Genomic DNA, 72089 nt, shown 5'->3' with positions numbered 1-72089 from the left:
TATAATTTATTATGTGATTTTTTTAAAATAAATTTTATATTCTTTTTTTCAAAATCTACCTTTGTTTCATACTAAGTATTACGAACAAAAGAAAAAATTTAATTTATACAAATTATAAATCTGCATTTTATTTAATAGCACAAAAAATTCACTAAATTTAAATTAAAATTAAATTTTAAACAGCAAATAAATTATTTTACCGCTCACCGACAGAGGCTTCCCATATGAAATTTATATGTGGACCTTGACATTACAAAAAATCAAGGCCTGGGCTCTGCCTTTTTTGTGAATGTTTTTTTGAAATTGCATTTCTGAAGAATCATTTTTTTGGTTATTTTTTTCGAAAAATGATGATTGTTGCCTATTTTCATTTCGAGTTTTCTATACGAAAAGTTGACTTAAACCAAAAAATTATTTTGCACTAAAATGAAAATTGGAGTTTTTAGAAAAACATATCAAAAATTCAAATTTTAACCCATAATATCAACTATAATTTTGATTAAATATATTTTCGAGTTTCTTCCGCATTTTTTTGTACCATCATGTCTGAAAGAATTGAGAGTAAAAAATGATAATATACTGAATAAAAAAAAATTTGGTGTTATATTTTTTAGTCCAGAATACACAACTTAAAATAAACTTAATTAAAAAATATTATAAGATTTTAATTTAAGTTTGTAGTTATTTGAAGTTTAATAATTATGAGAGTGCTCTTAAATTTTTATATAATCATTATAAAAATGCGTCGTTTCAAATTGTCCCCTATATAAAAACAAACATAATAAATATGTATATTCTAAAGAAATTTGTAAAAGTTTTAAAGTTCCTAATAAACAAGTGAATTACTAACAATGTGAAAATATTTCCTAATAAAACTAAAATCACATACATGTGTAAAAAGAATTATGTATATGGAATTACTAATACAACGTGTAGTTGTTTAATTAATAAGCAATGTGGTTATTACACTTATAATATTGACTTAATGGAAATTTCTTCATACAACTGCAAAACAGATGGATGGCGTAATCAAAGGAGCGACTTAAAGAAAGAAAAAACAAAAAAATTTTTTGTTTGAGTCCAGTTCGAAGAGAAAAATTTATATATATATATATATATATATATCCAACTTGAACAAAGTATTGACAAATTTTTATTATTTTCCTGGAACAGCTAGCGATGAAATTCCAGTCATCGTTCTTATTTTTACTGCAGTAGCCTAAAAAAAATATATTGAAGAATTGTTTACGTGTACATGTGCTGTTTAACTTCTTAACGCTAACTTCAGTAGACATTGAAGAACATCGTATTGTCCGTTCTTTTGTATATTTGTCTTGATTACCTCAATTGCAGTTTCTTCATCCTCAATCGACTTAAAAGAGATTTTACGCCTTCGCTGTACTTCGACCGATTTTTAAACGCTTTGTGATAACATATATCCATTGTCTAAAATAAAGCAAATATTTTATTTTAAAGTGATCTTTTGAAAAATTAAAACTCTGCCTATTTTCAAAATATTCATCCTAATGAATGTATCCTAAATACATATCTATCAAGGCCAAATTCAGAGAGTAAATCAAAGACTATTTCCAAATTTATGTAAAAAACGCGGCCTTCGGTTGTATTGGAAATTATTTGTTTGAAAGAAATTAATTAATATTATTAACGCTACTAATTCTAAATATAGTTTTTTATTGAAAGTTCGTATTTTAAAGAAATTAGTTGGTAAAGTCCTTTGAAAAATGCGTTTATTAAAAAAAAAATAAATTAATTGCAGTTTCTGACGGTGTGGTGGGCATTGGCATCACTTCTTATCAACAACTGGAAGTTCCTTCTTCCACAGAAGTCCACTAAGTCCTTCAACTGTTCGTCAGGATTGGCGCAGTCACCCGGGAGATAGGATGAGCATACAACAAACTCTGTCCAACCCTCGGGGGACTTCACCTTCAAAAGCGCAGCTACCTCATCCTTGGAGCAGTAATCTGAAATGGGAAAATGTGTTTGTCTTTTACTAAACAAGATGCAGGCCCTAGGTCTACCCACAGTTGTGTTATTATACAATGACTCACCTGTTACGCCCTTAATCTGATCCTACACTATGTACGACTCTTGGATAAGAGCGATGCCGAGGTGATTCTTCACAAATCTATGAGCCAGGAAATCCGTAGATGCCCTGACATTCGTTCCGGCTCTTGTCTATGGGTTCAGACCCTTTAGCCAAAGGTCCTGCATGGGGCTCTTTTCCCTTTTTGGCCTTCTCGACTTGCGCGCTGGTAAAGTTTTTCTTTTTCGGCCTGCTCTCCTTTTTTTGCCGTCGCAGGAATGGCACTCATCAGGTAGTTGTATTGGTGAAGGTGTGGTCGCTCGGGGATTGTACAAAGTTTGTTGTCTCCCGGACGATTGTGCCCATCGAGACGAACAGTTGAAGGACCTAGTAAACTTCTGTGGAGTAGGAACTTGCAGCAGGTAATAGGAAATGATGCCAATGCCCACCTGGGGAAGCAATGATATAAATAAAAGAGGTGAGTGCCTACTTGAATTTATATTTAGTAATAAATTAACGATTAGGTGGGCTGTGTTTTCTTTCAAGCCCTTCAAATCTCCAAGTGATGACAAGCTATATCCTGTGTTTCTGCAGAGGGGTTTCCAATATATCGCTACTGCGAAATTTTTTGTGTCAACTATGCATGGGATTACATCCCTGAGACATGGAGGGTGGCCAAGTTGACATATACTTCGAAGGCAGATAAGCGAGCAAGCAACCACCCAAGATTTTTTCGTCCCATCAGCCTTACTTCTTTTTTATTAAAAGCAATGGAAAAGGTGGTTGATATGTTTATAAGGGACGACGCACTGGGAAAACTTGCATGAGTCTCAGTATGCCTAACTAGAGCATACGACGCTCGCTCTGCAAAGTCTAGTGGGGGTCCTCGAGAACTCACTAGACGTGCAAGAGATGACAGTTGGCTGCTTTCTTGATGTTGAGGGTGCTATTGATGACACCCCATATCATGTCATCTGCGAGTCGTTGGACAAACGCAACCACGGGAAGATAGGTTTTTGCATTACCGGATAGAATCATTAAGTCCACCACAGATGACGATACACTCTTCATCTCCGCTGCCCAGAAAGGCCCAGCAAGTGGGTGTGCGGGCCAAGCTGGAAATGCTTCAGAATTTGGCCTGCTTGGAAGTGGCGGGGGTTATGCGGACGGCTCCTACTGCTACATTGGAGATAATGATTGGGTTGCCATCACTGCATCTCCACATAGTGAAGAAAGCTCGTCTAAAGACTTATCTTCTTCGCATCGGTAAACAGAGTAACGCTTATTTGGATGCCTGGCCACAATGCACATGCAGGCAACGAAGTTACCAACAGACTGGGGCGGAGAGGATCTAGGGCTGACTTTGTGCAGCCCCTGCCAATCTGCCTTCTTCCGCCGCGGGAACTAGACTCGCCTGCCTAATCGTGGCGGAATGCGGTCTTCACTGGCGGAACACGAAAGGGTGTCGTTAGGTGAAGATGTTTCTGCCAACATGCTAAGTGAAGTTAACCGCGGGCTGTTTTTCGCAGGCCATTCTCCGGTAAGGCATCACCTGCATACACTAGAAAATCGGGCTCTGCCCAGTGCAGATTTTGCGACTGCACGGTATTGGCTGTCCAGCTGCGCAATTGTTTTGAACAGGATTTCCAAAGCGTTCGGGAACTGCTGTCCAACTTTCTTATGGATGTCTCTGGTTTCATACTTGGATCGCGGATATAATGGGGGTGGTTGCGGTGGCCCGGGGAATACTCCTGAACTACCCAGTTACCTTAAAAATCTACAAATCTGCAAAAGCAATCGAATGAAATAATACATTATATCAAGATTTTTAAATTTTCAATTTAAGTTTTACAATGTGTTTAAAAAAAAGATACATATATTGTATCAAAAATTAAATTAAAATTTTTTTTCGATTTTGACAAAATCGTACAACTTTTATTTGATGATTCCGAACAAACCAGATGTCTGCGTTAAAAATTGCAAATATTTTTTAATGCATTTTTCAAATAGAATTTACCAACCGATTTTTTCTAAATTTAGATTTAGAAAAATTTGTAGAATCAGTAGAGCTAAAAATATTAACTAATTTCCTTCCCACAAATAATTTCAGGCACTCCCACTTCCTTTTAAACTACATACATACAGGAGCACGTCACATTATAAAATTTTTGTAAAATTCAGAACGTGATGCATCGTCAAAGTATGAATTTTTTTACAATACGAAATACTACGACACACCATTTTAAATTCACTTAAATTTTAGGTAGATTCTAGATATGTACATATGTATGTACGTATAAAAACTTGTATAATTTTTCTACTTTATAAAATAACCTTTAGCTTAACTTTTTGAAAAAAAAACAAACAAATTCTCCAAATTTAATTTCATTTCTAGTATTTATTTTTTTATAATTGGTGTTCTAATCCTTTTTTGATAATGTTAATCGAGTCATTATACTTCAGATTCGTCTAATTGCAAACTTTTTTCTTCATTATCTTCCAAATCTTCAGAATCATTTTGTGTTCCTCGTAAATCACTAGGATCCCACCAAGACAAGACACCAAGTCCAGATTCATTAATTACTGCCTAAAAGTAAAATAAAATAAATATAATTACAAACGTGTGCGGGTACATATAATTTAATTTAATTTAAATTCGAATTTATAAAGCCGAAGAGAACTGCATGCATAATGCACATGGATGTATACACAGGCATAATATAGTAACCACCACAATAATTTACACTGTACATTTTATATAAAACACAAAACCTAAATTATCATAACTTTTTAAAAAATTATATACTGAATCCAAACTTTGCTTACATGTAATTTTAACATTTCTAGGCTTTTCTGTCAGAAAATGATAACTGCATTTTTGTCATTTCGAGTGCAACACCATTGAAATTTTTTTTTGCGTTTTGTTTTACTAAAACATGAACTAGTTAATGTTTAGCGAGGATGGTTTAAAAAGTTAGCATTTGAAAATGTTGCTACTAAATATTACATAATATTAAAATTTTAAATTATTTTTCTAGATCAAATAAGATATACACTCTTTGCAATTGCAATTAGTATCAATCAGAACTGAATAAGTTCACTTATCTAGTTTTGAAGATTTTAAAACGTGCGTTTCGATTATATGAAAATAACCAACATGAACATTTAAATATGAAATGTGGACATGAGTATTTGTAAATGTTTCATTTTCAACTTGACACGAAATGGTAAAAAAACTAGAACACATTTTCATTTCAAAAGTGTATAAAACGACATGTCTATATTTCAAAAGTTTCTTAAAAAATTTTTATGATCTCGGGAAGCGAATAACTCTTAATAGCGCTTAAAATTTTGAGTAATACTGCTTTCATAACTTTTTTTTGTCAAAAATGTAAATATGCTATGACAGAAGATTTTTAGAAAAAACTTCAAGTTCCATATCATCCAAAAAATTTTTATCATTGTGCTGGTATGAATAGGTGCATTATCATGTTGCTACACAAAATGGTTGTCTATTAAATCTCTGGATACTTTTCTTTCTGGCAGGATAACGTTTTAAATTTTTTTTTTGTTTTTCAATTTGTTAAAAAATAGAACGCTTATGACAATAACATTTTTCATCCAATTCCATTGTTGAAATACTATATGTATTAGGTATTTCCAATAAAAAAAATAGGCTTTATTGTACGATAAACCTATAACACAATTGTTCAAATACAAACTACCTTACTATTTTAGAGAAAACAAACAGTTCTCGGAAGATACTATTTGTAGTAGTGCAAATAATATAGTGCAAATATTTTTGGGGTTTTTGTTTTTACGCTTTTTTTAATTTACATTTGTTTTTTTGTAACTCTGTTTTCGTAAAATTTTGAAAAATTTTTGAATTACCTGTAACAAAATTTGAATTCAATAAATTAGTTTTTTAAAAAGTTATGATAATTTAAGTTTTGCGTTTTAAATAAAATATAATAGAGTGTAAATAATTGTGATGATTACTGTATCCGTGACTTCAATAATGCGTGACTTCGATAAATTGATAACTTTGATACATTTTGGAATACAATTTTTACAATATTAATACATTTGAAAAGTTCTGTGCAAATGTTAATTTTTAACAAACCTTACCACACCACTAAAAACATACAATTTTTATGCTGCCTTTTAAGAAAAACACTTAAAAAGAAGAACTTTATTGCTGAAAATAAATAATTTATTTAATCGGTTATTTCTGGCAACATTTATATATATGAATGTATAAGAAAAGCGTGCTCGATTTTTTCGATACCCGATTTTATTTTACGTATGCACTAACATACCACGTATAGAACGCATTTTGGAAAAGTGTACATTGGCAAGAGCTTTTACTAAACTTTCTGGAATGTGATACTCGTACTTTGTAAAGTTTAAGTTGCAAGCGCATCACTAAAGTCACGGTACTTCTGTAATATTAAAAGTTAAAATTAGTTTGTATTGAGAAAATAATTTTGTTTAAAAAAAATTGGATCTAATTTAGTCTGGCCAAAATATTGGTATTCATAATGTAATTTATATAGTTTTTGATCATACATATAAGAAGTTATAAGCATCTGTACATGCTTATAACTTCGGAACTATGCGATGTAGATTAACCATAGGGAACTTGTTGTACACATAATTGATTGCTCTTTATGTTTGATCTTGAAATCAATCTAATTTAAGACAGTTTTCGAGATAATGCTAATCAAAGCCAGAATTTTTTTTAAACCAGAAAGCTGTCGAAAATTTGTGTTATTTTTGTTTTGGTTTCTTCGATACACTACAATGAGATCTAAAAGTTAATGCCATATAACATTTTCGTTATCTCTCACAGTAAAGATGTAACATTTTCCTCCATCTTTTGCTAGTAAAACGTATTATTAAATAAGATTAACATTTTGGAATACATGCGAAAAATGCAAATTTCATATACATATCTATTAAAAAAATAAAAAAAACTAACGCATATTTCCAAGGAATTTCCAGTATCTATTTAAAAAATAAATGTCACACAAAAAACAAAAATTATGATTATGATGACCACTATTTCAAAAACTATGGCGCAAATCAAATTGATTGTAAGGCTGAAAATAAAGAGCAACCGATTGCCTTTAAACCAAGCCCTGCAGGCAACTCTATATCACGTGGTTCCGAAATTATAACCGTTTATTTGTACGCTGGAGGAATCTGGTACTTTTTTTTTTTAATTTTAAAAATTATACTTATTTTAATTATTAAAATTATAGATTGACAGTCATTTCTTTTTTCGATTTTCACGAATTTTGAATCGTGTTAGGCAAAATATTTCTAGTACTATTGGTATACGATACATAGATTCCATTGTATATTGTTGCTAAAAATTTGCATGTACGCGTAGATGTTTTTATGCAGATCTATATATTTAGTTTAAAATGAATTAATTTCTTGCCATTATTTTATACGGAGTTTTTCCATCTTTAGAAACGTTTTGATTTGGGTCAATTTTTTGCGGGTACACTGGCGAATTTTCCGCAAAAATTTCTCCAGACACCCTGAATTTTATAGATTCGCCTGAAAGATATCAAATATTAGCAATCTCCTTTCACGTGTAACCAACTCTATACCTATGTCCATGTACAAATCATGTTTCTCTCCCGAATCCAAAGGGTATTCCCAGACCCAAGCTTGTTCTGTTTCTTCATACCTAGAAGGATGTTGTAGCGCAGCTGATGGTACAAAAACGTCATCAAAAAACCCCAAAGTAACTTTTGAATTAGAAAATTAAAAGAATATTCTACTGAAATTTCAAATCAAGGATTAAACTTATCAATATAATACTATTTACCATAAACGCCTTCTCTATTGCAAGATCTAATTTTTCCTACCAGCACATCACCAATACTTGGACGGAAAACTATGAAGCGAAAAATTATTTCAGTGTGAGATGATCCGTCTCCTGGCAATATTATAGAATTATTAAGTTGCAACAGACTTTCAAATGTAACGCAAAGACCAACATTTAACAGAACCTCAAGAAAAATTTTGGTTATGAGAAGCTCAACCCACTTTATCTCAACTTACTTTATTTGCTAACTTTCTATTCATTTCATCTCGCAAAGATTCCTCAAGCTTAAATCGAAATTGCCCAGGAACTATTCGAACAGTATCTCTCAATTTAACTAATACAAACATATTAGCATATTTCAAGTTTTCACAAATTGATTTACAGCTCCACGGTCCATCAACATGAAAATAAAAGTTTTTATATTACAATACAATATAAACATCGACTGCAGAGCACAGACTTATTACACTTTCAGTTTTTTTTAAAATACAATAATATCTTGAGGTCTAAAAACTTACAAAACCCTGGTAGCATTGACGTTTTAAAATATGACGTAATCGGGAAGAAATTTGTTGAAAACGAAAATTTATTTATATCACTTCCTATCTCGGCTGGCAGAAATGCAGGCTTAGATCCTTAGAGACAATAACAGTTCACAGCTGACGGATTTACACGTATTCTCATGGGATCTATACAGCGCCATTTTCAACATCACAAATCTCCCACATGATTAACTTTTTTCAAATTTTTAATTAGATGATTAACTTTTTTCAAATTTTTAATTAGAAAAGGTTAAAGTTCAATCTTTTTCTACTTTACTAGTTCTTACATTCATAAAGTTTTGTGTTATTATATTTTATCTTTTACAAATAAAGATTTTTACAAAACTTCATTTGTAAAAACTTTTCCTATACACAAAAGAGAAAAAATATTTACATTTCTTGTACATTATAACAGTTTATGGTCTGGCCACAGCATCTTGACATTACGAAATATCAAGGCCTGGTATATAATACAACGCAGAAACTATTTTTAAATACTAATCAGCCATCTAACACAATATTTTCATTGATTTTATTTACTATATCATTAAAATTTATTATTATATGGTCGCTATTTTCTATGCTTACCGGACAATTGGGGAAAATACTTGGAATTAACCGAAGCCTTTTTTGCGTTTTTGGATAAAAACATGTTTTTTTAAAATGTAAATGGCAAACATCAGTACTCTCAACGGTTTCAAGTTTTTCTAGGAATAGCCGCAATCCATGCTTTCCTACAAAACTCCTAGTTAGGGAACATTTTTCTTTATTATATTTTTATTATGTTTATTTTTATAATTAGACGGACAACCAGGAACCGCGCATTTGCGAACCATAATGATATGAATATATTAAAAATCACTATAATGATAAAGCTTAAAATCTAATGTATTTTTTTTTTAATTTATTTGCATCAAAACTTTATTTTGATGCAAATAAAATAAAAAAAATAATTTTCTTAATAATATACACAACACAAATTTTTCTTTTATTCACTGTATGAAAAAAAATGTTTTACCTTCGTAAAAATTCCGGAACGCTGTTTTTTTAAACTTCCATATTTCCTTTAAAAAAAGGAAAGTTGATTTTTTTCACCAGTTCAAAGTACAAATTTTAAATTTTCTTTTAATAAAAAATTTTTATATTTTTAAAAATTTAAATCCTTACTTTTTCTTCACTACTTTATACTGAAATTTTAAAACGACAAACTGATTTTAACTCTCAATTCGCTCCCATATGCTGTTTCCGTTTGCGCTTACTATTAAGACACCATTCATATCCAGGCAGGACCATTTTATAAATAGATTACTCTTGTTTACCTGCTTATAAAATATGAAAGAATAGCTCTAATAAATTTTGGAAGCACACAATGAACTAGTTTTAAAATAATTATGTACAAAAGAAATCGTTCGGAAGTAGGTACATACATATTTATTTTTAATAACCAAAAAACTAATTGAAATTATTTGAAACAATTCTATAAGTATCCTTTAAGTAATCGAAATGAGATAATAACTCAAATTGTTGAAATGTATAACATTATATTACTTTTATTAACATATTTGTTAGCCGACACTACTCAACTTACCTTATTGAGAAATACAAAATGTACATGAAAAATCATACATCCTTCCTCATTAACATCTGAAACCATACTGAAATATGAATTTGAAGAATATTTTCATTTATTTTTCCTTTCTTTCTTTTTCGGTCAATATAATTTAAATGGGAAACTTTTTGAAAAATGTGTATAATATCCTGAGCTTTTTTGATATATTAAACTCTTTTTTAAGAAAAAAAAAATAAGAAATATGACACGATCAGTGGAATTTAAAGAAAAAAATAGGAACGAAGGCAACAAATCGTAATAATTCGTAAAAAAAATGAGTATTGGGATTTGTAAGATTAATGTCTTTATATCTAACAAGTGCCAATGCTCAGAGAGAAACTTGAAAGCACGAGATTATTTTATATGGGTTTTTTTAAATCGAGGTGGCTATTTTTTGAGAAGATATATTAAAATAAATTCACACTTATTATAAAGCAGGTAAAATTTAGAAAATATATTTGAAAAATCAAGAAAATATATTAATATTTTCATTCATAATTATTTTAAAATCCTTAAAACAGCGGAAAAACAACAAGCACAACCTTCCCCTTCAACGTTTTATATGTTACTGAAAGCATTTCATTATTTTTAAGTGAACAGCTTTCTCATAGGGTAAGTTAACTCAAGACATGGGAAGTAACTGTGGTGTCAAGTTGAAAATATAATTAATGAAAGATAATTATTAAATATTGATATAAATACGTAGTTAAGAAAAAAATTGAAGAGGGAATTAGAAAATAATATCTAAAATACAATCAAATATTATTTGTTAAATACAAATTTTGTATACACTTCTAAATTTTATCTCTATTTGTGAGAAAATTTTTTAAAACTTAATATATTACCTAAGTAAAAAAATATTTAAAAGGTTTTGGAAAAGACAATAACATATTTTTATGACCGGATTTGAATATCTTTTTTATTTTTGAAATAAATAGTGTCTTACGAATAGCAAATGACTCAAAAACTCCAATTGCAAAATGACAGGTAGTAGGTACTGATGTAAATTTTTGTCCGTTTGCGTTTACCATTAAGATTCATACACAGGCAGGGCCATTTTATAAATAGATTGCTCTTGTTTACCTGCTAATAAAATTTGAAAGAAGTGCACAACAAAATTTTTGAAGCACTCAATATAATATGTTTTAAATAGTTTTAAAATAATTATTTAAAAAAAAAATATTTAGAAATATACATGCAATAAAAGAAATAAATACGGAAAAAATTGTGATAAACAAAGTGGAATATTGCACAGACGAGGGGGAATTGGATTCTCAAGAGAAAGAGCAAAAAGCGAAGAGCAGATGTGTCACCTGAAATAAGTCCTGAGGACAAGGCGAGCAAAATAGAAAAATCTCTGCAGATAAATGCACTACAAGAAAGGTCAAACCCCCTTCTGTTATATTAAGCAGTGTGGAGGAATATCCAAAAATAAAGAAGATGCTAAAAGAAGCCAAAATAAACTTTAGAGTCAACATGATGAATAATAATCAACTTAAAATCAATGTTGATCAAGAGCAATATTGCAGAGAATTAACAAAAAAAATAAATGAATCTAAGGTAGAGTGGCATACCTACGAAAATAAAATGACAAGACCTATCAAGTAATGGCTAGAGGCTTGCATCCTTCGTTCCAACCTGAAGATATTAAAAATGAGCTAAAAGAGAAGGGCTTTAAAGTTATTGAAGTCGTTAATAAAATTAGTCGTTATGTACTCCAGCACATGAAAATTAAAATTGATTCACTAAGGAGAAATAATTTGGTTCCTCAGTGCAGAAGGTGTCAGAGATATGGGTACACACAGAGGTTTTGCAAGCATCTGGCTCAATGTGTCAAATGTTCTGGTCCCCGTTTGACGATAAATTGTAGTAAGCAAAAAATCGAAACTCCAAAGTGTGCAAACTGCTCTGAGGCAGATCCTGCGAATTACAGTGGTTGTATAGTCGCAAAGGAATTACAAACAAGGCAACAGGAAAAGGGGATGTGTGAAACAAATCCATGTCCAGCGAATACAAACGTTCCAGAATAAGGTTTTGCGGAATATGGTGGATGCCCCTTAGTATGTGTGAAATGGAGATTTGCACAGAGATCTAAATATTCCATGTGTAGTTGACGAAATTAAAGGAAGAGCGGCAAGACATAGAGCTCGTCTGGGGCAACATGTCAACGTAGAGGCCTCTCGGCTCCTTGTTATTCGGGGTTCTCCTAGAAGGCTAAAGAGGACTTTGTGTTCTGATTTAGCGCAAAATGCGCTTCTCTTTCAATCTATATTAAAGAAAATTTGATGGTTGGTCTAAGGGGACTAGTATCAGAATATGAGGAGGAGGTTTTTGTGGTAAAACACATAACTAACTATGGGTTGCCAGGGAATGGCATGTTAGTAGCATTCATGCTTTCCTCCTTCCTTCGATGAAAAGAAAAATATATAATATGTAATATCATTTTCGTTTTTTTTTCTTCTGCGTGTTATTTTTTTTCGTTTTCTTTTTGTATGTTATTTCTTCTACGAGCGTTGGAAATCTTACTGAGGCTGGATATTAATCAATTATACCGTTCATTTCTCAAAAATGTTAAATTAAAAATATATTAAAAAGAATAACATTATTTTAGGAACGTGAATACGTTTATATGTATGTATATTTTTAATGTGAAAAAAATTTTCATGAAATATATAAATATATATACATATACATGCATAATAACAATTGTAAAATTAAAAAATAGCTTTGTTTTTATACCCTGGACCTTCGTGAATGGTATATACAAACTTTCAGAAGTAATACCTTTTGTCCCAAGGATCTATTTTAATTGAACCAATTCTTGGAACAAGAGAATTGGTTTGGGTAGCTACCATAAAACTCAGAGAATATTTTAAATATTTTAAAAACTAATTAAGGTATAAACATGAAACTTTGTGTACGTTGCCAACATACATTTTATGTATGCTCTAAAACTTTTAATGGAATGGTTTGACAGGTTCGAGTAATTGCCGTACAGTCATGTAAGCTAAACATAGATTACTATAATGTACAAGACATGTTAATATTTTTGTATTTGTGTCTATTGATTATTGTACAAAAAATGAGACAGGATTTTGAAGAAAGTAGTACTAAAATTTGTTTAAAAAGAAAAATCACTTAATAAATTAGTAAGATTTGGTGTACTTTTTAAAGTTTTATTTGTAATCATATTTAAATAAAATATAATAGTATATTTGATTACGTTCATATAAATAGAAATGCCCCGAAAGTGTTGCGTCGAAGGATGCAGAAGCAATAGTCTACGAGAAAAGGCGAACGTAAATGCTATACCTACATTTACTTTGCCAAAGAACGAAGTCATCAGGGACAAATGGAACCTTAAATTTTATTTTGTTGCTTGTGGCAAATATAATTTAATTCAAGTACCTACTAATGTTAAGATTTTAACAATTTAAATTAGTATGTAATTTAATCTCTTATAAAAGAAATTTAAAAAATTTTCTGAATTTAGTTGAATACATAGGTACATTTATGTCATAAAATGAATTGCTTTTCTCATCAAATATTACTATTCCGCTATTTTGTAATGTATTTATTATTTTGGTTTTAACTGAAAAGTATTTTGCTACCTATAATTTATTATAATGTAATTTGTCACCTGTAATAAGCAACTATGTAGTTTGTAAGAACAAGAAATTTAATTTGGTTAATATTTAAATGAAATAAAATAATTTCTGTATATTTTTTGTATATAATAGTTTTTTATTTTACAAACATCCCAAATCACCATATGAACATTTCTAATTTATTCGAAAATACCTAGTATAAAATATATTTCTTAACAAAAAGTACGATGATCAATTTTTAATACACCGTATGAATGTATTAGTAAATTGTGTATTGTCAAGTCTTATATAAAGATGGCTGTGAAGCTAAATCTAAATATTTCTATGAGGGTGTACTTTATGTTGGCTGAATTTTTATTTTATGTCAAATTGACAATGTCAAATTTTATGTTTTAGCAAGTTTTAGCATTATCATAATGTCTTGTATTCAATGAAACCAAATTGTAGGCTATTTTAAGTTATTATTTAAATTTTCGTTTTCTGAAAAAAATTTTATTTTATTTTGTTGTAAAATTATGAAGTTTTCTTTACCAGTAAAGCAATTTCTAAAAAGTTGATATACGATGTACGATGATTGGAAGATTTGTATATAAAAATAGTAAAAATATAAAATTAAAAAACAAAAATTATTAGGAAAAATTAAGTGTAGTTATTTAGTTATGCATGTATAGAATATTTTTACAAATTTGTGTAGTAACCGTTATAAAGCAGAATTTTTATTCGCTTCTATGATCGATATTCGCTTCTAGTACACGATACAGCACATTGTGATAAAAGTTCATAAAGTATCAATATATTCAGCCCTATCATGAATTTCGTTCATAGCTCCGAAATTCGGACAATTACGAATTTTATATTCTCAGTTGCTATTACTAAAACCCTACTACCAATATTCGCAATTAAGTAATCATAAATTACGTTCGTAGTAAAAGAACCTTCAAAAGTCTGCGAAAGAAATAGTCACACGTAACAAGCAGAGTGGTTGTTTGAAATTTTCAAGTTTTCAATTTTTTTGCTTAAATTTGAGTTGAGTTTAGGTTTGAGGAAATTAATTCATATTTGCTAAAAAAAATGTTTTTCACTTTTTAAAAACACTCAAAAGACTAAAAAAAACTGCGTTGTTAAAAAATATCATTTTTTATTTTAGAACAACCAATTTGGAATAGAATTTTGTAATGAATTAACAAAAGAAAAAATAAAATAAATAATAAGAATATATATTGCAAAGGCGTGGAACGAAGTATATGTATTTTTAAAAATATATATATTTTTATAAATATAAATTAACTTGTGTACATATTTTTTACTTTTGGAATTATGTTCAAAAGAAATTTCAATAAACTATTAAAGATATATTAATGTACCAGTTTTTAACACTTCGCGCTTCATATATAATTGCTTCATATTTAAAATGACAACTGCGAGTTTTCAGTAATATGAAATTTGAACGTCAACGTTTCTTTTTAATGTTCTTAATTTTTTATTTTTTTTGGTGTACAATTAGCTCTTGCACAAAAATCACAAACAAACAGTGTTTCATTTTAGACTTTACTTAAAAAGTTACTGAGGAAGTGAATCAAAAAAAAATGTCAAATTTTTTACAAAGTGACCAATTGCTACAAAATTTATCCTATTTGATTCGTTTTTTCATCATAGTTTAACAGATTTTGAGTTGGTCTTCAAATTTTTTCAACCTCGTAATAATTTTTTTTGTGCGATGCCCAGTTTCCGATGTAATGCGGTTGTAAACTGGTCAGTGTTTATGGAAAATCGTTTTACGATTTATACGATTACACCAATACGAAAAAGTTAGCTGCTGTTTACTTTACGACAAGATTTTTTTCTTTATACGGCAAAATTTAAAATCAAATCTACGGGAGTTTGATGATTGATAATATTTGATGGAGCCAGGACTTTACACGTTAAAGTCTAATATTATTTTTTTACTCATTTCAATATTGTGATTAGAGAAATCAGCTAACTGCTATATACAACTTACAGAAAAAATTAATTGCCGCTTTTTCACTCTTGAAAAGTTACAGTAAATCTGATAAAAATAGAGTAACTTCTATTATTTGCCGTCAGAAGCGGCGTTACAATAAAAGCTGATGAACATTAGATTTATTTTATATCTTGCAATGACTTACTTTTAACATAAAAGTTTTAAATACTTACAATCTATAAACTGGAATTAAAAAAAGTTTAGTTTGCGCTATATTGTTTTTAAAAACTTAACAAAAATCTGATAATAATTGGATAGTTTTCTATTTTTCCCATCAGATTTAATCTGTGGTCAGATTTAGATTATGCATCAGATTATACTAAATCTGATCTCTAACAACATGTACACGTACGATTTTAATCAAACTGAGATTCTATCTTATATTTTGTCGTATATATTATCAACAGTACCTTACAATTATTAACTCTTGAAGAATCTTTGATTAATTCAGTGGACTACTCACTAGTGAATAATAAATGAAATTTGTTTCGTCATAGTTTTGACTTTTGAGTACTGTGATCACCCCTACCCCTGTACAAAACATAATCCTAATATCAAGAAAATAAAAATTTATTTGATTTAGATAGTTATTAATAATGAGTGATTTTGTTAAATCGGCTATTGATATTTTAAGTCGTACGCAAAAGGAAGATGAACAAGGATTCGTTGGCGAAATTATTGAAATTAATGGTTTAAAATTTAAAGTGAAAAAGTTTTTGGCCGCTGGAGGATTTTCTAATGTTTATGCCGTATCAAACAAAAAAGGGGAGTTTTTTGCTGTAAAAAGGCTGAGTGGGTTCGATAAAGAAGGCTGTGACAAAATTCTAAAAGAAGTAGATGTGCACAAAAAATTATCAAATGATAACATTGTGAAATTGCATGGAGTTTCCCTTATTCAAAAGAAAGTCGGGAGTTTAAAGGTCGCGGAATATTTACTTTTGACAGAATTATGCCCGTTTTCATTAGTTGATATTGTAAATGAAGAACTGCAATTATTCACAATTTTGAACATAATGAATCATGCAATAAGTGCAATAAATTATTTACATGGCTTGCAGCCCCCTATAATTCACAGAGATATAAAGTTAGAAAATTATTTGATTTCCGTAGATGGGATTTTAAAGTTATGTGATTTTGGATCTGCAACAACTGACGCTATCAAACCAAACGAAAACTGGAGCATGAAAAAAAGGGAAGAAATTCAAGAAGAAATTTTTAGTAACACATCACCAATGTATAGAGCACCCGAAATTGTAAGTACATGGGAAAATTATGAAATTAGTTTGAAGGTAGATATATGGGCTATTGGGTGCGTGTTTTATTGTATTTTATATAAAAAGCACCCATTCGAAGATGCTGCAAAGTTACGCATTATAAATGGAAATTATGTTATACCTAATATGACAAAATATAATTGCTTCCATACTCTGATCAAAAAATGTCTAATTGTTAATCCTAAATTTAGAATAGGATCATGTGAGGCTGTAAATATTTTGCAACATATCAGTAGGGTGAACGGACATAAAGTTTCAGAAAAAATTAACTTGGCTGAAGTTATGTCACAAAATATTGAATCTACTATATGTACTAATGAACGGAGTATCAAAGGTAGAAGTTTTGAAACTGAATCAAATATATTAGACAATTCGGACTCACTTCAATCCTTAATAAATGCCAATGCGTTCTTAACTTCAATTAAAGGTGGCGCAAACTTAATATTCAAGAACTTTCTGGGATCATCTTCTAAAGTTTTGAATTCCGTATACAATAATAAGGCAAGCAACATTTTTAGCATAACTAGTAGAATTATCGTCTCGTACGAATCAAGTCAAGACATTTTGAAAAAACATCTAGAAAGTATATACTTGTTGTCAAATATTAGTGTTTATGCTTTTTGTTTCAATAACTTTCGTTTACCGCCACCAGTGAGAACCATTCAGATAAGTTCATTGAACTATAATTGGAAAATTAAAACTCTAGATTTAGAATTTCTATATAACCTTGTTGAAGAAATATTTGGGTTTCTAAATTCTGAAAAAAAACATATTTTAGTTTTACAAGAAAGTAAATGTTGTAATATAATAGTGGTAGTGGTATGCGCTCTGTTTTTATATTCTGGTTTGGTTGAATATATAGAAGATGCTCTACAAATTTTTGCTGTAAGGGTACAACCAATAAAAATATTTGCTTCGGAATTTCGATACTTAAATTATTTTAAGCAAATTCTTAAAGAAAGTATTCCACATCATAAAAATTTTAATTTTGTTTCCTTGACTTTAGAAAAATTTAACTACAAACTAGAAGGAGGTACATTATTTGTAGAAATTTATGAGAACAATAATTTTGTACATTCGTGTAACATAATGAATTTATCAAATAATGCAGGGATTATGATAAATAAAAAATTAATTGGAAATATTTTGATATTATTTGCAAATCAAAAAAATTCTGTGAAATGCCTTGAAAATAATATTAAAAATAAATTTGCAAGTGTACAATTTCACACTGGTTTTTTAACTAATCACAAATTATTAAAATTTTCAAAAGAAGATATTGATTTTGACAATGACGATACGGATTTATCTATTTTAATTAAATATACTTTAGATGAGGAAACGGTAAGCATATCGAAATGTTGGGAAAATGTCCGACTGAAGAAAGATCCGATAAATCTTTTCAGTTCTCAATATGAACATAATGAAGTAATTGAAAATTTTGTTGTAAATAAAAAGTGTTCGAAACAATTAGAAGAATCCGAAAATGCTTCAATTAGCAACAATTACGATTCTGAATTTCGAGAGCGTCATTCTCATAATATAAAAGATTTCGAAAATTTCGGCTCTATTAAAGAAGCAAGTTGTTCAGGAGATAGCACGGACGTTCCAGTATTGTTGGATTTTACAGCAAATTGTCCAGAAGGATTTGTAGATACCCATAGTATTACAAGTATAGTGCCACAAGAATTAGCAGATATTTTCGGACCATCATTTGAAAATACATTTGAAAATTTGTCAATCAACCCAACCCAAACGCAAAAAAAAGAAAAAGATCCTTTTGGTGATTTACTTGAGTTCTCTTTTAGTGATAATGGTGAAAAAAATTCTATTTCGAAACAAGAACAAATTGACCCTGCTGTGAAAAAAAATGTAGATCAAAAACATAAAAAAACGGAGAAATTAGAGAAAAGTTTCGGAAATTTTTCCAAAAATAGCATTAGCAGTTCAAGCTCTTGTCAAAAAAATTCTCAACAGGATAGCGATTGTTTTGCAGATCTGTTAGGCCAACAAGGATATAGTTTTGCGAAAAAAATGACATCGGAACCGAAGACTATAAACGATTTAAGAAAAAAAGATGTCTTAAATAACTTAGACGAAGAAAGTTTAAAGATATATAAATGGACTCAAGGAAAAAGAGCTAATATTAGAGCCCTGTTATGCTCAATGCACACTATATTATGGAAGAATGCAGCGTGGTCTAAATGCGAAATGCATCAACTAGTTACTTTTTTGGAAGTTAAAAAAGCATATAGAAAAGCATGCCTTGCAGTTCATCCTGATAAGCATATTGGAACAGAAAATGAAAAACTTTCTAAGTTAATATTTATGGAATTAAATTCAGCATGGAACAACTTCAATACAGAAAATTCATAGAGCTCTTACAAAATTTAGATATATTTTGTTATAGGTTGCATAGCTAAATCTAATAAATAGAATTAAAATTTGTCAATAAAATACAATTTAACGTAAAAAAAATGGTAAACTATCTTTTCGTCGTTTTGTAGTTTTGATACAAAGACAGAAACATTGTAACGTAAAAGTAAACTTTTGATCCTGATTTACTCTTGTTTTAATTAATAGTATTATTTTCAACACCAAATATTTTGAAATGTTGCTTTTCTTCTACTTACATATATATTTAGATATTTCGAAAGCACAAATATAAAGTAATATGTTGATTTCAAGCCCTTTCAAAAACTTTTTCTCGGAACGGATATTATAATATATATAGTTTATCGATATATGTAATTGCCTTTAATTCCTTTTGTTTCGTCATCATATGAATAAAGGAATGAATCGATTAGGTTTTTGGAGGGTGAGCTGACCACAATTAGATGCTCATATGAGAAAATTTTCATTCAATTATTATTCAATTTTCAAGTTAAAACAAAACTAAAAAACGAAAGGGAAAAATGTGAATTTTTCTAAAATTAGTATGATTGGTATTCCTGAAGAACATAAAATGCGAAACAGAGTAATAATGTTGATTTCAAACCCTTTCAAAACTTTTCTTCTGTATTTTTTCGGAACGGATATAATTAATAATTGAAAAACGGGTAAATAGAAATTACGAGTAAATTCACAAAATTATTGGCACCGTTTAAAGATCTGACTTGATGACAACGTTTAATTGAATGAAGATCTTGATATTTGATATCGTATGACAGATAAAATTTAATATGATTTTTTTTTTTTTTGAAAGATATGCCTTGTTTTTTTTTCTTATTGTTTCGCTTGTTCTTTCTATTGTTGCTTTTAGCACTTTTTCAAAAATTTTTTGAAAAGTGCTTATTAGTTTCACTCTGTCCGTCCGTCCCTTCGTCTTTCCGTATGTTTGTTTACAGAACTTCTACACCCTTGAAGATAGAAGGCTGAAATACTTGCATAGATCTTTACTAGAAACTTATTTTTGTAGAACAAAATTTTTATCTATCTCCCCCCCTTTAGAAGTTATACCCCCCCGAAACCTTAAAAATGCCATTTTTTAACTGTTTAGTACAATGAAACCATAAGCATTTTTCAAATTTTGCAAACGCAGAAAGGCAGTGGCTTGCTTCCCCTAGCGCGGTATACTATAGGTTTACCTTATATTTCCGAAACCGCAAATTTTTTCAAATTTCTATAAATGCAGAAAGGTAACGGTAAATTCCGTTACATTAAAAAATGTAATTATTTTTCTTAACTCATACTATCAACCCTTAAAATCGAGCATTATGTTAAATCCACTTTTTATTAATTTTTGCTTTATTTCAAAGACTGCATGTATGCATCATCCTTAATATATGCAATCCTAGAAATACGAGTAGTTCCGTATATGAATAAAAATAATTTTAATAGTGTGATAGGTATACATAGACTATATTTTAAAAGCAGTATTTTCACTTGTTGAAGGGAAAAGTGCTACAATACAAACCATTGGTTTAACCCAACCTTATTATTTTGTATTTTTGAGCTTTTTACCAGTTTCTTGAATTGTTGAAAGTGGTTATTTAGTAAAATTATAATTAGTGAAGAGTTAACTGAGTTTATAACAAAGCTCCGAATAAGACAATGCCTATTTAATTATTATAAATTAATTTTTTTTTAACGTTTCTTATATTTCATACATACATACATTATTTTAAAAAAATTAAAAATTAAAATTTAAAATTCTCCATGAATCAATAAATCAGTAACCTGTGGTTGCTTCTATCTTGCATAATATTCTTAGAGGATAATCCACAATGAAATAACTTTTAATATTTTTACTTTCATCTTTATTTTAAAAACCTGCTTTATTAATTTGAAAATTACGGTACTAACTTGAACACAAAATTTTAAAAATAAACACAAAAATAAAAAAAACCTAAAAGTTTTAAAAATTTGATGGTTTGAGAGTTTGGACGCGTAAAGAGAATTTTTTTCACACTGTCAAGCAAAACCTTATGTGCAAAATTTACCTTTGTGCAACAAATTAGCAATACTGAAGAAAAAGAAGTGTCTTGAAAAGACAATGAAGCCAAACTTTTTCCAGTTTTTTCTTTCATTGCATCATTTCGCTCCAAGCATTGTCAAAGCCGTAACAGGAACGTATTTATTTACATAATTGTACCATAATTGTAAGAAACATAAGTTAAATATTTCGTTTTTTAAAGTAAAAACCAAAAAATTTTGAAATATTTTTTTATTTCAAATATATATAAAACAAATCAAATTTACAAAAGGCATTAATTTTATTTTCTCCTTAAATAAATTTATTTTATAAATTTTGAAGGATAATTTTCTATTTTATAAATATGTATTTCTATACTACAATATCTTACAGCCCCTGATTTGAACACATTTTCTTTATATTGTGTACTGCTGTGTTACTTGCAATGTACTTTTTGTAGATGACGATGATATTAACAAAACATTTATCAATATGGGCTCTAAAACTATATATTTTTTAACAAGTTTAACAATATTTCCCTTTTTTAATCATGTTGTCGTATATTTCGACATTAATTTACTGAGCTTCACATACTTGTCCATTCTAAAATTTAAAGCAATATATTTTATAAGTAACACGCGCTAAAATTTTATTTTACTTACTGCATTGAACGGTACCGTGTGCGCTTTCATATATTTTTTGTTGACCAAATCTTCACTCTATAAAGAGAAATATTATCAAAACAAATTTATTAAAAAAAATATTAATTACCTGAAAATTAGGTACAGCATCAAGCGTTAAATAAATTCTACCACATACTTTCTTTTTATTTTTTGATTCAAAATTAATAAAATTCTTTCTTAATAATTTCAATCCATTTTCTTAGGATTTCATCATTTTTTATATAAAAAAAAGATCAATTTAAAATATTGTATGTATGCATTTTATCAAACACAAACTAATTTTGCTTAGAAAATAAAATCCAGTCCTATTAAAACAATGTCTATATTCCAAGCAATTTTAGTATAAAAAAATGTTTCCTTTCAACATTAAAAACTTAAAAAATTGAATAAATAACATATTTCTTTAAATCATTAAAATAATATTCGCATACATACATATGGTGGGAAACTTGAATTTGTTCTTTCAAATAATAGCCAAAGTATATCTATGTGTGAACCCCGGTAATGGCGGAGGATAAAGGGGTGATTGAAACGATCAAAGTTACGTTCGTGTCGTGGTCACGTCTCGCGGCGAACCGCTTGCTTTGTGACAAACACAACAACTGCAACAACAACAATAACAACAGTGACAATTACAACAACAACAACAACACTAAGGACAACATTAATACAAACACAGTAAGCGCTCAAGGGTCTGCGGAACCAGAGCTTCTCTTAACTCACGCAGAGGAGGAACTCCTTCCCATGCCAGTAGAGAAAAGGCGGCGCTTCCGATGGAGACGGATAATCAGGATTCTCTTGGACCTATTATCCAACAAATTGAGGAGGACCTGAAAAGATTGGACATCAAGGGAAAAAACCAATATTTCTCTGGTGCATTCAAGCAGCGTATCGCAGCATATATCAGGAATGGCATGTCCCCAGAGGAAGCTCGCAGATATGAGAAGGAAAGGCTTGAAAAGCTGCAACGTCGTGGTACTGGGTGGCGACGAAATGCCCAAACAGCATGTCTGCGTCACCTACGTACCAAAGGACGAGACAACCGTCAGTCTCTGCAGGGACAAATTTCTAAGCAGGATAGGGAAGCAAAATCCCAGCCTCAAGATGAATTCCTGGAGGGTGCCGAGGATGAATAAGGAAAAGGACGGAGACTGCTCCATCACCTTTTTCGTGGATGATTCCGGATTGGAAAATCTACGGAAAGCGGAGTTCCGACTCTTCCTGAACTCCTTCCGTGTTACCGTTCGGGTTAAAAGAAGGAATCCTCTCAAGGTGTTGGCGGCAAGGCAGGACAAAATAAAAAACCAATGGCCACCGCGACAACGACGAGCACTTCAGGCCAACCAAATGAGTCGATCAGCACGCCAAATACAAGCGTCCCAGGTGATCCAAAAGGCCTCAAGTCCATTTTGAAGCCCGGAACTGCTTCGGTATTTGCTGTTGGAGGGACTAGCGTGGCACCTAGCACGGCAAAAGGATGATGAAGATGCGTAAAAAGGGCCTAACAGGTGAGCTATTTTATGATAATACAATTGGAGGCAGCCCTAAGGCTTGCATTTTGTTTAGTAAAAGGCCAGCGTATCTTCCCATTCCAGATTACTGTTCTAAGGATCAGGTAGCCGCGTTGATGAAGGTTAAGTCTTCCGGGGGTTGGACAGAGTTTATTGTGTGCTCATCCTACCTCCCGAGAGACTGTGCCCACCCAGACGAACAACTGAAAGGTCTAGTAGACTTTTGTGGAAGGAGGAACTTCCAACTGATAAAAGGAAGTGATGCTAATGGCCACCACACCATCTGGGGAAGCAGTAATATAAACAAAAGAGGTGAGTGCCTACTTGAATTTATATTTAGCAATAAATTAATGGTTAAGAATGAGGGCAGTAGGCCGACATTCATAAATGCAATTAGGGAAGAGGTCCTTGACATCACCCTTTGCACTCAAATGAGACATCCATGTCAATCATAGGCAGATTAGGTTTGATAACATGGTTTCCTGGCAGAAGAAATGTATCGGGTGCCCCAATCCACAGAATAGAGTCAGTTCGAAATACTCCTCATGGATGGGATTAGATCTATTCTCGCTTCTGTCAGAACGGCGATGAATATCCAACTGGCCAGCGAGGCTCTGACGGCGGCTGTTACTAGTGCCTACCAAGGGAGCTGCTGCGCTAAGATGAGGCGGAGCAATAGGAAGTGCCCGCGGTGGAATGAAGACCTTTCAAGGCTTAGCCTAAGTCCAGAAAGCTATTCAATAAGGCCAAGGCTTTGGGTTCGTGGGAAGAGTATAAAAACTCAATCACGAAATACAATAAGGAAATTAGGAAAGCGAAGAGAATTTCGTGGAGAGCGTTCTGCAGGTGCATTGATGAACTCTCCAGCAGTGCACGTCTTCACTGGGTGCTTTCCAAAAAGTATGTTTTCGGGTTGGGTCTAATGGAACGGCCTGATGGCTCCATGACTGAGAACGGAAAGCAGACGTTAGAGCTTATGGCGTCAACGCACTTTCCTGACTCGGAGATTCTTCGCAATCACTCAAATGTAGTCATTGAACCGAGGGCATCCTGGCCCAGGAGGGTTGACTGGCAACGATCCAGTTTGGTCTTCACTATGTGCAGGATTAGATGGGCTGTTTTCTCTCTCAGGCTCTTTAAATCTCCAGGTGATGACGGGGTATATCCTGCGTTTTTGGAAAGGGGTTTCCAACATATCGCTAGAACACTGGTGGAAATTTTTCGTGCCAGCTATGCGTGGGGTTACATCCCTCAGGCGTGGAGGTTGGCTAAAGTGACGTATATTCCGAAGGCGGGTAAGCGACCAAGGAACCAGCCAAGATCTTTCCGTCCAATCAGCCTTACTTCTTTTCTATTGAAGCAATGGAAAAAATGATTGATAGATTTATACGGGACGATGCACTGGGAAGCAATCCCTCTCAGTACGCCTATCAGTCTGGTGGGGGTCCTTGAAAACTCACTGGAAGTGCGGAAGGTGGCAGTTGGCTGCTCCCTTGATATAGAGGGAGCTTTTCACAACACCCCATGCTATGTCATCTGTGAGTCGATAGGATTATTAAGTCCACTATAGCTGACGATACACTCTTCATCTCCGCTGCAAAAGAGTGTCCGCAGGGCGGGGTTCTTTCGCCCCTCCTGTGGTCCATTATAGTGGATGATCTAATCGCTGCTGACGGACGCTCCGGGGCATGTGTCTGTTGATACGCCGACGATGTAGCCTTCGTTGTTCGGGGAAAATTTGAGAGCACTATTTCTGATTTTCTACAGCAAAATTTACGTGTTGTGGAAAGGTGGTGCGAAGGCGTTGTGTTAAATATAAATCCAAGCAAGAGCACTTTGGTCGCCTTCACCAGGGCGACGTAAGGCTCAGCAAGCGGGTGTGCGGGCCAAGCTGGAAAAGCTACAGAGGTTGGCCTGCCTGGGAGTGACCGGGGCAATGCGGACGACTCCTACCGTTGCATTGGAGGTGATGATCGGGTTGCCGCCACTGCACCTCCATATATTGAGAGCGATCCGATTCTAAAAATAACCATGTCGGATGCCTGTCTGCCGCGGTACAACTTCGACCGCAAGTACATGGTTCTGTTTCCCGATCGATGGACGTGGATCGATGGATGCAATAGAGATCTGTCTGAGAATCAATTTAGAAAGGGGGTATAGAAACCGCACCATCTATGTGTTCTCGGACAGCAGGGCTGCACTGCTGGCGCTTCGTTCAGCTCAGGTTACATCCAAGCTGGTCTGGGGCTGTCTTGCTGTACTTGTGGAATTGGCATCAGAGAACATAGTCACGATCATTTGGGTGCCGGGCCACAGTGGCCATGCGGGCAACGAAATTGCCGATGGGCTGGCGCGGAGGGGATAACAAGTCCCAATGCTCAGAGAGAAACTTGAAAGCACGACCTTATTTTATATGGGTTTTTTTTTAAATCAAAGTGGCTATTTTTTGAGAAGAAATATTAAAATAAATTTACACTTATTATAAACCAGGTAAAATTCTAAAAATATATTTGAAAAATCAAGAAAATATATTAATATTTTCATTCAGAATTATTTTAAAATTTTTGAAACAGCGGAAAAACAACAAGCACAACCTTCGCCTTCAATGTTTTATATGTTACTGAAAACATTTCATTATTTTTAAGTGAGTTATTTTTTTACTTAAGTTTTAAAAATTTTTCTCACAAATAGAGGTAAAATTTAGAAGTGTATATAAAATTTGTATTTAAAAAATAATATTTGATTGTATTTTAGATATTATTTTCTAATTCCCTCTTCAAATTTTTTCTTTACTATGTATTTATATCAATATTTAAGAATTATCTTTCATTAATTATATTTTCAACTTGACACCACAGTTACTCCCCATATCTTGAGTTAACTTACCCTATGAGAAAAAAAAGCTGTTCACTTAAAAGTAATGAAATGCTTTCAGTAACATATAAAACGTTGAAGGCGAAGGATGTGCTTGTCGTTTTTCCGCTTTTTTATAATTTTAAAATAATTATCAATGAAAATATTAATATATTTTTTTGATTTTTCAAATATATTTTCTAAATTTTACCTGCTGTGAATAAGTGTGAATTTATTTTAATATTTCTTCTCAAAAAATAGCCACTTCGATTTAAAAAAACCCATATAAAATAAGGTCGTGCTTTCAAGTTTCTCTCTGAGCATTGGGATTTGTTAGATAAAAAGGCATTATAGCATCGTAATATATTTATTGACATTTGAATTTGATATAAGGATTGTTACCACTCTGTGCTTTTTTACGTACTTTCCGAAAAGTAAAATTTTAAATAATATGCGAACCAGAATATTGACCATAGAAACAAATAAAATTTTGGTTTAGAATGTTAAGAACACACATTTATACTAAATATTCTATACATGCAAAACTAAACACGCGCACTTAATTATTCCTAATAATTTTTGTTTTTATTTCTACATTTTAATTCTATTTATATATGTACATATATCAATCAATTATCATGTACATTATGTAAATTCACAACATAAATATGTATATGAATGTTTGATACATTATATATTCAAAACCAGAAACCAGAGGTTACCATTTACTTAGAATTATATAGCGCCTACCATTTATTTAGAAAAGTTACTTAGTTAAGAAAATGTTGCCAAAATAACAATGTAATGCTGTTCTATAGACAAAAGTACACAAACTCTGATCTGGGAACCGCAAACTTTATTTCTTTGATTATTGCTCAAAATTTCAAGGATTTCCTTTAAAAAAGTCTTAAATTTTCCTTTTAAAATTTAAGAAAGTAGCCAAATCTTATTAAGGTTAATTTTTAAGGCTTATTAAGATTAATTTTTTGGACAAATGAAACTTCCATTTACAATATTTACCAACGAAGTCTGCAAACAACACTTTTTTTTTATTTAAAAAAAATTAACGATAATTTAAAAATTTCAATATCACGAATTTGAGAGTTTACGGAAAAGCTATCAAATTAGTGTTAGGTAAAAATCTACCAAAATGGCAACCCAGCAAAGATCGTAAGAGAAAAAATATTGTATATTACTTCGCCTTCGCAATCATATGTTTGCAATTTCTTTTTTATATTTTAGTTTTTCTTTTTTTCTGTTTTTATATTTTGATGTATAACAGAAATTGAAATCTGGCCAGATTTCAACTAAGCTCAATAGTCTGGCAAAAATTTGAAAATCGTAAAATTTTTCATATCTAAATATATTACGCTAGATTGGTTGTCTTTTAAATATATGGTCTCTGCTATAAGTGTAGGCAAATGTTCATTTAGTAATAAAATCTGCATTATATGTGTTATCATAAAAACGTAATGAATATATGTAATTATTTTGCTTTAAAAATGTACATGTTGATATTTGCTTACGTGGTAATGTACCTTTATCTATATGTACGAGTACATAATATATTGCTATGTATGCATGTCTATTGCATAGTTGAAATAATTGCATGGCTGAAAAAACACAAAAAATTTTAAGGTTTACGCCAGGAGTTTTATTGGCCTATACGCTGCTTTTCACATTTTCAGACTATTATAAGTACAATTATAATTTCAATAAATATTAATGATATACATAAATGTTTATGAAAATAACTGAAATAAAATAAAGTTGGGTCAAACCAATGGTTTGTATTGCAGCACTTTTCCCTTCAACAAGTGAAAGTACTGCTTTTAAATACAGTCTATTTATACCTACCACACTATTAATATTATTTTCATTCATACACGAAACTATTTTTAGAATTGCATATATTTAGAATGAACGATTTATGCAGATTTGTTGAAATAAAGCAAAGATTTATTTGAAATAAAGCAAAAATGAATAGAAAGTGGGGTTAACTTAATGGTCGTTTTTAAGGGTTAATTACGTGAGTTAAGAAAAGTAATTATAATTTTTAATGTCATGAAATTTACCGTTAGAAATTTTTGTTTATAGAAATTTGAAAAAGCTTACGGTTTCGGAAATATAAGGTGTCAAAAATTCAAATTTTACAAATTTCAAGCGGCGATAAGTTGAGAGGGGGTGGACATGGAAAAAAATTTTCTTCTAACGAAATAAACTATTTATTAGTCTCTAAAAGCTGCTAAAATTTCAGGCTCCTACAAACTGGGGTCTAGAAGAAAAATGACATCAAAAATTTGGAAAAAACGGACTTTAAATAACGATAAAAAATTGAACGGCCATTTTGTTTTTCTAAAGTTTAACTATAGTATATCGAGCTAGGGAAAGCAAGCCGCTGCCTTTCTGCGTTTGCAAAATTTGAAAAATGCTTATGGTTTCTTTGCAACAAATAGTTAAAAAAGGCCATTTTTAAGGTTTTGGAGGGGTATAACTTCTAGAAGGGGGGAGATAGGTAAAAATTTTGTTCTACGGAAATAAGTTTCTAGTAAAGATCTATGTACGTATTAAATTTCAGCTTTCTATCTTCAAGGGTGTAGAAGTTCTGTAAACAAACACACGGAAAGACGGACGGACGGATGGATGGACAGAGTGAAACTAATAAGCACTTTTTTTCAAAAAATTTTTGGAAAAGTGCCAAAAAACAAACTCTAATTTTTCGATAATAACAAATTTTTAATTTTTCAAAATAGTTAATTTTCAATAAGAAACAGTGTTACTTTTTATGTCTTTCGTTATCCAGTTGATTCTTATACAAATAATTATACCGGTACGAACGTATGTTCGAAGGGTATACTAAATTTTCCTTACCGTTTGTAACGCTAAGAATTAACGGTCTTAGATATGGACTCAAGTTTATGTTTTGATTTAGCTTATTGATTTTGATTTAGCTTTATCTGTCCGTCCGTCCGTTCGTCTCAACGATAACTCAAAAACTAATTGAGCTAAGTTCCCAAATTTTCATAAATGATTTATTATAGTAAGTGCCAGAACCCTATTTAAATAGGGCATGGTCGGGGTACCGGATCGGGTAGCTGCCATACAACTTCAAAATTTATTTGGCTATATCTGAGAAACTATAAAAGCTGTTGTATTGAAATTTCACACAATCGAATATATTTGTATGGCCAACGAGTCTTATAAAAATCGTCGAAATTACTTGGCTCCTTCTGGTACCTGCCATACAACTTCAAAAGTTATTTGGCTATATCTCAGAAACTATAAAAGCTATGGTATTGAAATTTCACCCAAGCGAATATATTAGTAGGGCCAATATGTTTGATAAAAGTCGTTGAAATTGCTTGGCTCCTTCTGGTAGCTGTCGTACATTTCCAAAGTTATTTGGCTATATCTCAGAAACTATAGAAGCTATGGTATTGAAATTTCACACAAGCGAATATATTAGTAGGGCCAATATGTTTGATAAAAGTCGTTGAAATTGCTCGGCTCCATCTGGCAGCTGCCATTCAACTTCAATAGTAGTTTGGCACACACAGTTTTTGAAAAATACAGTACTGAAATTTTACATAAATCAATATGGAAATACGGCAACTTAAAGTCATAGTCTGTCCCGTATTCAGTTATGGCATATTTATTCGCACGTAGGATAACAAATTCGTACGGGTATCACAGAGTTTACAAGCTCAACTCTTTTTTTTCTCGTATCTTTATATAATTAATAACACCAAGAGTGCTAAGCGGTAAAAAAATTTTATTTGTTGTTTAAAATTTAATTTTAATTTAAATTCAGTGAATAATTATATTTATTATCTGTGTTATAAAATAAAATGAGAATTTATAATTTACATTAATTAAATTTTTTCTTTTGTTCGTAATATTTGCGTTAGTATAAAATAAAACGTGCTTTTGAAAAAATTGTACGTTTAATTGTGAGTTTATTTAAAACAAAAACTTGACTTAATAAATTGGTAAATTTTGGTGTATTTTTTTAAGTTTTCATTTTACGGATATTTAAATAAAGTATATGTGATTACGTTTATATAAATAAAAACGCCCCGAAGGTGTTGCGCCGAAGGATGCAGAAGCAATAGTATACGAGAGATTTTAACAATATAAATAAATAATTAGATTAAAGAAGTAATTTAATCTCTAATAAAAGAAAATTAAGTAATTTTGTGTAATTTAGGTGAACACATAGGTATATTATTTTATTTGATAAAATTTATAGGTTTTCTCATCAAATATTACTAGCATTAAGAAAAATGGAATTAAAATTTTATTTTTTTATGTAAATATGTTGTGTAGGTAATAAAAAGTGAATTTAAAAATTTTTTTTTAAAAGGAATTGTTTTATGTATTTAATATTTTTGTTTTACCCGAAAAATATTTTGTTACCTGTAATTTATTATTCTAGTTCGTAAGAACATTAAACTTTTTTTTGTTATTTTAAAAACGAAATAAAATAATTTCTGTATACACGTTTTTTTATTTTTGAAACATCACCATGAACATTTCTAATTCATTGGAAAATACAATGATCGATTTTCTATACACCGTATGTATGGATTAGTAAATTGTGTATTGCAAAATATTATGTGCCTGTGGTACATCACAGATATCTTTATATAAGACTAGGCAATAGTTTGATTTCCGCTTTATTATTTTTTCATATCGAAAACAATAATTGTTCACACAAATGTGTGTTTCCGAACATGGCTAAAACACGCTTAGCCAATAGTAATTAAAATATTGGGAAATTGGTTAAAATATTGGGAATATTTTTCGGGTAAAACACAAATAGTAAATACATAAAACCCAGAAAGTATTAACGTAATAGCAAAATTTAAACTTATAAAACTTATTCTAATAAATCCTGTTAATCCGACATTACAAAAGCAGCAAAATCAAAACCTATTTGTTACATGTATATCTTAAAAATCTTAACATGCAGTTGTAGTTATAGAACAAATTGCAAAAATAGTACCGCATTGTCAAACACATTTTTTCGACAGCACGTGCAGTACTTTATTATAGTACACATTTAGTACTAAGTTGAAACTAAACCGTCAAAAATGCAGAACGTTGCGATTACTAGCAACTTTTCGAAGCGAGTATTTAATTAATTTATAGTAAAAATTTTGTTCTACTAGTTTTTACATTGATTATCATTGTCTTTGTATTTTACCGAACATAAAGGATTACAAATGCGAGCAAATTGCATAATAATCTAATAAAATTAATGGTAGACAATGCCGATGATGATGACGATGCTGATATAGACGAAGATTTTTCGCCACACATAAGCAAGTATTACGAGTAGCAAGTTATTTTCAAGTTTTTTAAGTAAAAAGTTTAAACTTTTTTTTGAAATTTTAAAGTATTTTGATACGTTTTATATATTATATATAAATAAAATATCTTTGAAATAATTGTGAAATTGTTTTGACACTAAATACTGAAGAAAACCTCTGTATCCAGAAATGGGAAAATCATAACTCTCGCGATGTATTATTGATATTATTAATGTCGTGACACTCTTTTCGTGATAGGTTAATACATAAGCATTCAGAATACAAAACTTAGCGCCAAACCGTGCATAAAGTGACACAAAGAATAAAGTGGAATTTTCTATTACGAAAGATTTAAAATAAAGAGATGAACAAGTTTACACAAGCTTACTGTTAAACTTACTACATATGTCTCCTGTCGTAATAACAGAAAAGAAAAAGGAAACAGGAGGAATTGGAATTCGCATCGATGTAATAATCAAAGCAATAAGAGTTTCTGGAATTTTCAAGAAAATAGAACCTCGTATACCACTGTGCAACAAACCGTCGTAATGCCAAAGCCTCTTCAATAGCATTGTTGTCTATGGAATCGCAATATGGGAAAAGCACTTAAACACCATCCAAGAAATCCAAAACAAAACCATAAAAACTTGATTTGCACTGTTCAAGAGAACTTTCACTGACCTAATACCTAGCAGACTTAATATCTCAAAATTGAGAGATTATAGAGTTTAAGTTTCAATTCAGTTGGACTTAAATCGGTTTACAATTCCGGTATACCGAAATACACAAAGTTACCAGATGAAATAAAAGATCTACTTACGAGGAATTTCAAAGAGAATACAAGAAGTTACAAATTAATGTATATATAATGCAAAATAATAATGGGTCCTAAGGATTTGGATGCGTCTCATACAGCCTCTCCAGATCAAAAGCCAACCTCAGCCTTCCCGTGGCAGGACCTGATCCATGCAAATGAGGAAATGGCGACCGAGTATTGGCGGTATAACCATAGTCAACAACGCTCTGGTCCAAATAACCAGATGCATTATCACGGCCCAACAAGGATGGTGGTTAGGCTAGGGGCTAACAACCCCTACCTGTAAAACAGCACTTGTTATGAAAGCTAAAATGAAGCCTCGGATAACTGGCGGGATACAACGGAATCGACCCATGCATACGATTAAGGACTTTGATATAAAAATTGCTACTTGGAACGTTCAAACAATGTTACAGGCTGGAAAAATGTTTGAAATAGCAGATGAGCTGATGGCCTACAGTGTAAATATCTGCAGTTTACAAGAAATTAGGTGGAAGGATCAAGGTGAAGTTAGAAAAAGAAATTATTCTATATATTTGAGTGGAAATAAACAAACAGGATATGGTGGAACGGGCTTCTACATAGACAAAAAGACTAGGGAATCTGTAATACTATTTGAACCAATTAATGATAGAATGTGTTATATAAAATTAAAGGGCCGTTTTCAAAATATATCAATTGTGTCAGTATATGCACCCAAAAATGATACTAACGACGAAATCAAAGATGAATTTTACGATAAACTTGACACGCTTTGCAGCAAAATAAGTAGGAATGACTTGATAATAATTATGGGTGATTTTAACGCAAAAATAGGGAGAGAAGATTTTGTGCAGTACATAGGTGGTAGACATTCGTTGCATAAAGAAACAAATGAGAATGGAATGAGAATTTGCAATTTCGCAATGAGTAATAGACTACATATTAGTAGTATCTCTTTTCCCCATAAGAATATACATAAACATACCTGGAAAATTCCAGGACGGCGTGGCTGCAATCAAATTGACCATGTTTTGGTGGATAAGAGACATGCAACATCAATAACGGATGTCAGGTCTTATAGGGGTGCAAATTGATCGTAATTGATTGAAATATCGAACAATAATAACCGTAGCGATTTCCGTAGAATTAATTGGAATTCTGATAGACTTATCAGGGATGATATCACCTGCAAGAAGTATCAACAGAAAATTGTCGAAAAATTGAATATGGTTAGAGATGGCGAAAACATGGACCCAACAGCCTGGAATAGTATAAGCAAAGCAGTAAAGGAGGCTGCAGAGGATGTTATAGGTAAAAAACAATGCAAAAGAAATGAATGGTATGACGAAGAATGTCGAAAATTTAACGATGAAAAGAACAAAGCAAGAAAGAAATTACTGGAGCGTCCAACTAGACAAAATGAAGTCGAGTACAAAGAAAAGAGAAAGCTGGCAAAAAAAGTAATGCGAACAAAGAAAAAAGAGGCCATAAAAGTAGAGATTCGCAAAATAGAAGAGAACCACGACAAGAAGAATATTAGAAATATGTACAGCAGTATTAAAAAACAAACTTCCACATATCAGCCTAGGTTAAATATTTGTAAGGATAAAAATGGAAAAAATATCTTAGAATTGGACAAAATTTTATGTAGATGGAAAGAACATTTTGACGAGCTTCTAAATAGACAGGTTAATGAAAATTGTGTCGACGATAATAATGAAATCCTGTACTATGCTGAAAACATCGTACAACATCCAACTTTGGTTGAAACAAAGGAAGCCATAAAGAAGCTTAAAAATGGAAAAGCAGGAGGTGAGGACAATCTCACGGCAGAGCTGATCAAATACGGTGGAGAAGAGCTTCATAAACAACTACATGAACTAATACTAAGTATATGGAATACAGAAACGTTGCCAACGGAATGGATGGATAGTATCATATTTCCGATTCACAAAAAGGGGGACAAAACTGATTGCAACAATTATCGGGGAATATCACTACTGAATATAGGTTATAAGATTTTTACAAATATTGTGTATCAAAGGGTTAGTAGTTTTTCGGAAGAAATCGTTGGAGATTATCAGGCGGGCTTTCGAAAAGACAGATCCACATCGGACCAGTGTTTTATTTTAAGCCAAATTTTCGAGAAGGCACATGAGTATTCTATGGATATTCATTGTTTATTTATTGATTTTAAACAAGCGTTCGACAGTCTAGACAGATCAACAATAGAAAGAGAAGGCACATGAGTATTCTATGGATATTCATTGTTTATTTATTGATTTTAAACAAGCGTTCGACAGTCTAGACAGATCAACAATAGAAAGAGCTTTATTGAAGTTGGGTATACCTAGGAAATTAGGTAGAATTATAAATATGACCTTACGTAACACAAAAGGCAAGGTAATGGTGCAAGGCCAACTGTCGGACCCCTTTGATATATATTCTGGTGTAAAGCAAGGGGATGCTCTGTCGGCTTTATTATTCAATTTGATGTTGCAATCTGTTATAGGAGAGTTCTGTCAGGGAGGAACAATTTTTAACTATTTGTGCCTATGCAGACGACATTGTGCTAATAGCTAAAAGTCAAAGAAAAATTGTAGAAGTATATAGCCAAATAGAGCATTCAACTGGCGCAATAGGCCTAAAAATAAATAAAATAAATATCGAAAAAACAAAATATATGGTAAAAACCAAATATCCACGAATTGTTCCTGATTTAATCATTGTGGATAAAACTTTCGAAGCCGTCAAAGAATTTAAATATCTCGGTGTAAATATAACACAAGATGGTGATACCACTGCAGCCATTACTGATAGAATTCCGGCTGCAGGCAGGGCTTTCTATGCACATAATAAGCTGCTCAAATCTAAGCTCATAACAAAAGCAACGAAGATGAAAATATATTTAACGCTTATTAGACCTGTTTTAACATACGGATGCGAAACGTGGACCCTAAAGGCAAACGAAAACCAAAATTTACTCATTTTTGAACGAAAGGTGCTGAGAAAAATATACGGTCCAATACGCAATGAAGATGGTTCGTACAGAATCAGATACAACCATGAACTAGAGGAGCTTATTGGTGGAAAGAACGTTGTTCGATATGTAAAGGCACAAAGAATTAGATGGCTGGGCCACATTTTGCGAATGCCAGAAGAAAGAGCAGTGTATAAGATTTATGCGAGAAACCCTGTAGGCACTAGAAGACGTGGTAGGCCAAGAAAAAGATGGAAAGAGGCAGTAGAAGAAGATTTAAGGGTCTTAAGAGTCAACAATTATACTCTGGTTGCGCAAAACCGTGAAGAATGGAGAGGCATCGTGGAGCAAGCTCAGGTTCATCATGGACTGTAATGCTGCGGAAGAAGAAGAAGAATGCAAAATAATGCTTTTTTTCTCTTTTCCTATTCTCATTCTTTTATGTTATTGATGTAGATTGTGATACACCTAGGAGAATTGGAGTACCCACACCAGGTGTGCTTTTGGTATGGGCCCACTAAAATCCGGCCAAGCCCAGGCGCGTCTGAACCAAAACACGGTTCACTGGTCTGCGTTTGATAGAGGGACTGCAATAGAAAAAACCTTGCAGGGTTAATAGCCATATATCTCATAACTAAATATGACACCGGTGTGGAAGAGTTGGCTAGAGAAAGATTGGATTCTTAAAACCATCTGAAACTCTAAAAGGAGAAAATCCAAATGTTCACCAGAAATGGAATCGGCGCTAAAAGTGAATAGCACTAATATAGAAAAATCTCCGCGAAAAAAAAGTTCTGAGCTTAAAAAGGGCGAGTACTATTAAAAGTTGCTTCTTTCTATGTTGTTCTCTGATTATTGCAAAGACATAAATAAAATATATGAAATAGAATATTTTCAGCACATAGGAATAAAAGTTGATCTTAGAAGTAATGGGTCCATCCCACGATGCAAAAGATGCCAGAAGTCTGGACAAACACAAAGATTTTGCCAAATATGGGTTAAATGTGCTAAATATAGTTATATGCATATGCATATGACAGCAGAATATAACATGAAAGATACTTTTGAGGCCAAGTGTGCAAACTAAAATGAGGTACACCCTGCTAGTTAACTAGGCTGCTTAGTGGTTCAGGAGGTAAGAAAAAGGAGAATAAAAAGGAATCTGCCTAAACGGGTTCTGCGTAATCATGAATGGAACCCAAAAACGATTATTATTTTTACATAAAATAAAGTAAAAAATGGTATTTTTTTTTTTTTTTCCTTCTTCACTCCTAGGAGGAGTATAGGGCTAGTGCATGATATCTATCATGCCCTAGTTTCTATAGTCATAGGGACTATGCTGCCTACCGTAGTTTTTATTTATATTAAATATTTCAGTTTATTAAAATTTTACTGTTTATTTTTTCTTAGTCTTTAGTATCGAATATTATGAATATTTGAAAATTACTTGTATAAAATTTATTAGTAATATGCAACACTATGCAAGTTATATAATATTGAATATAATTTTTTTTTTTTTTTTTTATAGTGACCTGACCGGGGTTTGAACCCGAGACCCTTCGTTTAAAGGGCTGGTGCCATAACCACTGCACCAATGGTCAGATAAAAAAAAAAAATGGTACTACTCACTCACAAATGGCTTCCAAAAGTGCAAAATATTATATGCATAAAAGACCTTAGAAAGACATAAAGACTAAAGAGGTTGATAATGCAAAAATCTAAAGAGATTGACAATAGCATAATGCAAAATATGTAAAACATGCTACGAAGAATTAACGAGATCTAAATGAGATTAACTACTATGCAGAACAGATAACGTATATCTAGTAACCCCGAAACGATTTCTAAAAAATGTAGAAAGCACGAATTGGAGATTTTGCCCCAAAATATTAAATTATGTCGGTTGTCGGAAATATACGTGAAAAAGGATTCGCATGTGCTCGGTTATAGATGCTACAGGATGTAACATAAAAAAGGATATTTTTAAGGATCTCCTACATGCGGTTGGAAATAGATTGTTACTGGAAAGTGACTACAATGCCAAACATGTGAATTGAGGGTCTACATTAACCTTAACTAGAGGTAAAAAAATTATGAAAAGCTATTTGGGAATTGGAATGTTCCTATTGTTTACTGACAGTCCGACTTATTGATGTACTAATGACAACAAAGTCCCGGATCTTATTGACTTTTTTATACCTTCGGTACATTTTTTGAACTTGGAAGATGATATTAATTTGATAATAGCTAACAAACAGAGCTGGCCCACTTAAGTCAACAAAGCCACAAATTGCGTAGGTTTAAAAACATGATGTAATTAGAAATATATATTTTAATGTTGAACTCTGGTTTTATTTAATTGATATAGAAAGCCGTCTGGAAAAATAGAAGATTATCTAAATTCAAACCTGTATCAAGTAATGATCCTAAGACTACATATAACTGATTTAATGGAAGGGCTAGACGTAAATGACAAGAGTCGTGCCACCCAGACGATTAAACGCTTTTAAATAAACTTTCTCAAACATCCAAAAGAAAAATGAGAATTATATAAAGGGCTTATCAACAAATAAAGAAACGAATTATTTGTTGTGGAAAGCACGAGGAGTACTAAAAAACCGTAAAGTGAATTCTCCCACTGATGAAAACAGATAGATCATGGGAAGAAGGCAATAGGGATTAAGCTGAATTATTTGCTGATCACTTGGAATGAATTCTTTGGAACGTTTTTTAGTAGAAAATATTGTTATGGGTGAAAGCACTATAACTCTATTTACACAAAAAGACATTTGAATTGCAAGGCATTGGCATTATTGAAAAAAATTATAAATGAAGCGATGAACATGAAATATGTTATTATATGAGATGAGTCACATAGACTCATTTTGCTGTTACCAATGATATTAAAACTTTTTGACAAATTGTTGTTATGCAAGGCTGATGCCGGCAATTCTCCTCACGCTTAGGGAAATTACTGCTTATCTGCCTCAAGGCAGTATTCTGGGTCTTATATTATACGTGCTTTATACAAGCGATTTGCCAGATTGAGAGGATGTAACTGTGGCTACATTTCTCGATGATACAGCAATATTGGCAGTAGGATCTAATGTTGACAAAGAAAAAAAAATAGACATAACGTATAAATCAAAAATAAAGCTAAATGGAAAAAAATCTGTACATTAGTAAACCCGCCACAATTGAATTTGAATGGTACTATAGAGCATCAAACCAAAAATACCTAAGAGCGAAATACCTAATAATGACTTTGAATGTCAATTCCAGATGGAAAGAACATGTAAAGAAGAAAAGAGTTGAAATATAAAGTAAATATAGAGAGAACTATTGTCTCCTAGCTCGTAGATCTTGATTGGAAACATAAAACAAGGTGTTCAAATAATCAAATGATAAAGCGAATAGCTATGTGGACGTACGGTTTGCTTAGAGGTATGCCAAAAAAACCCCTACATCCAAAAATACAAACTTTCCAGAACAAATTCCTTCGAAATATTGTGACTGCTCCCTGGTATTGTGTGCAATTTCGAGATTTATATTTCATAGGGATGTGGGTATCGCCCAAGTGAGTGAGAAATTAAGGAACATTGCCATGAAACATAGAGGCTTTGGGAACATTTTTAATTTAAAAAAATATGTAGAGTCCATAGAGCCAAAAATATTGATCAATTTCCTTCACGCAAATAAATTTCAACGCACTTCCATTTAAACTCCATATAAATTTGGAATTTATTTTGGATTTGCTCTCTGAGCTTGATGGCCTGTAAATATATATGTATGGCATTATGGAAGTTTACTGAATTACAGAGTAAAATTTTTGAATAGGAAATAGAATTTAAAAAGAAATTAAAGAAAAAAGCAAAAAATTAATAATTATAATCTAGATGGCTTTTAAAACTATACTAAATAAAATGAGATTCGTAAAGAATACTCAAAATTTCATAAAAATATAAAAAAATATTTCAATCGCCATACATCGAAAATATTAAGAATTGTTTTTGTATTTTTTCCGATTCAAATTTCCGAAAATATTTTCAAATTGGAGGCCTGATAGATATATATGGCTTTAATAAAGAAATAACTACGGTAGGTTGGTCACCTACCTAGTAAAACTAAATGACGTCAGAAACTGGTTCATGGTTATATACATACGTATCATGCTGGTGCCCTATGCTCCTCCTAGGAGCGAATAAGGATAAAAAAAAATATTAAAAAGGCGCTACATCAAATATTTTACACCAACTCTGCATTGTTAAAGCAAATATCAAACCGAAAAATTTTCTCCAACATTGTTTCGATACGTCGAGCATCAAAGTACGTTAAAATATCACCATATCTCCACGGAATAAATACTGAAAATACAAATCATATTGCTACACCTTATAAACAAATAGAATATTAAAATTACTACAAATAGTCAATACTTTAATAGGAACAATCACTTTTTAACAGTAAATCCTTTTCGAACAAAGATCCAAAGAATTCAACAAAATTATTCAAAATATAATTATTCAAAACAGAGACATTTAAATTAAATGCTTTCAGTAACATATAAAACGTTGAAGGCGAAGGATGTGCTTGTTGTTTTTCCGCTTTTTTATAATTTTAAAATAATTATCAATGAAAATATTAATATATTTTTTTGATTTTTCAAATATATTTTCTAAATTTTACCTGCTGTGAATAAGTGTGAATTTATTTTAATATTTCTTCTCAAAAAATAGCCACTTCGATTTAAAAAAACCCATATAAAATAAGGTCGTGCTTTCAAGTTTCTCTCTGAGCATTGGGATTTGTTAGATAAAAAGGCATTATAGCATCGTAATATATTTATTGACATTTGAATTTGATATAAGGATTGTTACCACTCTGTGCTTTTTTACGTACTTTCCGAAAAGTAAAATTTTAAATAATATGCGAACCAGAATATTGACCATAGAAACAAATAAAATTTTGGTTTAGAATGTTAAGAACACACATTTATACTAAATATTCTATACATGCAAAACTAAACACGCGCACTTAATTATTCCTAATAATTTTTGTTTTTATTTCTACATTTTAATTCTATTTATATATGTACATATATCAATCAATTATCATGTACATTATGTAAATTCACAACATAAATATGTATATGAATGTTTGATACATTATATATTCAAAACCAGAAACCAGAGGTTACCATTTACTTAGAATTATATAGCGCCTACCATTTATTTAGAAAAGTTACTTAGTTAAGAAAATGTTGCCAAAATAACAATGTAATGCTGTTCTATAGACAAAAGTACACAAACTCTGGTCTGGGAACCGCAAACTTTATTTCTTTGATTATTGCTCAAAATTTCAAGGATTTCCTTTAAAAAAGTCTTAAATTTTCCTTTTAAAATTTAAGAAAGTAGCCAAATCTTATTAAGGTTAATTTTTAAGGCTTATTAAGATTAATTTTTTGGACAAATGAAACTTCCATTTACAATATTTACCAACGAAGTCTGCAAACAACACTTTTTTTTTATTTAAAAAAAATTAACGAGAATTTAAAAATTTCAATATCACGAATTTGAGAGTTTACGGAAAAGCTATCAAATTAGTGTTAGGTAAAAATCTACCAAAATGGCAACCCAGCAAAGATCGTAAGAGAAAAAATATTGTATATTACTTCGCCTTCGCAATCATATGTTTGCAATTTCTTTTTTATATTTTAGTTTTTCTTTTTTTCTGTTTTTATATTTTGATGTAAAACAGAAATTGAAATCTGGCCAGATTTCAACTAAGCTCAATAGTCTGGCAAAAATTTGAAAATCGTAAAATTTTTCATATCTAAATATATTACGCTAGATTGGTTGTCTTTTAAATATATGGTCTCTGCTATAAGTGTAGGCAAATGTTCATTTAGTAATAAAATCTGCATTATATGTGTTATCATAAAAACGTAATGAATATATGTAATTATTTTGCTTTAAAAATGTACATGTTGATATTTGCTTACGTGGTAATGTACCTTTATCTATATGTACGAGTACATAATATATTGCTATGTATGCATGTCTATTGCATAGTTGAAATAATTGCATGGCTGAAAAAACACAAAAAATTTTAAGGTTTACGCCAGGAGTTTTATTGGCCTATACGCTGCTTTTCACATTTTCAGACTATTATAAGTACAATTATAATTTCAATAAATATTAATGATATACATAAATGTTTATGAAAATAACTGAAATAAAATAAAGTTGGGTCAAACCAATGGTTTGTATTGCAGCACTTTTCCCTTCAACAAGTGAAAGTACTGCTTTTAAATACAGTCTATTTATACCTACCACACTATTAATATTATTTTCATTCATACACGAAACTATTTTTAGAATTGCATATATTTAGAATGAACGATTTATGCAGATTTGTTGAAATAAAGCAAAGATTTATTTGAAATAAAGCAAAAATGAATAGAAAGTGGGGTTAACTTAATGGTCGTTTTTAAGGGTTAATTACGTGAGTTAAGAAAAGTAATTATAATTTTTAATGTCATGAAATTTACCGTTAGAAATTTTTGTTTATAGAAATTTGAAAAAGCTTACGGTTTCGGAAATATAAGGTGTCATAAATTCAAATTTTACAAATTTCAAGCGGCGATAAGTTGAGAGGGGGTGGACATGGAAAAAAATTTTCTTCTAACGAAATAAACTATTTATTAGTCTCTAAAAGCTGCTAAAATTTCAGGCTCCTACAAACTGGGGTCTAGAAGAAAAATGACATCAAAAATTTGGAAAAAACGGACTTTAAATAACGATAAAAAATTGAACGGCCATTTTGTTTTTCTAAAGTTTAACTATAGTATATCGAGCTAGGGAAAGCAAGCCGCTGCCTTTCTGCGTTTGCAAAATTTGAAAAATGCTTATGGTTTCTTTGCAACAAATAGTTAAAAAAGGCCATTTTTAAGGTTTTGGAGGGGTATAACTTCTAGAAGGGGGGAGATAGGTAAAAATTTTGTTCTACGGAAATAAGTTTCTAGTAAAGATCTATGTACGTATTAAATTTCAGCTTTCTATCTTCAAGGGTGTAGAAGTTCTGTAAACAAACACACGGAAAGACGGACGGACGGATGGATGGACAGAGTGAAACTAATAAGCACTTTTTTTCAAAAAATTTTTGGAAAAGTGCCAAAAAACAAACTCTAATTTTTCGATAATAACAAATTTTTAATTTTTCAAAATAGTTAATTTTCAATAAGAAACAGTGTTACTTTTTATGTCTTTCGTTATCCAGTTGATTCTTATACAAATAATTATACCGGTACGAACGTATGTTCGAAGGGTATACTAAATTTGCCTTACCGTTTGTAACGCTAAGTATTAACGGTCTTAGATATGGACTCAAGTTTATGTTTTGATTTAGCTTATTGATTTTGATTTAGCTTTATCTGTCCGTCCGTCCGTTCGTCTCAACGATAACTCAAAAACTAATTGAGCTAAGTTCCCAAATTTTCATAAATGATTTATTATAGTAAGTGCCAGAACCCTATTTAAATAGGGCATGGTCGGGGTACCGGATCGGGTAGCTGCCATACAACTTCAAAATTTATTTGGCTATATCTGAGAAACTATAAAAGCTGTTGTATTGAAATTTCACACAATCGAATATATTTGTATGGCCAACGAGTCTTATAAAAATCGTCGAAATTACTTGGCTCCTTCTGGTACCTGCCATACAACTTCAAAAGTTATTTGGCTATATCTCAGAAACTATAAAAGCTATGGTATTGAAATTTCACCCAAGCGAATATATTAGTAGGGCCAATATGTTTGATAAAAGTCGTTGAAATTGCTTGGCTCCTTCTGGTAGCTGTCGTACATTTCTAAAGTTATTTGGCTATATCTCAGAAACTATAAAAGCTATGGTATTGAAATTTCACACAAGCGAATATATTAGTAGGGCCAATATGTTTGATAAAAGTCGTTGAAATTGCTCGGTTCCATCTGGCAGCTGCCATTCAACTTCAATAGTAGTTTGGCACACACAGTTTTTGAAAAATACAGTACTGAAATTTTACATAAATCAATATGGAAATACGGCAACTTAAAGTCATAGTCTGTCCCGTATTCAGTTATGGCATATTTATTCGCACGTAGGATAACAAATTCGTACGGGTATCACAGAGTTTACAAGCTCAACTCTTTTTTTTCTCGTATCTTTATATAATTAATAACACCAAGAGTGCTAAGCGGTAAAAAAATTTTATTTGTTGTTTAAAATTTAATTTTAATTTAAATTCAGTGAATAATTATATTTATTATCTGTGTTATAAAATAAAATGAGAATTTATAATTTACATTAATTAAATTTTTTCTTTTGTTCGTAATATTTGCGTTAGTATAAAATAAAACGTGCTTTTGAAAAAATTGTACGTTTAATTGTGAGTTTATTTAAAACAAAAACTTGACTTAATAAATTGGTAAATTTTGGTGTATTTTTTTAAGTTTTCATTTTACGGATATTTAAATAAAGTATATGTGATTACGTTTATATAAATAAAAACGCCCCGAAGGTGTTGCGCCGAAGGATGCAGAAGCAATAGTATACGAGAGATTTTAACAATATAAATAAATAATTAGATTAAAGAAGTAATTTAATCTCTAATAAAAGAAAATTAAGTAATTTTGTGTAATTTAGGTGAACACATAGGTATATTATTTTATTTGATAAAATTTATAGGTTTTCTCATCAAATATTACTAGCATTAAGAAAAATGGAATTAAAATTTTATTTTTTTATGTAAATATGTTGTGTAGGTAATAAAAAGTGAATTTAAAAATTTTTTTTTAAAAGGAATTGTTTTATGTATTTAATATTTTTGTTTTACCCGAAAAATATTTTGTTACCTGTAATTTATTATTCTAGTTCGTAAGAACATTAAACTTTTTTTTGTTATTTTAAAAACGAAATAAAATAATTTCTGTATACACGTTTTTTTATTTTTGAAACATCACCATGAACATTTCTAATTCATTGGAAAATACAATGATCGATTTTCTATACACCGTATGTATGGATTAGTAAATTGTGTATTGCAAAATATTATGTGCCTGTGGTACATCACAGATATCTTTATATAAGACTAGGCAATAGTTTGATTTCCGCTTTATTATTTTTTCATATCGAAAACAATAATTGTTCACACAAATGTGTGTTTCCGAACATGGCTAAAACACGCTTAGCCAATAGTAATTAAAATATTGGGAAATTGGTTAAAATATTGGGAATATTTTTCGGGTAAAACACAAATAGTAAATACATAAAACCCAGAAAGTATTAACGTAATAGCAAAATTTAAACTTATAAAACTTATTCTAATAAATCCTGTTAATCCGACATTACAAAAGCAGCAAAATCAAAACCTATTTGTTACATGTATATCTTAAAAATCTTAACATGCAGTTGTAGTTATAGAACAAATTGCAAAAATAGTACCGCATTGTCAAACACATTTTTTCGACAGCACGTGCAGTACTTTATTATAGTACACATTTAGTACTAAGTTGAAACTAAACCGTCAAAAATGCAGAACGTTGCGATTACTAGCAACTTTTCGAAGCGAGTATTTAATTAATTTATAGTAAAAATTTTGTTCTACTAGTTTTTACATTGATTATCATTGTCTTTGTATTTTACCGAACATAAAGGATTACAAATGCGAGCAAATTGCATAATAATCTAATAAAATTAATGGTAGACAATGCCGATGATGATGACGATGCTGATATAGACGAAGATTTTTCGCCACACATAAGCAAGTATTACGAGTAGCAAGTTATTTTCAAGTTTTTTAAGTAAAAAGTTTAAACTTTTTTTTGAAATTTTAAAGTATTTTGATACGTTTTATATATTATATATAAATAAAATATCTTTGAAATAATTGTGAAATTGTTTTGACACTAAATACTGAAGAAAACCTCTGTATCCAGAAATGGGAAAATCATAACTCTCGCGATGTATTATTGATATTATTAATGTCGTGACACTCTTTTCGTGATAGGTTAATACATAAGCATTCAGAATACAAAACTTAGCGCCAAACCGTGCATAAAGTGACACAAAGAATAAAGTGGAATTTTCTATTACGAAAGATTTAAAATAAAGAGATGAACAAGTTTACACAAGCTTACTGTTAAACTTACTACATATGTCTCCTGTCGTAATAACAGAAAAGAAAAAGGAAACAGGAGGAATTGGAATTCGCATCGATGTAATAATCAAAGCAATAAGAGTTTCTGGAATTTTCAAGAAAATAGAACCTCGTATACCACTGTGCAACAAACCGTCGTAATGCCAAAGCCTCTTCAATAGCATTGTTGTCTATGGAATCGCAATATGGGAAAAGCACTTAAACACCATCCAAGAAATCCAAAACAAAACCATAAAAACTTGATTTGCACTGTTCAAGAGAACTTTCACTGACCTAATACCTAGCAGACTTAATATCTCAAAATTGAGAGATTATAGAGTTTAAGTTTCAATTCAGTTGGACTTAAATCGGTTTACAATTCCGGTATACCGAAATACACAAAGTTACCAGATGAAATAAAAGATCTACTTACGAGGAATTTCAAAGAGAATACAAGAAGTTACAAATTAATGTATATATAATGCAAAATAATAATGGGTCCTAAGGATTTGGATGCGTCTCATACAGCCTCTCCAGATCAAAAGCCAACCTCAGCCTTCCCGTGGCAGGACCTGATCCATGCAAATGAGGAAATGGCGACCGAGTATTGGCGGTATAACCATAGTCAACAACGCTCTGGTCCAAATAACCAGATGCATTATCACGGCCCAACAAGGATGGTGGTTAGGCTAGGGGCTAACAACCCCTACCTGTAAAACAGCACTTGTTATGAAAGCTAAAATGAAGCCTCGGATAACTGGCGGGATACAACGGAATCGACCCATGCATACGATTAAGGACTTTGATATAAAAATTGCTACTTGGAACGTTCAAACAATGTTACAGGCTGGAAAAATGTTTGAAATAGCAGATGAGCTGATGGCCTACAGTGTAAATATCTGCAGTTTACAAGAAATTAGGTGGAAGGATCAAGGTGAAGTTAGAAAAAGAAATTATTCTATATATTTGAGTGGAAATAAACAAACAGGATATGGTGGAACGGGCTTCTACATAGACAAAAAGACTAGGGAATCTGTAATACTATTTGAACCAATTAATGATAGAATGTGTTATATAAAATTAAAGGGCCGTTTTCAAAATATATCAATTGTGTCAGTATATGCACCCAAAAATGATACTAACGACGAAATCAAAGATGAATTTTACGATAAACTTGACACGCTTTGCAGCAAAATAAGTAGGAATGACTTGATAATAATTATGGGTGATTTTAACGCAAAAATAGGGAGAGAAGATTTTGTGCAGTACATAGGTGGTAGACATTCGTTGCATAAAGAAACAAATGAGAATGGAATGAGAATTTGCAATTTCGCAATGAGTAATAGACTACATATTAGTAGTATCTCTTTTCCCCATAAGAATATACATAAACATACCTGGAAAATTCCAGGACGGCGTGGCTGCAATCAAATTGACCATGTTTTGGTGGATAAGAGACATGCAACATCAATAACGGATGTCAGGTCTTATAGGGGTGCAAATTGCGACTCTGACCATTTCTTAGTTATAGCTAAAATAAGACAAAGAATATCGAACAATAATAACCGTAGCGATTTCCGTAGAATTAATTGGAATTCTGATAGACTTATCAGGGATGATATCACCTGCAAGAAGTATCAACAGAAAATTGTCGAAAAATTGAATATGGTTAGAGATGGCGAAAACATGGACCCAACAGCCTGGAATAGTATAAGCAAAGCAGTAAAGGAGGCTGCAGAGGATGTTATAGGTAAAAAACAATGCAAAAGAAATGAATGGTATGACGAAGAATGTCGAAAATTTAACGATGAAAAGAACAAAGCAAGAAAGAAATTACTGGAGCGTCCAACTAGACAAAATGAAGTCGAGTACAAAGAAAAGAGAAAGCTGGCAAAAAAAGTAATGCGAACAAAGAAAAAAGAGGCCATAAAAGTAGAGATTCGCAAAATAGAAGAGAACCACGACAAGAAGAATATTAGAAATATGTACAGCAGTATTAAAAAACAAACTTCCACATATCAGCCTAGGTTAAATATTTGTAAGGATAAAAATGGAAAAAATATCTTAGAATTGGACAAAATTTTATGTAGATGGAAAGAACATTTTGACGAGCTTCTAAATAGACAGGTTAATGAAAATTGTGTCGACGATAATAATGAAATCCTGTACTATGCTGAAAACATCGTACAACATCCAACTTTGGTTGAAACAAAGGAAGCCATAAAGAAGCTTAAAAATGGAAAAGCAGGAGGTGAGGACAATCTCACGGCAGAGCTGATCAAATACGGTGGAGAAGAGCTTCATAAACAACTACATGAACTAATACTAAGTATATGGAATACAGAAACGTTGCCAACGGAATGGATGGATAGTATCATATTTCCGATTCACAAAAAGGGGGACAAAACTGATTGCAACAATTATCGGGGAATATCACTACTGAATATAGGTTATAAGATTTTTACAAATATTGTGTATCAAAGGGTTAGTAGTTTTTCGGAAGAAATCGTTGGAGATTATCAGGCGGGCTTTCGAAAAGACAGATCCACATCGGACCAGTGTTTTATTTTAAGCCAAATTTTCGAGAAGGCACATGAGTATTCTATGGATATTCATTGTTTATTTATTGATTTTAAACAAGCGTTCGACAGTCTAGACAGATCAACAATAGAAAGAGCTTTATTGAAGTTGGGTATACCTAGGAAATTAGGTAGAATTATAAATATGACCTTACGTAACACAAAAGGCAAGGTAATGGTACAAGGCCAACTGTCGGACCCCTTTGATATATATTCTGGTGTAAAGCAAGGGGATGCTCTGTCGGCTTTATTATTCAATTTGATGTTGCAATCTGTTATAGGAGAGTTCTGTCAGGGAGGAACAATTTTTAACAAAGAAATAATGATTTGTGCCTATGCAGACGACATTGTGCTAATAGCTAAAAGTCAAAGAAAAATTGTAGAAGTATATAGCCAAATAGAGCATTCAACTGGCGCAATAGGCCTAAAAATAAATAAAATAAATATCGAAAAAACAAAATATATGGTAAAAACCAAATATCCACGAATTGTTCCTGATTTAATCATTGTGGATAAAACTTTCGAAGCCGTCAAAGAATTTAAATATCTCGGTGTAAATATAACACAAGATGGTGATACCACTGCAGCCATTACTGATAGAATTCCGGCTGCAGGCAGGGCTTTCTATGCACATAATAAGCTGCTCAAATCTAAGCTCATAACAAAAGCAACGAAGATGAAAATATATTTAACGCTTATTAGACCTGTTTTAACATACGGATGCGAAACGTGGACCCTAAAGGCAAACGAAAACCAAAATTTACTCATTTTTGAACGAAAGGTGCTGAGAAAAATATACGGTCCAATACGCAATGAAGATGGTTCGTACAGAATCAGATACAACCATGAACTAGAGGAGCTTATTGGTGGAAAGAACGTTGTTCGATATGTAAAGGCACAAAGAATTAGATGGCTGGGCCACATTTTGCGAATGCCAGAAGAAAGAGCAGTGTATAAGATTTATGCGAGAAACCCTGTAGGCACTAGAAGACGTGGTAGGCCAAGAAAAAGATGGAAAGAGGCAGTAGAAGAAGATTTAAGGGTCTTAAGAGTCAACAATTATACTCTGGTTGCGCAAAACCGTGAAGAATGGAGAGGCATCGTGGAGCAAGCTCAGGTTCATCATGGACTGTAATGCTGCGGAAGAAGAAGAAGAATGCAAAATAATGCTTTTTTTCTCTTTTCCTATTCTCATTCTTTTATGTTATTGATGTAGATTGTGATACACCTAGGAGAATTGGAGTACCCACACCAGGTGTGCTTTTGGTATGGGCCCACTAAAATCCGGCCAAGCCCAGGCGCGTCTGAACCAAAACACGGTTCACTGGTCTGCGTTTGATAGAGGGACTGCAATAGAAAAAACCTTGCAGGGTTAATAGCCATATATCTCATAACTAAATATGACACCGGTGTGGAAGAGTTGGCTAGAGAAAGATTGGATTCTTAAAACCATCTGAAACTCTAAAAGGAGAAAATCCAAATGTTCACCAGAAATGGAATCGGCGCTAAAAGTGAATAGCACTAATATAGAAAAATCTCCGCGAAAAAAAAGTTCTGAGCTTAAAAAGGGCGAGTACTATTAAAAGTTGCTTCTTTCTATGTTGTTCTCTGATTATTGCAAAGACATAAATAAAATATATGAAATAGAATATTTTCAGCACATAGGAATAAAAGTTGATCTTAGAAGTAATGGGTCCATCCCACGATGCAAAAGATGCCAGAAGTCTGGACAAACACAAAGATTTTGCCAAATATGGGTTAAATGTGCTAAATATAGTTATATGCATATGCATATGACAGCAGAATATAACATGAAAGATACTTTTGAGGCCAAGTGTGCAAACTAAAATGAGGTACACCCTGCTAGTTAACTAGGCTGCTTAGTGGTTCAGGAGGTAAGAAAAAGGAGAATAAAAAGGAATCTGCCTAAACGGGTTCTGCGTAATCATGAATGGAACCCAAAAACGATTATTATTTTTACATAAAATAAAGTAAAAAATGGTATTTTTTTTTTTTTTCCTTCTTCACTCCTAGGAGGAGTATAGGGCTAGTGCATGATATCTATCATGCCCTAGTTTCTATAGTCATAGGGACTATGCTGCCTACCGTAGTTTTTATTTATATTAAATATTTCAGTTTATTAAAATTTTACTGTTTATTTTTTCTTAGTCTTTAGTATCGAATATTATGAATATTTGAAAATTACTTGTATAAAATTTATTAGTAATATGCAACACTATGCAAGTTATATAATATTGAATATAATTTTTTTTTTTTTTTTTTTTATAGTGACCTGACCGGGGTTTGAACCCGAGACCCTTCGTTTAAAGGGCTGGTGCCATAACCACTGCACCAATGGTCAGATAAAAAAAAAAAATGGTACTACTCACTCACAAATGGCTTCCAAAAGTGCAAAATATTATATGCATAAAAGACCTTAGAAAGACATAAAGACTAAAGAGGTTGATAATGCAAAAATCTAAAGAGATTGACAATAGCATAATGCAAAATATGTAAAACATGCTACGAAGAATTAACGAGATCTAAATGAGATTAACTACTATGCAGAACAGATAACGTATATCTAGTAACCCCGAAACGATTTCTAAAAAATGTAGAAAGCACGAATTGGAGATTTTGCCCCAAAATATTAAATTATGTCGGTTGTCGGAAATATACGTGAAAAAGGATTCGCATGTGCTCGGTTATAGATGCTACAGGATGTAACATAAAAAAGGATATTTTTAAGGATCTCCTACATGCGGTTGGAAATAGATTGTTACTGGAAAGTGACTACAATGCCAAACATGTGAATTGAGGGTCTACATTAACCTTAACTAGAGGTAAAAAAATTATGAAAAGCTATTTGGGAATTGGAATGTTCCTATTGTTTACTGACAGTCCGACTTATTGATGTACTAATGACAACAAAGTCCCGGATCTTATTAACTTTTTTATACCTTCGGTACATTTTTTGAACTTGGAAGATGATATTAATTTGATAATAGCTAACAAACAGAGCTGGCCCACTTAAGTCAACAAAGCCACAAATTGCGTAGGTTTAAAAACATGATGTAATTAGAAATATATATTTTAATGTTGAACTCTGGTTTTATTTAATTGATATAGAAAGCCGTCTGGAAAAATAGAAGATTATCTAAATTCAAACCTGTATCAAGTAATGATCCTAAGACTACATATAACTGATTTAATGGAAGGGCTAGACGTAAATGACAAGAGTCGTGCCACCCAGACGATTAAACGCTTTTAAATAAACTTTCTCAAACATCCAAAAGAAAAATGAGAATTATATAAAGGGCTTATCAACAAATAAAGAAACGAATTATTTGTTGTGGAAAGCACGAGGAGTACTAAAAAACCGTAAAGTGAATTCTCCCACTGATGAAAACAGATAGATCATGGGAAGAAGGCAATAGGGATTAAGCTGAATTATTTGCTGATCACTTGGAATGAATTCTTTGGAGCGTTTTTTAGTAGAAAATATTGTTATGGGTGAAAGCACTATAACTCTATTTACACAAAAAGACATTTGAATTGCAAGGCATTGGCATTATTGAAAAAAATTATAAATGAAGCGATGAACATGAAATATGTTATTATATGAGATGAGTCACATAGACTCATTTTGCTGTTACCAATGATATTAAAACTTTTTGACAAATTGTTGTTATGCAAGGCTGATGCCGGCAATTCTCCTTACGCTTAGGGAAATTACTGCTTATCTGCCTCAAGGCAGTATTCTGGGTCTTATATTATACGTGCTTTATACAAGCGATTTGCCAGATTGAGAGGATGTAACTGTGGCTACATTTCTCGATGATACAGCAATATTGGCAGTAGGATCTAATGTTGACAAAGAAAAAAAAATAGACATAACGTATAAATCAAAAATAAAGCTAAATGGAAAAAAATCTGTACATTAGTAAACCCGCCACAATTGAATTTGAATGGTACTATAGAGCATCAAACCAAAAATACCTAAGAGCGAAATACCTAATAATGACTTTGAATGTCAATTCCAGATGGAAAGAACATGTAAAGAAGAAAAGAGTTGAAATATAAAGTAAATATAGAGAGAACTATTGTCTCCTAGCTCGTAGATCTTGATTGGAAACATAAAACAAGGTGTTCAAATAATCAAATGATAAAGCGAATAGCTATGTGGACGTACGGTTTGCTTAGAGGTATGCCAAAAAAACCCCTACATCCAAAAATACAAACTTTCCAGAACAAATTCCTTCGAAATATTGTGACTGCTCCCTGGTATTGTGTGCAATTTCGAGATTTATATTTCATAGGGATGTGGGTATCGCCCAAGTGAGTGAGAAATTAAGGAACATTGCCATGAAACATAGAGGCTTTGGGAACATTTTTAATTTAAAAAAATATGTAGAGTCCATAGAGCCAAAAATATTGATCAATTTCCTTCACGCAAATAAATTTCAACGCACTTCCATTTAAACTCCATATAAATTTGGAATTTATTTTGGATTTGCTCTCTGAGCTTGATGGCCTGTAAATATATATGTATGGCATTATGGAAGTTTACTGAATTACAGAGTAAAATTTTTGAATAGGAAATAGAATTTAAAAAGAAATTAAAGAAAAAAGCAAAAAATTAATAATTATAATCTAGATGGCTTTTAAAACTATACTAAATAAAATGAGATTCGTAAAGAATACTCAAAATTTCATAAAAATATAAAAAAATATTTCAATCGCCATACATCGAAAATATTAAGAATTGTTTTTGTATTTTTTCCGATTCAAATTTCCGAAAATATTTTCAAATTGGAGGCCTGATAGATATATATGGCTTTAATAAAGAAATAACTACGGTAGGTTGGTCACCTACCTAGTAAAACTAAATGACGTCAGAAACTGGTTCATGGTTATATACATACGTATCATGCTGGTGCCCTATGCTCCTCCTAGGAGCGAATAAGGATAAAAAAAAATATTAAAAAGGCGCTACATCAAATATTTTACACCAACTCTGCATTGTTAAAGCAAATATCAAACCGAAAAATTTTCTCCAACATTGTTTCGATACGTCGAGCATCAAAGTACGTTAAAATATCACCATATCTCCACGGAATAAATACTGAAAATACAAATCATATTGCTACACCTTATAAACAAATAGAATATTAAAATTACTACAAATAGTCAATACTTTAATAGGAACAATCACTTTTTAACAGTAAATCCTTTTCGAACAAAGATCCAAAGAATTCAACAAAATTATTCAAAATATAATTATTCAAAACAGAGACATTTAAATTTGACTATTATGGGAGGAGTTAGCACACACGTATTTGAAATATCAGTAAAAAATTAAAATTTAAACGAAATACATTAATTTTTTTCTCCTTCAATAAATTTTTTTTAAAAATTAAAATTAAATATATGTAACCCTTTTAAATGAATTTTTCAGTTTTATATTGATCGTGTCATATTTCTTATTATTTTTTTCTTCTTCTTGCATAAAAAAGAGTTTAATATTTCAAAAAATCTCAGGATATTGCTTCCCATCTGAATTTTATTGAACGAAAAAAAAGGCAGGAAGAAAGAAAAAATTAACAATTCATATTTCAGTATGGTCTCAAACGTAATGGGGAAGAATGTATGATTTTTTATTTACTTTTTGTATTTCTCAATAAGGTAAATGGAGTAGTGTCGGTTAACAAAAATGTTAATGAAAGTAATATAATGTGGTACATTTTAACAATTTGAGTTATTATCTCATTTCAGTTACTTAAAAGATGTTTTAGATAAAATTGTTTCAAATAATTTTAATTAGTTTTTAAGTTATTAAAAATATATATGTATGTACCTGCTTCTAAACAATTTTTTTTGTACAATATTTTTGTTTTAAAACTAGTGCAAACATGTTCTACTGAGCGTTTGCAACATTTATTTGTGATATTCTTTCATATTTTATTAGTAGGTAAACAAGTGTAATCTATTTATAAAATGACTCTGCCTTGAATAAATTATCATAATAGTAAACGGAAAAAAAATTACATAAGTATCTACTATCTCTCATTTTACAATTGCAAATTGCAAAATTGAGTCATTTGATGAGATACTATTTATTTTAAAAATAAAAGAAATAATCAAATCCGGTCGTAAAACTATATGTCTTTTCCAAAACCTTTTAAATTTTTCTTAGGTAATAAGTTAAGTTTTTAAAATTTTTCTCAAATAAAAATAGAGGTAAAATTTTAAAGTGTGTATAAAATTTGAATTGGTAAAACAATATTTAATTGTATTTTAGATATTTTCTAATTCCCTATTTTTTCTTTCATTATTCTTTCACTATAACAAAAAAGCTGTTCACTTAAAAATAATGAAATGCTTTCAGTAATATATAAAACGTTGAAGGCGAAGGATGTGCTTGTTGTGTTTTCGCTTTTTTTTAAATTTTAAAATAATTATCAATGAAAATATTAATATATTTTTGATTTTTCAAATATATTTTCTAAATTTTACCTGTTTTATGATAAGTATGAATTTATTTTAATATTTCTTCTCAAAAAATAGCCACTTCGATTTAAAAAAACTCATATAAAATAAGGTCGTGCTTTCAAGTTTCTCTCTGAGCATTGGGACCTGTTAGATAGAAAAACATTAGTTTATGTATTATTCCATAAACTCCTATAATGTACAAGACATGTTAATATTTTTATATAAGGTTTCACAAAAAATGAGACTATAGCATTCTTTAGTCCATATATAAATTTCGTACGGGAAGGCTGTGTCGCTGAGCGGTAAAATAATATTTTATTATTATATTAATTAATTAAAAAAGAAGATTTGTAATGTATACGTAATTAATTAAATTTTTTTTTGTTCTTAAAAATTAGTCTAAAGCAAAGGTGAAAAGAGCAAAAAAATTATACCAAAGTTTATTTAAAAACAATTGACTAAAAAATCAATAAGATTTGGTGCATTTTTTAAAGTTGTTATATAAAGTTAATAATATATAATAATATATTTAATTACGTTTATCTAAATAGAGATGCCTAGAATAATGTTGGCTCCGACATTGAGGTGGAAAATAATCGAAGAAAAATTTTAATAGAATTAACTTTGAGAAGCATACAACAAAAAAATTTTTGAATCGAAACCGACAAAATTTTCAATTATGACCATATATTGAAATTTTTAAAATGCTACAAATGCCTATGGCAAATATAATTTTAGCTAATTATTGTAAAGATTTCAATAATGTACATAAAGACCAAACTTTTAATAAGAAATTTTTATTTTTAATTTGTAAGAACTTTAAAGTTCATTTTTTTGCCTGCGCCAAATATAATTTAATTAATTACCTACTATGCCAAGAATTTATATTTTATGAATGCATATGTGATGGAAATACCTATGTTCTGTTTTAAAAAAAAAAGTACGATGATCAATTTTCAACACATTGTATGAATGCATTAGTAAATTGAGCATTGTCATTTGCCAAGTCTTATATAAAGATGCCTGCGATTATTCACATATTTTGCATATGTAGAAGATTCACATATGACACATCTTTTTTTTTGTTGTTTTTTTTTGGAAAAATGAGGATTTTTGATTATTTTCATTTAGAGTTTTTTATACGAAAAGTTGACTAAAACCTAAAAATTTTTATATTAAAATGAAACTTGAAGTTTTCTGAATAACATATCAAAAATTCAAATCTCGACTAAAAATTTTAACTATAATTTTGATTAAATATATTTTCGAGGTTTTTCCGCATTTTTTTGTATCGAATTGTCAGGCAACATATCTGAGCGAAAAAATTAAAAAAAAAATTGATCCTGTATTTTTTAGCCTAGAATACACCATTTAAAATAAGGTTAATAAAAATTCTATTAGATTTAAGCTTAGAATTCAACTTTGTAATTATTTGATTATAAGTTTTAAAGTGCTTTTAAAATTTTATAAAAATGCGTCGTTTCGAGTTGTCCTCTATATAAAAACAAACATAATAAAAATATTATAAAAAAACTGTATAAGTTTTAAACTTTCTGATGCGGTACTTTGGGTAAATTAGTGAATTAGGCTTACTAACAATGTGAAAATATTTCCTAATAAAACTAAAATCAAAAGAATTATATGGACTTTTAATACACATAAAAAGAATTCACATATGCAATAATGAATTATAAAGCATATAAATTTATCGTGATTATATCAAAAGTATGCATTTTGGGAGACATACGAGTATCATTCAAAATGGGAAACTTGTTAATATCAAATGCATATTTTAAATTTGAAAAAATACACCAAAATCAACTACGTTAGGTTAGATTAGGTTGTCGCGGCTCCCCGAAGGGTACACATAGGCCAACTAGGCCCGTTGTGGTACCGCTGGATCTCTTCCCTCTCGCTCCTCATCTGAACCAGCCCGAACCCTTTAAAAATCGGTTCAAATTCCTAACGCTTACTTACATCCGCCAAGTCCGTAGCGTGCCCGAAGAAGTAAGACCCAAGGAATCTCTGCCTGGAGTTCGCCAGTGCCGGACACGAGCATAGAAGGTGGGTCACCGTTTCCTCCTCCCCCTCGTCACAGCAACTCCTACAAAGATCATTTGCAGGGCGGCCCATTCTCCTTGCATGTTCGCCGATTAGACAATGGCCCGTCAGTATCCCTACTACAGCACTGATGTCCTCCCTTCTGAGAGAGATCTGATCCCTTGTGCGACGTAAATCCAGCTTTGGCCACAAATTCCTTGTCGCGTTACACGTTGCTCCATTAGCCCATCTAAGGTTGATGCGCTCCACTTCCGCGTTGCGCAGCAGCAGCTCTAGGGCTCTTAGAGGCATGCCCAAGTTCTCCTTTACAGGTGGAATCTTCAGAGTAGTTCCATGCCTCGCAAGCTCGTCCGCCTTGCAATTACCCGGAACCCCACTGTGTCCGAGGAGCCAGACCAAGTTTATTGCGAACTGCCCTGCGATGTCATTGAGAGACGACCTGCAGTCCTGGACCGTTCTAGACGTGGAGACCTCAAGGCCCAGCGCCCTGACCTGGCTGTCAGTGAAAATACTGACGCCACCAGCCGATACGACGTTACACCCAAGCCAGCGCAGAGCCTCCCCAATTGCGTCCACCTCGGCCTGAAATACATTACAGTGATCCGGCAGACGGAAGGAGAGCTCAACATCTAATTGCTCAAAATAAACTCTCCCGCTCACCCCCCGGATCGAGTTTGGATCCGTCCATGTAAAAATGTACTGATCCGCCGTCAGTACCTCCTTCGTTCAGCCAGGCTTCCCTAAGCGGAATCGAGGTCCCAAAGTTCCTCGTGAATGAGACCATCGGGGGCCCATAATCAGTTGGCCCCACAACATGTCCCCAATCCACAAGAACGGAAGCATGCCCCCTAGGTGCACAAGACCACTGAGATGCGGTCCGCAAGCGCACCGCAGATCCCGCAGCCATCTGCCAACCCAGCACATCTAATGGCGGCAGATGGAAGAGAATCTCGAGAGCCTGAGTAGGGGTGGAGCGTAATACCCCACCAATACATACCATCGCCATTCTTTGAATCTTGCTTATCAGCCTGAGGCCCCCCGCCGTGTGGAGCGCTAGCCACCACACCAGAACGCCATACATCAGGATCGGCCTCACCACTGCGGTGTATAGCCAATAAATCATGCTTGGTTTCAGGCCTCATTTCTTCTCGACGGCCTTCTTACATGAGTAAAGCGCAATAGTTGCCTTCCTTACTCTCTCCGTAACGTTTGACCTCCAGTTCAACTTTGAATCAAGAATTAGACCCAGGAATCTAGCCTCCCTGCTAAAGGATAAGCGAATTCCGTTGAGTGTCGGCGGAGTTATTGTTGGTATTTTATATTTGCTACTGAAAATAACCAGTTCCGTCTTTTTTGGGTTGATATTAAACCCACAGCCGACAGCCCAGCCAGACACGAGGCCCAGGGCCCTCTGCATCAGCCCACTTAGGGCATGAAGGTGCTTTCCAGATACCGCAACTGTCAAGTCATCAGCGTAAGCTATCACCTTGTAGCTATCCCCCTCCAGGCATACCAGTAATTGATTAATTACGAGATTCCAGAGAAGAGGAGAAAGCACACCTCCTTGCGGGGTGCCCCTGCCAACGGAGCGCTCAATGTATGATCCCCCAAAGCTAGCTCTGATGGTTCTACCTGACAGCATGTTGCCTATCAGAACAATCAGAGAGCCATGAATCGAGAGCCCCGACAGCGCCTGAGTGATAGCCCGCGACTCGACATTGTTAAATGCGCCCTCAATATCCAGGAAGGCAGCCATCGTATGCTCTCTGCAGTCCAGAGATTTTTCAATGCAGTGTATCAAAGAGTGGAGGGCTGTTTCCGTTGACCTCACCTTACAATACGCATGTTGTGCCGGAGATATAAGCCATGGGTTAAGGTTACTCCTTATGTATACCTCCATCAACTTTCCCAATATCTTTAATAGAAAAGACGTTAAACTGATAGGCCTAAGATCATTTGGGCAGCTGTGAGAACTTCTCCCAGCCTTAGGGATGAAGAGCACCTTAGCAACATTCCACGTTTTTGGAATGTAGGTTAAGTCTATACAGCACTCATAGATAATCTTAAGCCAAGGAAGGATGACCTCCGCAGCGCATTGTAGTTCTGCTGATACTATGTCGTCAGGGCCAGTCGACTTAAAGGGATAAAAGCCGCGAATGGCTCAGAGTATTCCCCCTTCAGTGATCACTGCTCCTGCGCAGGACTCGCCAAAATGAATATTCGGAGCATGCTCTTCGCGACTCTCAGGAAAGTGCGTATCCAAGAGCAGCTCCAGAGACTCCGAAGCGGAATTGGTCCAGGAGCCGTCAGCAGCCATTAAGTAGCCAAGACCCGCCGAAGTCTGGAGACCTTCGCAATCTTCCTAATCCTGCCGCAAAACTCCCTCCAGGACGACCTCTGAGTTCTCTTTAACTCCTTCTTATACTTCTATATTTTTTACGAAGGGCGTTTAACCCATCGGTTTAAAACACCATTGTGGTTTCTTGTTGCCTCTTATCCGAGTTAACGGGCACGCCTCCCTAGAGTCACCATTTATTGCTCCAGTGAGCGTAGAAACCATACTGTCGAGGTCCGCAGGCGTCTCAGGACGTGAAGAGACCCCAGCTCCAAGGAAATCGCTTAGCGAGTCTCGGAACCTTGGCCAATCAGTCCGCCTGCGGTTCCTGAAAGTCAAAGGAGAATTGTGCCTAGCAACGAATTCAAATTCAATATAGCGATTGTCTGAAAAGGAATGATCTTGCGATACTTTCCAGTTTGTAACCGAGCCAAAAATATTTTGTGAGGCAATGGTTATGTCAATAACCTCCTGCCTATTTTTAGTAACGAGTGTGGGCTCTGAGTCTCTATTACATAGTGTGAGGTTAGTACTCAAGATAAAATCAAAAAGTGACTCACCTCTAGTGTGGGTATTCGAGCTTCCCCAGATCACGTGATGTGCGTTGGGATCGCTCCCAATGACGAAATCAATGCCAAGAGATCGCGCCTTCTCCACCAGGTCTTTCAGATTGCTAGGTGGAAGCATCCCCTGGAAATCATATGGCAGGTATACTGAGGCCTACCAAGAGATCCTGCCACCGACCTCGAGACTGACTGCAGTCAAACCTTCATTCTGTAAAGAGGCAACAGAAAAGCATTTAAGTTACTTTTAATTAATATGCATGATCTTACCTTTCCGTCGCTGTTGCTATAAAACAGTTTATAGTTCGCCGTCCTGAGTCCGCAGATCCTTCCACCTGCCAGCCAGGGTATCCACCTGGACCAGAACTATGTCTCCTCCGCCCCTTTGTAGGCGGAGAAGGAGCGTAGCCGATGCCGCTTTAGAATGATGGAGGTTGATCATAATTATTCGAAGCATTACTGTTTTCGTCAACCCCCACCAACGTTTTATCTGCATCGTCGTCGAGGTCCAGGTCCAGCAGGGCCCCCTCCAGGTCGAGATGCCATCCAGCATTTCTGCTTCTGATGAAAGCGGTGTCTGAACAGACGCCTCTGCGGTTTCCTCCCTGTTCTGGACGACTACAGGCTCCCGTTCCGGGACTGGCTCTTTGTCGTCCTCCGGCTTCTGGGTCCCCTCTACCCTAGTGTCCGTTTTTTACACCTTTAGTGTTATAGAGGAAAACCCATAGTTGATCACAAACCCCTGCTTTTGTAAAGGAGCCAACGATTCCTTATTTAATATAACGAGGGCCTGTCTATAGTCGCCCTTCTTATTCTCAAGCTTGGCCACCCTCCAGTTGGCAGTTGGCAGGTTTGTGTTTCCCAGCTGGATCATCTTTAAGATTGCATCCATGTCTGACGGCTCAGCTGGAATCCAGGCACGAGCTCGCGGTCTGCGTGGGGTATCTTCCTTTGCAACGACCGCGAGTCTTGCGCCGGGCCAGATTTCTCCAACCCTCACTATTGCCTTCGTGTATAGGTCCAGGGACCTACTATCAGCACAGGCCACAAGTTTCACACATCCCTGGTGCCAATCTTGGTCTCTGCACGAGGGATATGGGCCCGGATTTTCGCTCATGATTTGAGGGAAGTTTACCATAAGCCAACTTTCCACCTTCCGCCAGTTTTCGGCTGAGATCCTGCCATTATCTTTTACCTGGTCTACCACTGCAATAATTAGATCGCCTTTCAGGATCTCATTGAACGGCCTTGTGACGCTTGAAGGTTTGTTCGGTGGCCTCGGTCACTTAGCTTCACGAGGTGGTTCCTCTGTGAAGCGTAGACGCTTAGTAGCCACTCCCTTCTCGCTCGTGTGCTTGTCCACTATACTCTTTGCCCAGTTGTATGTGGACCAGTTGTATTTCTTCATCCGACCTATCTTTTTCCGGAATACGGCCGATCCTCTCCAGATTGCTGAAAGCCGATCGCCGTTCCCTGTAGGCTCTCTGTGAGGACTTGATTGTTGTTGTTGGTGCCCTTTCTGTGCTCCGATTAGTCTTCGTGATTGCACCCGATGCGCTACTGCTGGCACTGAGCCTGACTTTGTCATAGCCTCGCGCCCCGCTGCTTGGTCCCGGTTGGGGTTCCTGTTTCACCTTGGGTTTCGCAACAGTGCTTACCGTATTTCTGTTAGTTACCTCCGGCTTTAGTAGTGGACTCGCCTTCTGCAAAGTCCCAGTTTTACTGTGAGGAATTGGCTTGGCCAAGTTCCTTTCCGGCTTTTTATGAGTACCGGACTCATCGATGTTTTTCCTCTTTTTTTCTCCATACTAGTCCCATGAGTTGCGGAGAAAGGAAGTCCATCTAGGCAGAGATCCGCCGTACCTAGACAAGGCTAAATAATCCGGAGGGCACCAGGTATCCGGATACTCAGTTCGCGACTGGGCTATTTGTCTGGGCCCCCAGCCAAGCAGATTATCGGCACGGGTCGTATAACACCTTAATCCGGCACAGGGGAATTTGGAGTGAAGGGAGTCAGTAGGAGGGATATGTTAGGAGAAGGGTTGATTATCGTTTGGTTTCAGGTCTCATCTGAGAATGTTTCCCGAGACTCCTTGACCCTACTCGGCCCCTACACCGTGACGAAGTAGATAATCGTGTAGAAGAAAATCAACTAAATACTTCGAAAAAAAAAATTGCACTATTTTTTTTTTCTTGCATTGTAGCATTAAGGAAATCTTTAAAAAATTAACGGAACTTGGGAGTTTTTTGTAAATCAATTTTTTAATGTTTTAATAACACAAAACTTAAAGAAATTTTTTAATGTTTTAATAACACAAAACTTAAAGAATATAAGAGAATACTAGTAGAGTAGAAAAAGATAGAATTTTAACTTTTTCTAATTAAAAATTTGAAAAAAGTTCTACAGACCCCATAAGAGTATGTGTAAATTTGGGAGCTGTGAACTGTTACTCTCTCTCAGAGTTAGTATCTGTCAGTTGTGGTATTAAAACAAAATATTTTTTTTTATATAAAATGCCCTCAACAAAATTTGAAAATTAGGGGTTTTTTTACTTCTAAATACATTTTTAATTAGGGAAAATCGAACAGTATTCATATTTCACATAATATAGTTTCTAAGTAGGAGCTATGTAAGTATTTTATGATTTCTTCAAAATATAGAATAATGAAATAAGGTGTAATTGACTTTATTTCCTAAAAGAATTTTGTAATTGTTAAAGAATTGAAATAAAGTCCAATTGGCTTAAATTGGTAAATGAGTTTGAAATATTACGAAGAAAGTAATTTTTGTTTAAATAATGTTGAAATTGAAATTCGATTTAATTTCAACATGTCGAAAATGTCAGTTTCTGTAAATTGTCAGTAATGTCAGTAAATTAGTTTTTTTCTTTTTTGGATCGACTTTGTTTCTAGAATTTTTTTTTTTAAAGTAAGTTCATTGAAACAAAGTCAATTTCACTTTGTTTCATTAAACTTATTTAAAAAAAGGATAAGTAGTTAGGTTCATTGAGAAATTTAATATTCTTGTTTAATCATTTTAGAGAAATATTTACTGAACTTTTCGCTGGATGCTTGGCACGTTTGAAAGTCGATTTTAATTTTTTTCGTATAATGGACACGAAAACTCATTACGTATTGTCGCTTAGACTCTAAGTTATTTAAGTTCTAAGCTAGAAATACGAAAACATATTGCTTCTCCTATATGGCGAGAACTCTTGTGGTCGTCGTCGGCACCTATTATTTTATTTTATTGAAACACTTCATTTTTTATTTTACTTCCTTTTTGTTTTATTTTAATTCTTTTATTATATCATTTAATTATTTTTTATTTATTATTATTACAATTATTATTTATTACATTTATATGATTTATTTATTTGAGTACGTTTATATAATTCTATTCTTTTAAATTACAACCCTGCTATCTTGCCTGTTCAAAACTAATAATGACGAAATTCTCTTGGAAATACAAGAAGAATTTCATATTATACAATACAGGTTATTGAGAATCAGTTCTCGAATAACTGCACTTCATATTAAATTAAAATGTAATTGCTAAATGACGAACGTATGTACATGCATGCATACCATAATACAAATAAATGTATCATCTGGCAGCTGCCAGATGAAGCCAAGCAATTTCAACGACTTTTATCAAGCACATTGGCCCTACTGATATATTCGCTTGTGTGAAATTTCAATACCATAGCTTTTATAGTTTCTGAGATATAGCCAAATAACTTTAGAAGTCGTACGACAGCTATCAGAAGGAGCCAAGCAATTTCAACGACTTTTATCAAACACATTGACCCTACTGATATATTCGCTTGTGTGAAACTTCAATACCATAGCTTTTATAGTTTCTGAGATATAGCCAAATAACTTTAGAAGTCGTACGACAGCTATCAGAAGGAGCCAAGCAATTTCAACGACTTTTATCAAACACATTGGCCCTACTGATATATTCGCTTGTGTGAAATTTCAATACCATAGCTTTTATAGTTTCTGAGATATAGCCAAATAACTTTTGAAGTTGTATGGCAGGTACCATTAGGAGCCAAATAATTTCGACAACTTTTATAAGACTCATTGGCCCTACTAATATATTCGTTTGTGTGAAATTTCAATACAACAGCTTTTATAATTTCTGAGATAAATTTCCATATAAATTTTGAAGTTGTATGGCAGCTACCCGAACCGGTACCCCGATCATGCCCAATTTAAATTGAATTCTGGCACTTACAACACTAAATCATTTGTGAAAATTTGGTGAACTTAGCTCAATTAGTTTTTGATTTACCGTTGGGACGGAAGGAATATAAGATTTTTTGGTTTGAATAAGAGGAATGGTTATCTTGTATATTATGCTTTAAATTGAACAGTTTTTTTAATCCGCTTTTGACTGCGTGGCTCGCTGCTTAAAGTACCAAAAGTCGGCTTTAATCTGTCCACTCAGACCGAAACATTCTTGCTTTTATATTTAGTACGAAATGTTTTCTATACTTCTCACGATCGCGAAAGGACCTTCATAGTAAGAAGAGTAAGACCGGTTTTAACACGGTCTACACGACAAAGACGTGAGGGCACGTATTTAAATCTTTTGGAAAGAATTCCTTTAATTGTGTAGGGATCCGAGTCGAATGTTAGACATGTATGATCTAATTCTTTCGACGAATGTATTTTGATCTGCAAAATCGTGTGTGGTGTTTCCGAAAAATTCACCTGGAAGCTTCAAAGTTGGCCCATACAGCATCTCCGCGGGACAATGCCAAAAATCGTTCTTAACAGTAACTCTAATGCCTAGCATAATAAGCGGTAGCTCGTCACTCCAACGTGCGGAAGCACACTTGGCAAAAAGACACGATTTCATCTGTCTATGGAACCTCTCCACCATTCCATTTGATTGGGGGTGGTAGCCTGTCGTACGAGTCCTATGAATTCCCAACATTTTGTTCAAATGATAGAATTATGTTCAAATGAGAGAAAAGTTTAGACTCGAACTGGGATTCCTAATCCGTGGTGATTGTAGAAGGTACGCCAAAACGTAAAGAAATGTGTAAGAAAAATTAAAGCCACTGTTTCAGCTGACATATCCGCTATTGGATAGGCCTCGGACCAACGTGAAAATCTGTCCACGATAGTCATGTAGGAGAAACCGTTTGATGGCGGAAGTGGGCTAACCAAATCCATATGTATATGTTCAAATCTTCCTGGAGGGACCGGTATTTTATCCGTCGCTGAATCTTTGATTTCGGGCAACTGATGCAACTCCGAAACCTATGTCCTTGTTCATATTTGGGCAAAAATATCGCTCAGCGACCAATTTTCTCTTTGCTCAGACTCCAGGGTGGGACTAATTGCGGAATTTCTCAAAAAAGTTGTCTAAGTGGTTCTGGTACCCAGGGCCTATTTTTGCCGGTTGAAGTTTCGCAGAATAATTTCTCTGTTGATAATGGGACCTCTATGTAAGAGAACTGCAACGTATTAGTTTTTGAGTCATCTGACGCATAATCCCGTAAAGTATTATCTTCTTTCTGTTTCAAGATAAAATCACTAAGATTGAAATCCAAATTTATTGTCGAGTTTTCGAAATCACGTGAAAGATAATCAGCAACCACATTACTTTTACCGCTTATATGTTTAACATCGGTGCAAAACTGCGCAATATACTCGAAATGCCAAGTTTGCCTCGGACTTCGCTCAACGCGCGACTTCATTACGTGAGTTAACGGTTTATGGTTGGTATAGATGGTGAAATTTCTGCCCTCCACAAAATACCTGAAGTGTTTAACGGCCAAATAAATAGCCAACAATTCCCTGTCGAATGCAGAGTAACGAGTCTCAGCCGATGACAATTTTTTTGAAAAGAAAAAGATTGGTTGCCAGGAGCCCGAATTGTATTGTTGCAAGACTGCGCCCACCGCAAGATTTGATGCATCCGCGGTAAGTTGAACGTCGCATCATCGCGTGAATGCACTAGAAGCGATGCTGACGCTAGGGCCTCCTTTATCTTTTTGAATGAAACATTACACCCTTGAAGCCACGTGAACTCAGTTTTAGAAGATTTCTTTAGTTTCTGTAAGGCTGTTAGATGCGAATAGATACGGGTCAGTAATTCGGCGAGATTTGGGATAAACCGAAGGTAGTAATTTACCATTTCCACAAAACGCTGAGTCTGTTTGATTGATTGAGGTGGGACGGAATCACGAATGGCACAGCAAATCTCGCTGGATGGCCTAATGCCTTCACTAGTAACAGTATGACCAAGGAAATCTAAAGTCTTAACTTCTAGAACACATTTATTTGGCTAAATAGTTAAACCAAACTTTGCCAGCCTCTGGAAAACAGTCCTGTCATGATTTAGGTGTTCCAAAACATCTCTACTTGCAACTAGAATATCATCTATGTAAACGAATGCGAAATCTAATCCAAATAACACCTGGTTCATAAAACGCTGGAAAGTTTGAGCCGCGTTCCTTAAGCCGAAGCTCACTCGGGGAAATTCAAACAATCCAAACGGTGTGATAATTGCGGTTTTGTGGACATCTTCTGGAGCCACGGGTATTTGATGATATGCCCTAAACAAATCGATTTTGGAAAATATTGTGCATCCGTGTAGCCTTGCGCTGAAATCCTGTATGTGGGGGTATGTGACAATCTGCGATAGTCTCCGCAGGGACGCCAATCCACAGAGTCCTTCTTCGACAACAATTGTAATGGGGATGATACAGACGATGACGAGGACCTACAGATCCCTAACTGTATTATGTGCTCGAATTCTTTCTTTGCGATCCTATGTTTATCATGATTTAATCTTCTAGGCTTGGAGAATGGTAATGGGCCTTCGGTAAGCATATTATGGATAACGGAATGTAGCGATACGTGGGCAAAATCGGGTAAAGCTAATAGGCGGAATTCCTTCAAAAGTTTACCAAAATCATTTGCCAAAGAGTAAGTTATAGGAGTTGGATTATCCACCGACACCACCGAAGCTCTAATTGAAAGGGATGTTGATGGGTCTATTAACTTCCTTTGCCTCAAATCAACGATCAATCGAAATTTTTCTAAGAAGTCAGCACCTAAAGTTGGACGATTAACATGGGAGACGACAAAAGTATGCGTGGAATTATGACGTAAGCCTAGGTGTACCGAAATTACTCTAGTTCCGTATGTATCTATTTTAGTACCGTTGGCTGCTGGAAGAAAAATATTTTTATCTTTCCCAGAATTCAAAAAGGAATTGGTCAATGGTACCAGAGACAAGTCAGGCCCAGTATCGATCAAAAAATTCAAATGGTTTTCTCTATTTCAAATGAAAAGACGGCTTGTTCTTGAAGAAACCAGACTGTTGGCCATTCCAACAGCAGGTGGCGTTAGTTTTTTGGATCCGTTGAGTTTACTCTGTACTTGCATGGCGCAACACACTTCCTGTCATTTTTCCTAAACCGAAAATGGAAATAACATTAAGTACCAGTAGACCTAAATCTTTTTCTGCTAGGGGTCCGACTTCTTGTCCTGCCTCTGAAACAGGTTCGCGACTTCCGATGACCAGCATCTCCAATTATTAATTCAGCAATTATTTTCTTGAGGGAGCCAATTTCTTCCAGCAGGTTTGCAATTTTGTTTTGATTGATGAGCTCCTCAGACTTTGGGGCGATCGGCGCAACCACAGATCTAGCATCCTGCATTGCATCCCAAATTTTGTCAGCAGTTTTTAATAGGGTTTGGATATCTTGTACGTTTGGCGAAATTAGAGCGATGTTTATTCCGTGTGGAAGACGACTTAGCCAAAGTTCCTTGATGAATTCCTCACCTGGTGTAGCGGCTGAACCTGCCAGTTATTTCAAGTGACGGAAAAACTCTGATGGTCGTCTGTCTCCTATCTCCTCGTCCGATATTAATTTCTTAATTCTTCCCTCCAAACTCATGGAATGTCTGCTCGTCAGATTTCCTTTAAATTATTATACAGATTGTTGTCTGGGGTGTCCTCCAATACATCCATGATTGACTCGGCAACATTTTGTGGCAACGTTGCGACAATATAATTGTATTTACTGAGATCTGAGCTAATTCGACTTATTGCGAATGAGGCCTCGACTTGTTTAAATCACGTACCGATCGATTTGGGCCAGTAAGCAGGGAGACGCGCTTGCATGGGTTCGATTATACCGGATTTGGGTTTGAAATCCGGATTCTCCTTAACCGAGCCACTATCCGAATCAGAATCTGCCAATAAAAATCAACAAGGAGAGAAGAGAAAAAAATAAAGCAGTGATAAAAATGCCTAAAGGTAAGTTTTTAATGTCTATTATTAATAGCAACTATTAAAAACCAATAAAATTAAAACCTTTTAAATTAATAAAAAAAATTTTCAAAAACAATTAATTCTAAATCTAGAGAAGAAAAACTTAAATTTTTTTCAGGGTATGTGGTCACTCTAATTCGGGATATTTTTACTTAAATTTCTGTAAAAAGGGTAGCTGGTCACTCTAATGTGCTGCCCATAATATCATATTATTTAATTTCAAATAATAATAGTGCGTGTAAAAGCAACCAAAAATTGTATGACTATGTATATATGCAAATGTGGAGAATCGTACTTATTATTTACTATTTATTAAGCATGCGTGCACGCACAATTTTGACCATAGATAATAAATAACCCTAGATAGCCATCTCAAAGATGTTGACCTCAGCGCCATTTCGTTGTATGTTCTGTAAGAGAAACTATTTTATTTTTAGTGACACCTGTGGTGAAATTTGTAAATATTATTTCTCATTTTTATTTTATTCTGAAATGCAATTTGAATTTATAATAATAAAATATTGTTTGTGTTTGTTTTGAAAAATTATTTCAAATCTTTATTTTTATTAATTTTTTTTGTTTTTGAATAATTTTTTTTATAAAAATCAATTGCCATGACTTGTAAGTCGTCCCTGCATGTCGATTTATTTCTCATCGAACCGCTCAGCCTCCTGTTTATATTAACACAATAATTATTTATTAATACATTTAAGGAATAATATAAGTACAAAGAAATTATTTTTTTACCATGCATAGGACATTCATTTGTAAAATACATTAGAGGCGTTATAGCATTTTTTAAAACTAAGCGAATGTTTGATTTATTACATAATGAAGCAAAATTATTTATAAAAAATCTATTAATTACAACAAAATTATTAATGAATTGACTACTTGGATATATAAGTGAGTTATTATTAGTAAATTCTCTAGCAACTATATAATCATGTAATTCAGAATTAGTATTATTATTATTATTATCACTAAATATAAAGTCATTACATGCACTACAACTTTTAGCAAGTGACTTAAATTTTTTTACAACAAACCCAGCTACGTAGGCAGAAATTTTTTTTTCTAACATTAATTGTATGCGTGATAGCTTTACTTTAGATGTTGTTTGAAAAGTTTGAGGACTTTGTACCTGTTCGTCTCCGTTTATATTTGTTGTTTCTGTTTTCTCTGCTTTGATAAAATTTTTTAAATTTTGAATTAATGATATATTTTCATCGTTCATGCAATTGGAGCCGACTGAATGAGCTGATGTCATGTTGTTGATCAAAAGTGTTTTATAATTACATGTGAACTGTTTGGAATTGGGGTTTACATTCCTGTAATTTAGTGACCGTATTGATCCAAAAAAATTTTCCAACGGATCTTGGTTAAAGTTCCGCAAATATATATATTTGATTCCATTTTGTTGAAGTCTATCCCCTATTTCTTTGAAGTTCTCAATATTCTTTATAAAATTTTGTATACAAGGTGGTTTAAATATTTTATTCGCTCTTGTAAAGTACATGCTGCATAAAATGGGTTTGGCTTCATTTTCCCAGAAGTATTTCTGTACTTCTCCGAATGGTCCTCTGAGCTCCTTACCCCTTGGCGGATTCGAAGAACTACCATTCATGGAATCAAATAATCGATCCAAAAACATAATTGCGGCAGCGGTATCTCCTGCACCTTCTCCCAACACATGTGCATGTTCATTTACTTTTTTACCTGTTAAAATATTTTTAAATAAAATAAAATTTAAATAATATTAAATATAAGTAAAATATAAAAATATGGATAGGTAAAAAATACTAACCTATTTCAATTGTGTACAACATTAACTTTCCAACAGTAGCACTCAAAACTTTTACACAGTGAGATACTTTCATTTTTTTTAGGCAGTGTTGAAAAACATGCTGTTCAGTTAATTTTGTCATCCGCAAACCTGAAACTCCTGAATCTATTTCATAAAAGTTTTTAATATGATCCCATTTGGCTGTTACAGTAATATCTTCGTTTTTATAAATCAAGTTCTTTTCAATAAAATGATTTCGTATTAATTTTATTAAATGTGGGGGATCAATTATTGGATTTACGATTTTCCCATTGATTTCAAATCCACAACTTCGAAATTCTTTCCCCAAATTCATCGCTCTTATTCTCGAGTTTTCTTTTAGTGTTCTTATTGCTTTTATATTTGTTGTACCTCCGTCGCAAACTGTTGAAACAACTTCTAATCCAGCTTTTTGTGCTGTGTTTATAATAGTTGTAATTGCGGTTACAATTTTATTGGATGGGCATGTTGAGTTAACCAAATAATACATAACCGGTTGCTTCCATTTTTTTACAACCCCACGCAGCATAAAAACAATAGCATGGTCGACAATTTTTTTTGTTGTTTCATCATTACCGTAATCTTCAAATCCAATAATCTTATCGGCAGAACTATCAAAGTCCAAATGAGCTGTAAGATTAATTTCGTCAAACATTAAATTGCAATATTTATGAGTTGGTTTTAATTCCTTAGCAACTTCTTCAAGGTACTGAAAAAGCTTAAAATCAAAACCAGGCTTTATATTGCTTTTTTGTATGATTTTATTTAAAGTTGCTCTGCAAGGTAGATGAAATATTTTTCGAAGAAATCTATAAGTTTTTGGACTTTGCTTCATCATTGATAGCCCCAAAATTTTATCGTCCAAGTTAAAACGGCGACCTTTCGCTTTCACTTTTGAGCATTTAATTTGACTTACTATGAAGTTAACAACATTAGGAGATAAATTGTTGCTCAAAGCAGTGAAATGCTTGGAATTAAGAGTTTTTCTCAATTCGAACAATTTTGCCTTTCCCTTTTCTCTTAAAATTTTAATTTTTTGAAGTTCTGTTTCTAATAAACGAACTTGTTTGTTTATTTTAATTGAAACAGAGGTCTTTTCAGGTTTCTTAGAAGTTCCTGAAGATGAATCAATAACTGAAAAAGTATAAAGAGTATATTTACTACAGAAAAAGTATAAAAATAATTAGGTAAAAAGTTATGAGGAATAGTCTCATTAAAATAAATATCACGACTAAAGGCAAATATGGTAATTAAAAAGGTAAGTAATTTTCAAACTGCATTTATAAAGTTAGTAGATACGAAAAATTTTTACTTACATGGTTCTGCAATAGTTGAATTATCAATTTGTATTACTGGGTCATCAACTTGCATTACTTGCTTATCAAATTGTAATACCGGGTCATCAATATCATCTTCAAGTATTTCTACTCAAATAAATATTATTATTTATTAATAAGGTACATTAATAATAACAAAAAATTCACTCACCTGGTATAAATGCAGTTGGAAAAGCATCATAATTTAATTTTGAATACCCAATTGAATAACAATTTGGTTCAAAGTGTACTGCACAAACTCTTAAATTTTTATAAATATAATCATCACTATGATTTTTAAATATTGTTTTTGGAAATAAACATTTCCATTTTAAATAACTTTCAATATTTTTATTTGGATTGGGGAATCTATGTCTTTTACTTATTTTGTCTTTACAGAAAGGCACACGCACACACGAAATAACACCCATTGTCTAAATATTTTTTAAATATTCTTATATTCACTTATATAAATATAAGTGAATATAATACTTAATTTATTATTTCAATTCAATTTTTACACTGTTCATATTATTTTATTTAAATTTCACAAAACTTCATTCAAAATATAACCAACGACAACAACGAAAACTTTCTAAAAGAAAAGGTAACCTAAGAAACGCAACAAAAAAAATAACAACTTTAAATTTGAAAAAGAGTACTATTAGCGCCACTCTTTATTGTAAGAAGAACTAAAATCATGAAAATGTCAGATTTCAGCGATTTGTTCTAAGTTAGCTATCTAAGGATATCTGTCATTTATGATTCTGACATTTAAAAAAAAAAAATTTTTAAACAATTGTATTTACGTAAATAAAAAAAAAAAAAAAAAAAAAAAAAAAAAAAATTAATATACGTATTATACTATATGTTGTGTTGTTGTTGTAATAACAACCCAACATAAACATATCTAATTATTAGTTAATATGAAATGCAATTTTAATTTTATGTAGTTTTATTTTAAGT

At 32.7% G+C, this 72089-nt stretch overlaps 4 protein-coding genes across 7 annotated transcripts; 3 read left to right on the top strand and 1 right to left on the bottom strand.

The window, feature by feature from the left end:
• Positions 1-4421: 4421 nt before the first annotated feature.
• On the bottom strand, positions 4422-8361 carry LOC129613879 (DNA-directed RNA polymerase III subunit RPC8). 2 transcript variants are annotated; one of them, XM_055528187.1, is made up of 5 exons: positions 8123-8361; positions 7887-8070; positions 7666-7806; positions 7491-7612; positions 4422-4631 (listed from the first exon to the last, which is right to left on the bottom strand). In XM_055528187.1, exons 1-5 carry the CDS (start codon positions 8231-8233, stop codon positions 4497-4499), a joined length of 693 nt encoding a protein of 230 aa, XP_055384162.1. In that variant the 5' UTR covers positions 8234-8361; the 3' UTR covers positions 4422-4496. The 2 variants fall into 2 exon arrangements, with proteins under 2 accessions (XP_055384162.1, XP_055384163.1); XM_055528188.1 differs by lacking the exon at positions 4422-4631 and adding an exon at positions 6236-6486.
• A 7805-nt stretch (positions 8362-16166) lies between these two features.
• On the top strand, positions 16167-19383 carry LOC129613876 (cyclin-G-associated kinase). The gene has a single exon (XM_055528185.1). It carries the CDS (start codon positions 16244-16246, stop codon positions 19295-19297), a length of 3054 nt encoding a protein of 1017 aa, XP_055384160.1. The 5' UTR covers positions 16167-16243; the 3' UTR covers positions 19298-19383.
• Positions 19384-32575: 13192 nt separating this feature from the next.
• LOC129613882 (uncharacterized) lies at positions 32576-34742 on the top strand. Its single transcript, XM_055528192.1, has 4 exons — positions 32576-32764; positions 32928-33565; positions 33626-34081; positions 34145-34742. Exons 1-4 carry the CDS (start codon positions 32576-32578, stop codon positions 34740-34742), a joined length of 1881 nt encoding a protein of 626 aa, XP_055384167.1.
• Positions 34743-35054: 312 nt separating this feature from the next.
• Positions 35055-40071, top strand: LOC129613877 (uncharacterized). 3 transcript variants are annotated; one of them, XR_008697345.1, is made up of 3 exons: positions 35055-36566; positions 37002-37767; positions 37842-40071. XR_008697345.1 is itself a non-coding variant. In XM_055528186.1 (3 exons), the coding sequence occupies exons 1-2, from the start codon at positions 35177-35179 to the stop codon at positions 35934-35936; spliced, it is 675 nt and encodes a 224-aa protein (XP_055384161.1). In that variant the 5' UTR covers positions 35055-35176; the 3' UTR covers positions 35937-36608; positions 37002-37816. The 3 variants fall into 3 exon arrangements, 1 of the variants encoding a protein (XP_055384161.1); XR_008697344.1 differs by having other exon boundaries at positions 35055-36608; XM_055528186.1 differs by lacking the exon at positions 37842-40071 and having other exon boundaries at positions 35055-35844; positions 35930-36608; positions 37002-37816.
• The last annotated feature ends 32018 nt before the right edge of the window (positions 40072-72089 follow it).

Source organism: Condylostylus longicornis, unplaced genomic scaffold, assembly GCF_029603195.1.
Source record: "Condylostylus longicornis isolate FDR11 unplaced genomic scaffold, ASM2960319v2 ptg000094l, whole genome shotgun sequence".
Lineage (NCBI taxonomy): Eukaryota > Metazoa > Arthropoda > Insecta > Diptera > Dolichopodidae > Condylostylus > Condylostylus longicornis.
Note: the sequence above shows the minus strand (reverse complement) of the source record. Positions and strands in the feature narration are given on the sequence as shown.

Excerpts from the sequence above, each read along its gene's own strand:
- LOC129613879 (XM_055528187.1), bottom strand. The coding sequence starts at position 8,233 with ATGTTTGTATTAGTTAAATTGAGAGATACTGTTCGAATAGTTCCTGGG. Across the intron at positions 7,807-7,886 it reads CAATAGAGAAGGCGTTTATG|TTACTTTGGGGTTTTTTGAT; the intron begins GTAAATAGTATT and ends CTAATTCAAAAG. Across the intron at positions 7,613-7,665 it reads TGATTTGTACATGGACATAG|GCGAATCTATAAAATTCAGG; the intron begins GTATAGAGTTGG and ends GATATCTTTCAG.
- LOC129613876 (XM_055528185.1), top strand. The coding sequence starts at position 16,244 with ATGAGTGATTTTGTTAAATCGGCTATTGATATTTTAAGTCGTACGCAA.
- LOC129613882 (XM_055528192.1), top strand. The coding sequence starts at position 32,576 with ATGGGTCCTAAGGATTTGGATGCGTCTCATACAGCCTCTCCAGATCAA. Across the intron at positions 32,765-32,927 it reads ACGGCCCAACAAGGATGGTG|GCTGGAAAAATGTTTGAAAT; the intron begins GTTAGGCTAGGG and ends ACAATGTTACAG. Across the intron at positions 34,082-34,144 it reads ACTTCCACATATCAGCCTAG|ATGGAAAGAACATTTTGACG; the intron begins GTTAAATATTTG and ends AATTTTATGTAG.
- LOC129613877 (XM_055528186.1), top strand. The coding sequence starts at position 35,177 with ATGGTAAAAACCAAATATCCACGAATTGTTCCTGATTTAATCATTGTG.